General features: G+C 34.2%; 3 protein-coding genes, 1 long non-coding RNA gene and 1 other non-coding gene across 7 annotated transcripts; 3 read left to right on the top strand and 2 right to left on the bottom strand.

The window, feature by feature from the left end:
- The first annotated feature begins 3,144 nt into the window (after nt 1-3,144).
- LOC141666210 (uncharacterized) lies at nt 3,145-7,401 on the top strand. 2 transcript variants are annotated; one of them, XM_074472210.1, is made up of 3 exons: nt 3,145-3,317; nt 3,827-5,017; nt 7,177-7,401. In XM_074472210.1, the coding sequence occupies exon 2, from the start codon at nt 3,877-3,879 to the stop codon at nt 4,996-4,998; it is 1,122 nt and encodes a 373-aa protein (XP_074328311.1). In that variant the 5' UTR covers nt 3,145-3,317; nt 3,827-3,876; the 3' UTR covers nt 4,999-5,017; nt 7,177-7,401. The 2 variants fall into 2 exon arrangements, with proteins under 2 accessions (XP_074328311.1, XP_074328307.1); XM_074472206.1 differs by lacking the exon at nt 7,177-7,401 and having other exon boundaries at nt 3,827-5,178.
- A 25,115-nt stretch (nt 7,402-32,516) lies between these two features.
- Nucleotides 32,517-33,751, bottom strand: LOC141725029 (uncharacterized). Its single transcript, XR_012576985.1, has 3 exons — nt 33,644-33,751; nt 32,704-32,781; nt 32,517-32,593 (listed from the first exon to the last, which is right to left on the bottom strand). It is a non-coding gene; the product is annotated as an uncharacterized LOC141725029 (long non-coding RNA).
- A 1,709-nt stretch (nt 33,752-35,460) lies between these two features.
- On the top strand, nt 35,461-41,142 carry LOC141666206 (uncharacterized protein At4g06598-like). Its single transcript, XM_074472201.1, has 5 exons — nt 35,461-35,705; nt 36,624-37,368; nt 38,321-38,400; nt 38,478-38,600; nt 40,403-41,142. Exons 2-5 carry the CDS (start codon nt 36,647-36,649, stop codon nt 40,612-40,614), a joined length of 1,137 nt encoding a protein of 378 aa, XP_074328302.1. The 5' UTR covers nt 35,461-35,705; nt 36,624-36,646; the 3' UTR covers nt 40,615-41,142.
- A 296-nt stretch (nt 41,143-41,438) lies between these two features.
- LOC141666197 (COBRA-like protein 6) lies at nt 41,439-45,563 on the bottom strand. 2 transcript variants are annotated; one of them, XM_074472198.1, is made up of 6 exons: nt 45,241-45,563; nt 45,037-45,116; nt 42,989-43,442; nt 42,707-42,860; nt 42,055-42,326; nt 41,439-41,941 (listed from the first exon to the last, which is right to left on the bottom strand). In XM_074472198.1, exons 1-6 carry the CDS (start codon nt 45,296-45,298, stop codon nt 41,655-41,657), a joined length of 1,305 nt encoding a protein of 434 aa, XP_074328299.1. In that variant the 5' UTR covers nt 45,299-45,563; the 3' UTR covers nt 41,439-41,654. The 2 variants fall into 2 exon arrangements, with proteins under 2 accessions (XP_074328299.1, XP_074328294.1); XM_074472193.1 differs by lacking the exon at nt 45,241-45,563 and having other exon boundaries at nt 45,037-45,224.
- Nucleotides 45,564-63,820: 18,257 nt separating this feature from the next.
- Nucleotides 63,821-63,927, top strand: LOC141683555 (small nucleolar RNA R71). Its single transcript, XR_012560352.1, has one exon. It is a non-coding gene; the product is annotated as a small nucleolar RNA R71 (small nucleolar RNA).
- The last annotated feature ends 8,162 nt before the right edge of the window (nt 63,928-72,089 follow it).

Genomic DNA, 72,089 nt, shown 5'->3' with positions numbered 1-72,089 from the left:
TTAGTCCAAGTCCTGATAATCTCTCTTTCCTTTTCTAACTCAGTTTTTAGAGATTCATTTAATTTTAGCACTTCATTCCTAACATAAAAAGCATCATCTCTATCCTTCTGAGTTTGATGGAACATGACTAACTCTTTTTCTAAGAAATCATTTCTTTTCTTAAATGCAAGATTTTCAGAAGTTAATCTTTCACATGTTAAAGTTTGGTCTCTATAGCTAACAAACATGGTTTTAAGATATCTTCTCAACTCATTAATATCATCAGTATGAAAAGCATAAGTAGTCTGAGGTACCTTTGTTTCAGCAGCTTCAGAACTGCTCTCAGCACTTTCTTTATCAGCATTTGCCATCAATGCATAGTTCTTCTCACTTTCAGAGTCTGAGGTGTCTGTCCAGCTTTTCTGCTTTGTGACAAGAGCCTTGCCTCTGTCACCCTTTACCTTCTTGCAGTCAGAAGATATGTGGCCTTTCTCACCACAGTTATAGCATTTAACATTGGTGTAATCTCCTCTGTCAGACTTTCCTCCTCTGCCTTCAGATCTTCTGAAATTCTTCTTATCAGAACTTATGCTTTTCCTGGAAAACTTCTTTCCCTTCCTGAACTTCCTGTATGTAATCTTTGTGATTCCTTTCACCATAAGAGCACACAGCTTCATCATCTCCTCATCAGCATCAATCTTAGGCAAGCTTTCAGAATCTGAGTCATCATCACTCTCAGAACTTGATGACTCAGTATCAGACTTTATGAAAAGAGCTTTACCCTTGTCTTTCTTTGAGGAAGCTGCTTTGGGGAATTCTTCTTCAGCCTTAAGAGCAACTGTCCTTGACTTTCCTCCTTTCCTCTTGCTTCTTTGTTCCATCTCCAGCTCATGAGTCTTGAGCATTCCATAGATTTCGTCAAGAGTTGTTTCATCAAGATTGTAGTTGTCTCTTATTGTCGTTGTCTTCAAATCCCAGCATTCAGGAAGAGCTAACAGGAACTTAAGGTTTGAATCTTCAAGATCATACTCTTTATCAACCAATGACAAATCATTCAAAAGTTTGACAAATCTATCATATAAATCATTCAATGACTCATTAGTCTTTGAGTCAAAGTGTTCATACTCTTGAGTGAGTATTGTCTTCCTGTTCTTCTTAATTGTGTCAGTTCCCTGACACCTTGTTTCCAGAGCATCCCATATCTCCTTAGCAGTTTTGCAGTTGATTACCCTGTTTGACATTACATTATCAATGGCACTATGCAGTAAGTGTCGTACCTTAGCGTCCTTAGCAATTGATGCTATGTCCTCAGCAGTATAATCACTCTTCTCCTTTGGTACGATTTTTGCTGCTTCACCTGCAACTACAACAGCGAGTTTGGTTGGTTTGTGAGGACCTTCCTTGATTCTATCAAGGTATTCTGGATCTGTTGCTTCCAGGAACATGGTCATCCTTACCTTCCATATGGGATATTCAGATGGTCTCAGTATGGGGACTCTGATGGTCTCATACCGACTCTGAATTTGTGTCTTTGGTGGTTCCTCAGTTGTGGTAGGCTTAGTTGGAGTTTCTGTGTCCGACATGATTGTGTTTGGATCTTTAACTGTATGTATGTTAACAGATAGGCTCTGATACCACTTGTTAGGTCACACACACACTGTAGAGGGGGTGAATACAGTGTATAGTACACTCAAATCGAACTTTAAGAACTTAAGTAACAGAAAACAAACTTTATTGAAATAATAAACTCTGTTACAGTATGGAACTGTTACCTCTCAGTGATGAACAAATGTCACGAGAGCTGCTAGGGTTACAATGAATAATCTTTTCTAATAATGATAACACATATAGTGTAAACCCTATGTCTGTGTTTATATACTACACAGTTACAAGATAATCGCTAATTGATATGGAATATAATTCTGCTTCCTAAAATATATCAATCAGATATCTTTTCTTCCAAGTATTCCATTCTTCACGGAATTTCTTCTTCATGCATATCTCTTCTTATGTTTATCTCGATCTTCTTTCCTTTAATCAGCTACTGTCCTTTTCTGATCGTCCTTCAGCACTTAAGTTCTGATATCTATCTTCTGATGATTATCTCCTGATAATATAAGTACTGATATCCTTAAGTCCTGACTTCCAGTATAAGTACTGATCAACAGTTAAGTACTGATTTATCATGTTCACGTAAGATCTGAAAGCTAAACATAAAACATATTAGCCATGACATTATCAAATATATCTAACAAGAACCGGTGACGGGATAGGGTCTGAGAGTTTGAGAGAGATTGACGAGGAAGAGAGAGTTTGAGAGAGAGAGAGAGCAGTTTTTAGTTTTTAGTTTAGATTTTTTTAATTAATTTGTCTGAAGAGAGGGAGAGTGAATTCGTTAAGGGGGGAAAGAAAGGGGGGCTTTGCCGCGTTAATTTTTTTTTCAAAATATAACATCGATTCTAAATAAAGCGATGTCTATTAACAATATAGACATCGCATTTTCGCGGGATGATGTCTATAACAGTTTAGACATCGGTGGTACATTCGACCGATGTCTAACATATGATGTCTATTTACCTTTTTCTTGTAGTGTAGCCTAATAAGAAAGAGAAAAGACGAAAACTAATTAGGAAAAAAATTGTGAATTCATATATGATGATGGGATGAAGACGACACATGATAATTTGAGTTTTGAAAATTGATTGTGAGAGATGATAAATTAGGAATGTATTATTATTTTCACGTGTAAATAGGATCAATCAGTTAAATTGATAATGGATTATCATGTTAGTAATGGCTCTGGTTTTAATTCAAAAAAATTTGAACGTAGTAATCAGTTGATATAATGAGGGAGTAGTTGAAGTGTATAGATGGATTAAGTGTATATTAGGTTAGTTTATAAGTGGATTATAATGGATTTAAATGTGAAAAATCCAAGGAGATGTGTTTAATATAAAGTTTTATGTTAAAAAAATAAAATGGATTATGGGTTATGGGTGATGGGTAAATTTATGGGTAATAGTAGCATTTAAGATTATATAGAATATAGATTTCTGATTTTATTCGTATTTTTTTATTTTATTTATTAAACAAAAATTCTTTTATGCTAAAAATATTGTGTACGTATATTTAAGAATTTAACACAATAAAGTATAAACTGATTGACCCACTTCACACAACAACACTTGCTTCCTAATCTTCTCCTATATCTGTTTAACATTCCAACAAACACCTTCTTTGCGTTCTCAATATATGCGCGCACACACACATCCATGTATTTCTTCTTTCCGATGTAATATATAAGCCCCATCATTTCCACGTTTCTTCCTTCAACTCAAGTAATTTCCATTCCTTTTCTATTTTATTCATTATTATTTTTGTTTAAACGATTCGAGATCTTTGTTTATGGGTGTTTCAATTTTTCAATATTAGGGTTTTGTATGTTTAATATATTGCTTCGATCATCACGCCCGTGTATATTGTTTGGTTTGTTTGTAGTTTAGTATGAAATGTAAATTAGTTGAGCTGTCAAGGTTGTTTTTTGTTTGTTTCTTTTATTTTGCGTGATTGATGTTGTGTTTATGTGTGTGGTTAGGGCTGGGCTTCTTTGGTAAGATATTTCGAGGGTCTTGTTAGATTTCAGGTGTTCTAGAAACCGTAATGGTTCTAATTAAGGTCTTGATGAGTGTGTTTATTGTAGCTTGTGATTATCATGGGTGTGTTTATTGTTTGGTTGCTTTATAGTTTAGTATGAAAAGTTGAGTTATCGAGTCATGGGTGTGTGTGTTGTTTTTTTTTGTTTTTGTTGATTATGTGTGACTAATATTGTGTTTCTGTATGTTGTTAGGGGCTGGGCTTCTTTGGTAAGGTATTACGAGAGTCTTTCTAGATTTAGTTATGAGGAGGTCAAGAAACCGTAATTCTTCTAATCAAGGTTTCGATGAGTGGACTATTACGAAGGCCCTCACTTTATCTGATGTTGATGTCACTCATCCATTTCTTACTCTGCCTCGACAACCCGTTGAAAATCATATACTTGTGCATTTGACGCAGCTAGAACAAGATATGTTGATGAATAAGGAGCAAGTAAACATTAATGCTAAAGATGAGGATACCGGTGAAGTTCATGTGATGAAGCTTAAATGGCGTGGGAGTTATTTTAATCTTATTGGAAAATGGGGTAGTATTGTTCGAGCTAAGAATCTTGAGGTTGGGAGAGAGATTAAAATATGTTGGGTTAATGGATGTTTACACTTCTCAGTTCCAGAACAGCAGGTTCAGGCGGTGACACCCATGCAAGTGGTTGCACCACCACTACTTCTTGAACATTGGCCTATTAAAAAGGTTTTGACATTGTCTGGCGTTGATACAAATCATCCATTTCTGGCTTTGGCACGAAGATCGGTTGAAGATCATATTCTAGTTTATTGGAATCATCAACAACGAGAACTTCTAAGAAATGAGGAACAGGTTAATGTGAATGCTCGGGACGTTGATACAGGGGATATGTATGTGATGACATTGAAGTGGCGTGGAAATTATTATAACCTGTTTGGGAAATGGGAAAAGATATTACAGCAAAAGGGTCTAGGTGTTGGAAAAGAGATAAAGATACGTTGGGGCAACGGATGCTTAAACTTTTCAGTTCCGAATGACCGTAATGTTGTGCTACTACAAGGACAGGAACAGTGGCCTATTAAGAAAGCACTAACTTTGTCTGATGTGGACACCAATCATCCATTTCTCACTTTGCCTGGAAAAGCTGTTGATGATCATATTCTCTTTTACTGGACAGTGCAAGCACGGGAACAGTTGAGAAACGCACATCAAGTTGATATTAGTGTCCGAGATGATGACACTGGTGCTCTTTATCAAATGAAGTTGAAATTTCGTGGGAGTTACTATAATCTTATTGGAAAATGGGGACAAATCATTAGGGGGAAGATGCTTAATGTTGGGAGGGAGATTAGAGTACGCTGGGACCATGAATGCTTATGCTTTTCAGTTCCGCAGCATTAGCTGTATTCAGAGCATATAGGTAGGAAATTTACATGCACTTGCTATTTGTGCAATCATTGTTATTGTCATTTTTTAAAACTATATCTACTGATAGGTTACTTGCATAACTGCAACCTTTTAGTACCTATGTGCATGAAGATTTAAAGACACCAATATTAATGTGAAAAATGTTTTGTTAGAGCCTTGTAGTCCTCTCCATACTAACAGTTAAATATCTTCAAATTTAAGAATTTAATAACAATTTTGTATGGGATATCTTGTATCTCCACTCTTACCATAGTTTTAAAATTGAAGCAATAGTCATATTTACTTCAAACTCATGCAATATTATGTACATATAAAAATAATATGAACAAAATTATGGAGTGAATTGTATACTAGATAAGCTTATGCTTTACCTATGTAGCCTAGTTTTTTTGGTGCATTAACTGCCATCCATATTCCATACACAGCAGTAGGTAAATTCTGTTATTTTGTAATAAATCTCACCAAATGTGTTGTTATTTCTAGTAACAAGATCATCAGAGATGCAGCATTCCAATTCAAAATCATGTGGAAAAAATTTGCATTACATATTTTTCTTGTATTTCCTTTCTATTAGAAACCTTCACACGGATTTAATTATCAACTAAATTTGCTTTTAAACAAAAGAAAATCTATGAATTATCTATGAGAGAAAGTAATCCAAGAATTAGGGTTCTAATATTGGCTGGCGTGAGTGTTTAATCTATATTGTAACATTATATTAATTGTTTCGTTTAATTTAGTCTGACATCTATGTTTCTTGCTTTGCTAAAAATAATCCTTGTTATGTTTCTAAAGTCCTATCCCAAGGTTTATTGTAATGTAAGCACACTGGCATGAGCCGCATGACCCCATCTCACATCGTACATTCTACGATCATTTCTTTAATGCTACTGCCACGACTAATTAAGGTACAACTATCGACTATTAAGCACCAAGGTTTTTTTGTATTATAATATGCCTATTAACCTGTCTATCATATCTTGTATTAGATTATACTCCCTCCGTCCCTTTCAATTGTTTACATTTTTTAGAGAGTGTCCGACACGCATTTTAAGGTGCATATAAAGTATAGTTCTGTAATTTTTTTTTACAATTTTGTTTTTCTGAATAAAAATTAAAATATTCAACTTTTATTCGGAAAAAGAAAATTGTAAAAATAAGTTACATAACTATACTTTTTATGCACCTTAAAATGCGTGCCGGACACTTCCTCAGAAATGTAAACAATTGGAAGGGACTGAGGGAGTATATGATATGGATTGTGCCAATCAATTATATGCTTAAATTTGCACCAAGAACAATAGTCCTATTTATTTCGATTGGTAATATTATTTGTTATCTTATTAAGTCATACAGAATTATAAATGATTAAATGTCAGAATTATTAATGATTAAAAGTCAGAACTCGAGTTAAGTTAAGAAATAGTTTTAGGACACGTACAAATTTTAATTGTATTCTATTATCACCTTTTTGGCCATGGCTATTTCATAGGATTAAATATGGAATAGGATTATAGTCGTTTAAATATTTTATCCCATATTTCCTTCCCAAAATTGGTCAAGGATTATTATAATCCTGGAATTACGAAGGATAAAAAAATGAACTATGAGAAGAAATTATGTAATGCTTGGTTTAGAGTTTAGACCAAGTATTATAAGAGGTTAATTTAATTTAGACAAACACCCTTTTAAATTTAAGTTGACATATACTCTTTTAATTGAAAGAGGGGTATAATTGTCCTTTCTTGAATTAGTCCTTTAAATAATCTTTCATGAAATCTTTAAATAATTCCTTGCAATATATATGAGATTTGATTATTTAAAGGATTATAGCGATTGGAATATTATTTAATGATCATAATATTTCCAAACAAACACAGCCTTTGATGCTTTGAGTATGAGATGAGTATGGAGTTTTTGGAGTCACATTCAGAGTTATTATAAATCCTGTCATAGTGTAGTACCTGGTCTTCCAGTCCAGTCATTATTTGCAATGATTTGGAAGTTGTTTGCTTATATTGACCGGGAGGAGTGATACCAGTCCAAGATCTCCTGATATAAGTCTTAGCTTGGAAATGAAAGTATTATCACTTACATTTATCCACTTGAATAGTTTGGACTCCTATAATATGACCCTTGGTTGTTGGGCAGAGGAAGGGAGACGAGGAGTTGCTTCTGTATCCAGTGTGTGTCGAGGCTTGATGCCCTATACAAACGAAACTCCATTGTAAACCTGTTATATCTCCTCCTCAGGATTTCTGATGGATCAGATCCTCCGCTAGCAAATTCATACATGATATGTATACGTTAATGGTATCAATTTCTTGATATGTTGTACACTATTTATCTAGAATTTTTTTATAATTGCAGAGAAATTTTAGTCTGCACTAAATCCCTTTCTGTACTTTGGTGTTTCTATCATTGTTGTTATTCTTGCATACGGAACTGTTTATTTCTTTTGAAGTATGTTAAGTTTTTATTATGTTCTCACTTCTCATAATTTTCACCCTAAGGAAGTGTATACAGTACTAATCTCAATTCTCAGCCTGTGCTTGGTATTTCTATCTTTGTTGTTATTCTTGCATTAGGAATTGTCTATATTTTTTAAAGTACATTAAGTTTTTTAATGTTCTCATAATTTTCACACAAAGAAAGTGTAAACCGTGCTAATCTCAATTTTCATCCTGTGCTTAAATGGAGATCTTCACCTCAACTTTCTAGGTTTAAATTACAAATGTTAGATAATACATAATTCTTATACCTAGTTCTTTTCTTTTGGGTAATGATCTTATGCAGGTTGATTGTTTTTTCTTGTTATTATTACTTATACAGCTCAAATCTAATTATCGTGACTTTCCTAGTTACTTTTCTTTATAACCTGATTTATATGTATCAAATATATATAGGGATATTTGTTTCAGGCATTCTGTGGAAATATATATATGTGATTCAAGTTTACTGTAGATAACTTAGTTAAGTATTATTGTAGTGTAGCTGGACACTAGGTCAATTAGGCGTTTAGTTTTGTACATTATTAACTAGTTTTCTAAAATATCATTTGTTTTTATTAATTATCGTTGCAATGAATCTTGCACCAGTGACATTCTGGAAGATGTACAGCTACAAATAAATTAATTCATATGACAATATAGAAAACAACAATCTAAAAAATTGAAAAAGCAAAAGTTGATGACATTTATTTAATCCAATCAAATTAACTACTCTCCCTGCTTAGATTAACGCAATTATGATAAAAAGTAATCACCAGATGTTTACATTATATATAAGTATGTAGCATATATGCCTATATATAGCGGAACTCCTAGGTGTCCTGTCGGTCTGCTAGTCTTGGTTTGCCTTCATGCTTTAACAAGTATGGTTATGAGTTCTCTGTGCCTCAATGTGGTTGATATACAGGATATGCCTTTACTAGTTACAGTGTATGTTCACAAATGTGTTTATTGTCGTGTTAAATTAGGAAATAGAGAGATAATAGGTCTGTGATATTTTGATGTCTTGAATAGAGTATAAAGTGCAACAATATACCGAAAATGCGAAGGTAGTTTTTTCTGACTGGACGATCTGGAGAGGAATGCTTATCCAATGTTGGATGTATTAGACCCCGTTTTCAGAAACAGATATTTCAATATGTAGATTTTGAAATAGATGGAATTTTGGTTTCATCCATCTATGGCTTTAGATAACACTAGAGCTAAGCAGTCAATCTTTGCTGACTTAGTTTAGTGAGGCGTGGGAGCTTAGTGACTAGCAATTTTCCGGTGACAATGAATCTTGAGATGTTGCTGGAGGCATATTTCATGCAGTTTGATGCACTTGTAACCAGAGACTATTACTGTTGCTGAGGATCTTGAGATGTTGCTGGAGGCATATACTTGTAACTTGTAAGTTTATCTTATCTGTCTCCGTGGGATCAATGGAAACATGGCTGACCTGTATCATGTATTCTCAATTATTTTTTGGTTGACAGAATTACAAGTACTTCTGTACAATATGTACAAAGTGAAGCATGTTTTGTCATTCAAGTATGCAGAAATATCAACCATAGTTACAATCCTAGGCATTGACAATTAACTCATTCACCATAGCTCCAAGTAGCCGGCGTTGATATGAACATCGATCGTCAGTTATACCACACAGATTGAGATTTTGGCCCGGTGGTCAGAGTCGTGACGTCTGCCTGTGTAATAAATTTACTACTTGTTCTTGGAAGTTGAATATTGCTAGATGGAAGAAGCTTACACTATGGAGTATACCCTTTTGACTTTAGCAGAAGTGCATATGAATATAATAGTTTGAGGCTTATTAGAAGTTTCCTGATTTGCTCCAGAAGTGCTTTAGTGAATCAAATTACCATTAACATCCATTAGAATGGTCTTTTTATAATTTATTATTGTTATCCTTAAGTGATTGGTCATCTTTCTGTGTACTTTCCCTTTATGTGGCTTGGAATTATTTGAACTGTAATTAGGTTTACTAGCAAGGATGTGATGAATCAACCATCAACTTGGACTTGGGACCTTCATTGAGGTAACTTTTTACTCTAGGAATAGACAATTGTTTTTCAGAATATTACAACAGGTCGGGTCAGCAACTGGTTTATGTCAATTAAGACTTGGGGCCCAAATTACAAGCAATATTTGTTGTATACTAGTTATTTCGAGACTCTTCATTGCTGGACACTTATTTTAGGGTAAAAATATGTATAATTTTTTTAAAAATATTGTCGATTCCAATATTTAAACACGTATTCATGTTAGATATTAATAGTCGACTTTGAGTAACAGAGGCTGTATACAAATATTTGTATATATGGGTATGTAATGTTGGCAAATTATGCAACTATTCTTCTGTTATCATTTGTTTAATGCATGATTTTATCAAGACAGGTTGGTGATATACAGACTATTTGTATTATGTTGCCAGTTTATTGTAGGCATTCTTGTCTCTCATTTTCCATTTTGAACAGGATTTTATATGTATGTACTACACACCCTCATGCAGGGAGAGCTGGAATTTGTTGGCTTGACCTTGTAAATTAAACATGGTTAAGCTAAAAAATTGTCAAAATTTTCCTAACACTTTATTAGTTCATTGGTTTGTTCTAAAATGATTGAATTTTGAACCGGAAGTCTATGAGTTTGGGTCTACATATTGATCAACTTTGCTTCTAATGATAAAAAGTAGAAGCTTCAGGTGAAAGACTAATAATCATTGCTTTTAATGAAAAAAAGTGAAGTATTCGAAATTATTTGTACTTGCGAAAGGTCAAATTTACCCTTTTATTTACCTCCGAAAACATAATAACTTGGTTCATTTTTATCTTTCATGTAGTACATAATATTACGAGAGTTGCATTCCTGTCAATAATTTAGAGAAGACACTTGATTTTTTTATCAAATATAAATAATCAAAATACAGAATGAGTTTTTATAATTATGAAATTTGTTAGTGTTAAATTGTTCAACTTTTGGAATAGTTCATTATTTAATCAATTTCTCAGCTATAAAAACTGTCACCATTATTAGCATATATAAACACTATGTTTCTTTTTGTGAATGTAAAAAGAATATAAAACAAATATCAAAGAAAATAAATATATTCGATACATCAAGACATTTCAATTTGTGCGATAAACAGCAATAATTCTTATTTATCCAAACCTCTCCAATATAACCAACTTTTTTTCCTCACAGTTCTCTTTTATAAATAAAATATCTATAATACAAATTGTCCATTAAAACATCGTATTTTTTTTAAATGCCTGATTAATCCTAAAGATTTACCAATTCAACTTTTAAAATTTGAGTAATGGCCATAAAAGAGTTGAATTATATATTTTATTATAAAAGTAATATATTAAGGATTTTTCTGGTGTGTGCTGGTGTGTGCTTATATACAGCTACTAAGAGTTAGTGGTTAATGAGATATTGACAAAATATTGGTGAAAAACTCGTCAATAATGATGAAACTTAGCATACACTACACAACCTGATAAAATAAATGATATAAAATAATAAGTAATATTTATTTTAAAATTTAATCTGTTTTTATCGATTAATCATGATCAATTTCTTAAGGGATTGGCTCCGATTCCTCATTTGTGTATTTACTATTTACAACCATGAAATAGAACTAGCAATATGCCCGTGCTTCGCACACGGTTATAGTTTATTTTCCGAATTTTAGTCATTTACATTAACATAATAATATTAAAATTATAGAATATAAGAATTAAAATAGTAATAATTATTCATAATGAAAATACCAACATTGCAAAAAAATTGAAGTAAATGAAACTAATATTAAAAATTAGAAGAAAGTTGCAGGCTTTATTATAGCTGAAGTAAAAACTTGAAATATGAAGCAGAAGTCTGGGTTACAAATCACTTAAAGTAGAACATGAAAACAATGATGAAAAATCATGAGAACATTACAATAAAACTAAAACGAAGGAAAACAGAGTCCGGCTATAATAAAACTAAAATGAAGGAAAATATCAACGGTGCCTGGTGTCTGCAAACATGACTGACTCTCTCTCACCGAACCAGCAACCAGCTACAAACATGGTTCACTCCTCCTACAATACACGGAGAAGTATAACAGATGCATTAGTACATACAACCATAAACTTGAGTACTGGTAAACATAAACAAAAAAATGTACTGCAATTAAAATGTAATAAATAATTTGAAATTCATTAACTGTCTTAATCTTTTTGGAGATTGATTTTGCAGTGTCGGGAGTTTCGCCAGAAGTAGATAAATCAATCACATTCTGAAGGAAAAAAAAATATTTGTTAGTGAAAATGGAATAGAGCGGTGTTTAATACTAAAAATATTATAAAATTATTTTAATGATGCTTACTTCTGAGAAGCTAGCAGCGGTAAGCCCAGCCATTGTACAATCAGAGTTTGATAGGCTTGAACCAAGATTGTCAAACATATCGGTGACTATGAATATCTTACTATTCAGCAAGACATTGTCATCGCTAATTTGGATCTTGAAAGTGAATTTCGTCCCACAAATTGCCTTAATCTTAGCAGGATAACCACTCATTCCTCCATTCTAATCAAACAATAATTGTACATAATATAAATTTTGTGTTAGTAAAACATATTGAGTTTGTTAAAATATTTTATAGATATTTATAGAAATTAAGTATTAAGTACCTTTAATGTCTCAGCAATAAGTTTGGTTGCAGTCTGGCCAATTGCTCGTTTAGCAGCACGATCCTTTAAAATGAAATTAAATGCCTCTGTAGCGTCTTCAGCGAGAACAACAATCTTGAACCTGATTCATAAGTCTAAATAAGAAATAGCAGGAGGCTTGACGCAATAGTAAATGGAGTACATCTTTTAGAAAGCTGAAAGCAACAACCTTTTCTCAGGAACAGGTATATTCCTTGGACAGTCTAGGCACTTGTACTTTCCATCGTACTTTAGCACCTCCGATTCGCAGTAGTTGCAACAGTTGTACCACCAGTGTTGGGTTTTGTGGAGTCTATTAATTAAACCCATGAAAATAGACTATTCAGATTCAGATTAGTTTATGGATTAGTCTACTTTTCAGATTTGGACTGTAATTTTGATTTAGGCCTAATTTCTTCTCTTATAAATACTCATGTAATTGTAAAATCATAACACAACAAATTGTGAGAGATCAATACAAAATTAGTGTGGCTTGTGGAGTAGGAATTTCCGAACCACGTAAATCTTTGTCTTGTGTGATTGTCGTTTATTTTCTTATTCTTGTTTATTCGCTTTGGGTTTTGCTTTCGTTGTTGTATACTCAACAACTGGTATCAGAGCCTAGGTTTTCAAGCGAGTGGGAGCGATGGCAGAAGACGGGAAGGTAAAGATCGACAAATTTGATGGCAAAGATTATGGGTTTTGGAAGATGCAAATTGAGGATTATTTGTATCAGAAAAAACTACATGAACCGCTGGAAGAGAAGAAACCAACTGCAATGAGGGATGAACTGACGAAGAAGGTCGTTAGAAGTAGAGATTTTACTTTTAATGAGAATGCAGTGTATAAGGATAAGCTTGTAGTCGATTCTGAGTTTACAAAGAAACAACCTGAGAAAGAGGAAGCAGTGCTTGAAGATATTATAGAAACAGATCTTGCAGGAAATAGTGGGAGTTCAGAATATGTTGATGACAGGGTTCCAGTAACTCCACGGACTGAGGTAAGAAAATCTAGCAGAAGTGTGAGGCCACCACAAAGATATTCTCCTTCAGCATATTATATGTTATTGACCGAGGACGGGGAGCCTCAGTGTTATTCAGAGGCAGTACAAGTGAATGATTCAGTTCGGTGGAAATCAGCCATGGATGAGGAGATGAGTTCTCTTGAGAAGAATGAGACTTGGTCTTTAACAGAGTTACCATCATGAAAGAAGGCTTTACATAATAAGTGGGTGTTCAGGATCAAAGAAGAACATGATGGCAGCAAGAGATACAAGGCAAGGTTAGTAGTCAAGGGTTATCAACAGAAAAAGGGTATTGACTATACCGATATATTTTCTCCCGTTGTTAAGATGACTACAGTTAGAATTGTGCTAAGTATTGTGGCTGCAGAGGAGTTACATCTAGAACAACTAGATGTTAAGACTGCGTTCTTACATGGTGATCTTGAGGAAGACATCTACATGGTTCAACCAGAGGGATTTCAGGTAGCTGGGAAAGAAAACCTTGTTTGCAAGCTTATAAAAAGCTTGTATGGTTTAAAGCAAGCGCCGAGACAATGGTACTTGAAGTTTGACAGCTTTATGATAAAGAATGGGTACACGAGGAGTGTTATGGATCATTGTTGTTACTTTAAACAGTTTGATTCATCTTATATCATATTGTTGTTGTATGTTGATGACATGTTGATAGCAGGATCAAATATGAGGGAAATCAACAAGTTAAAGAGACAGATGTCTGAGGAGTTTGAGATGAAGAATATGGGTGCAGCAAAACAAATACTTGGTATGAGCATCATAAGGGATAGAACTGAAGGTACTTTAAAATTATCTAAAGAGAAGTATGTTGAGAAATTGTTACAGAAATTCAGTGTTCAGGATGCAAAGACCAGAAGTACACCGTTGGCGAGTCACTTTAATCTCACAAAGAAGCAATCACCTAAAACGGATGAAGGCAAGAAAGATATGGCTAAAGTTCCTTATGCATCTGCAGTTGGAAGTTTAATGTATGCTATGGTGTGTACAAGGCCAGACATTGCTCATGCAGTGGGAGTTGTTAGCAGATTTATGTCTAATCCAGGAAGAAAGCATTGTGAAGCAGTCAAGTGGTTGTTACGCTACTTGAAAGGCACATCCAAGGTTGTACTATGTTTCAGTAAGAAAGATGTTATCTTGGAAGGGTTCTCTGATGCAGATTTGGGTGGATGTTTGGACACAAGAAAAAGTATAACGGGTTATATTTTCACTTTGGGTGGCACCGCAGTTAGTTGGATGTCTCGACTTCAAAAGAGTGTTGCTCTTTCAACCACAGAAGCAGAATATATGGCTATCTCTGAAGCTAGCAAGGAGATGATTTGGTTGAAAAATTTTCTTGAGGAGTTGGGAAAGAAACAGGCGGACATTGCTTTGTATAGCGACAGTCAGAGTGTTATTCATCTTGCGAAGAATCCCGTGTTTCATGCTAGGACGAAGCATATTCAGCTGAGATATCACTTTACAAGAGAGTTGATAAGCAATGGTACTTTGTCCTTGAAGAAAATCCTTGGTTCAAAGAATCCTGCAGATATGTTGACTAAGGTGGTTACAAATAAAAAGTTGAAGCTTTGCGTAGCTTCAACTGGCCTTCAGAATTGATTGATGAGAAGGCGCTGCACTAGTTAGAGTTATTGATTGAAGAATTGATTTTACTAGACTTACAAGAGTGAAGTGAAGATTGGCCAGATTCCAAGTGGGAGATTGTTGGATTTTGTGGAGTCTATTAATTAAGCCCATGAAAATAGACTATTCAGATTCAGATTAGTTTATGGATTAGTCTACTCTTCAGATTTGGACTGTAATTTTGATTTAGGCCTAATTTCTTCTCTTATAAATACTCATGTAATTGTAAAATCATAACACAACAAATTGTGAGAGATCAATACAAAATTAGTGCGGCTTGTGGAGTAGGAATTTCCGAACCACGTAAATCTTTGTCTTGTGTGATTGTCGTTTATTTTCTTGTTCTTGTTTATTCGCTTTGGGTTTTGCTTTCGTTGTTGTATACTTAACACACCAGCTCTCATTTTCTTCAACATTTGATATGTTAACAGTGCACATATAAAATTTCTACATATACGTTTGAGGTGATGAACAATTAGAAAAGTGAAATAAGCTAAACTTTAAAAATGGTTTGAAACAATGTTATTTAACCACCTTCAGCTCATCAGATCTTGTCTTCTCTCCAAACTCTTTCAAAGTAATGGTTTCAATAACAGGAGCAACATAGGCTGGTAATGGAGATTGTTCAACATTGTCAGGAATTTTATAGCCCTCCTCCTCCAATCTGCAATAATAATATTATTTGGACCTTTATTAGATTTAAAGGTATCAATACATGTTGAACTATTTTTAAAATTGAAGACTAAATTTACCTAGTCCTCATAGCATCAACACAATCGGTATCAAGATTTAAAAAAATCTTGGAGGACGGTAAAGTACTAATTTGTACCGAACCTGCAATAGATAGTTGTAGACTTAGCAGACATATTTAAAAAATATAATATACATCTGAAAAAAATTAAAACTTACTCCTAAATATCTTCATCTTGCAGCTTGTAACAATTGCAATTACTGGCAGTTTCTCAATCTTAGCATACAGTTCATTTGTTGTAATAGCAAGTTTACTCCAAACACTGACTTTATGAGAGTACCTAGTTGGGGATTATGAAAATAAGTATAACAATTAACTTAAATAATATTCCAAAAGTATGTTACATAAAATAAAAAAGAAAGTTGTAATATCTCATACCGTCCATCAATAATCCTAAATTTGACGATATTCATTTCTCCAAACATTGTCTGGATCAGCTTAACTTGTTCAAAATCCTCGACCACTCCAATGATACCTGCAACTCAGGTATTATACACGTGTCGTATGTGAGACTTAATATAATTGTAACGAATATAATACAAATAAAGGATAAATGCGGGGCGTAAGAGAACCTGTTGAAAATTCTGGAGCTTCCGGATTTTCGTATTTGCTTACGATACCAAATAATTCACTCAGATCTACCAGCTCGAACTTATGCCTGGGTATCATGAAGTCATCTTCTTCAACTTTCTGAACACGAGTTGTGTTTGAGAAAGCGATGATAATCTTAGAACTTGTTGGCCTAAGCGTTCCTGTAGCTTTTCTTGTGTAAAAGTTAGAAATGATATAAAGACCTCCTTCAAAAATCTCCCCGGAAAATGATTTCCAGATGTCGGGAAACACAAAAGCTTGGACGTGGGTATTCTGAAAAAACAAAAATGATACATTTGTGTTAAATCTAATGTCAGCATGTAATGTTATACATTTGTTTCCTGTAACGACAATACTACATTTCATGGGATATATTAAAAATTATTCTTACATCATCGTCGAGCAAGATTAGATTGACCCCTTTCGAACCATCCTTCCCTTCAGAGCCAGCAGATACAGATGCCCACATACGTGTGACACGAACCTTAATCCTCCATGAAGTGCGTGAAATATCAAGTGAAGACAATTGGTCATACATTGCAATGATGTAACTGTGGCAAAACATGAAACAACGTTATAAGTATGATACATTACTATAACTGGAGTACAGTAGTAGACAAAATACTCAACTAAAATGAACATAAACTCAGAAATGTAGAGAAAGAGCTGCTCTTACATTATAAATTTCTTACGAATTACTTCGGTTAGGTGATTGTGATTTTGATATATATAACACATCTATTTATAGGCCCATCATTAACCTAATAATACGATCATCCATATCGTTTAACCATGATTTGTGGAAGAGATTAGCAGGATATGTTGCTAATAGATATATATGACTGGTAATATCCTATCAATTTGTTATGATTATAGAACCAATTACTGTTGGCGAAATTAAATTCAAATGAAAATGTTGTTAACTTGTAAACAGATAACTCTTGTAGTGAGTTTATAACAGCTGATTAGTAGAACTATTGTGGTTTGCGGAGAAAATCTTGTTATCACTAATATGAATATTTTAACTGATAACAAAGGGCATTTTGGCGGGAATAATTTTTTACTTCAAATATCTTATACAAATTTATATTATATGATACTATAACGAAAAATATAACATTATATTCTACACTTTAAATATTAAAAATATTAGAGAACTATTTCTTGTGATGTGAAATATTTCTTAATAAATAATATAAAAAGATACAACCATGAAAATTGAAATATAATATTAAAATATAAATATTTTGGAGTTAGACTTTGTAATTCATGTGAAATAGCAATAAATTTTAAATTTATTGAAACATGCATCGGATTTTAATTCATCTACGGGGGACCAATAATTTCACGGTCCGATAATTAATAAAATATTGAATGTCTATATGTATAGTTCAATTGGGCATCCATAGATAAGGTACAATTTATAGAAAATAAATGTATGTGAAATATTGGAATTTTACCAAATCATGAGAGCGCATAGACATTTATTGAAACATTTATTGAAATATTTATCGGACCTTATTTCCGCTATATGCCGTTAGCAGTATGTTCACCGAATGGTAATTGATGCTCTTTTCTACGTGTATAATAAAACCTTTGGACTTCTATATTTTTAACCTCGCAACGTAACTGGGCATCTAGAGATAGGTACAATCTATTATAAAATGGAGGTACGCAGATACGCTATAATTTATAGAAAATAAATGTATGTGATCTATTATAATTTTGCTTAATTATGGGAGGGCATAGTTCTTTGCTGGCTGAAGCACTTCTATTGCAAACAAATATTAAAAGAAAAAAGAGTATTTGTTGTTTAGGTTTCAATAAGAAGATGATGGATAGTATGTTCTTCATTCAAATCCATACAAAATAATTTTGTCTCTACTTTTGGTATTATCTTCGGCTATATGTCGCAAGGGTATACACTACATCTTTTTCCTCTTGAATTTTAGAAATTTAAAGTATTATAGCTATAATTTTATTTCATCCATTTTCGGAGTAACTATATGCTATATTGTAATAAATATTTGATTCCGCACAACACATAATATCTTTTTCTAAAAAAAATTTAATTGGCAAATCCGACATTAAAGTGAAAGTGTTGTAAGAAAGTTAAAACAAACTACAAAGTTAAAAAAGGATTTAACAATCTGTAATATATTGGTAAAATTATTATTTTCATAAACTCCGTTCAACTCTGACGTTGTTGCAACAATTGTCACTACCCTTTTCTGCGATCACAAATTCTGCCAAGAAATAAAAAATATATTAGGAAAGGATATGTTAGCGTTGTAATAATATTAAATACATGTCTCGTATTTTTTTAAAGAGGTCGTTGTCTACTTTTGGCGTAGTTCATTGTTGTCTTCTTGATCCACATTAATGTAGATCATTGAAAAGGGTAAGGTACAGATAAAAATAGTATCTGAAATTACAAAAAAAATTAATTATAAATTAAGATTAATATATAATTGATTTAATCATTAATATAATACGTAGTAGCAAGTGTGAAATGAAATCTTAAAAATATTTCCCACCATCTTCAAAATTTGCAGAAATGCTTGCCAAAATAAAATGGGTGGAGTGCCGATATCTTCATCAAAAAGTGGATATAAAGTTGAAATATGTTCATCCCACACGATAGTGTTTACCCTGAAGTTGTTCAAATTGTTGGCAGACTTGACAAATTAGTAAAATATAAGATTATAAATCAGCAATATGTAAATATTTATTAATTTCTATATTGAAACTAATATATTCCTTTCATCAGAAAGTACAAACCGTATAAATTTTTTAGTACCAGATCCCGTCTTAATTCTGGTAATTGGTTGCAGATCCTCAACGAATCCTAGTACATCTGCCAAAACATAAATTATTTAATATATAATTGATTTAATCATTAATATAATACGTAGTAGCAAGTATGAAATGAAATCTTAAAAATATATCCCACCATCTTCAAAATTTGCAGAAATGCTTGCCACAATAATAATGGGTGGAGTGCCGATATCTTCATCAAAAAGTGGATATAAAGTTGAAATATGTTCATCCCACACGATAGTGTTTACCCTGAAGTTGTTCAAATTGTTGGCAGACTTGACAAATTAGTAAAATATAAGATTATAAATCAGCGATATGTAAATATTAATTAATTTCTATATTGAAACTAATACATACCTTCCATCAGAAAGTACAAACCGTATAAATTTTTTAGTACCAGATTCTGTCTTAATTTTGGTAATTGGTTGCAGATCCTCAACGAATCCTAGTAAATCAGCCAAAAAATAAATTTACTCAGAATTTAAGTTTATAAAAAGAATTAAATTTTTTGTTACATAGGAAATTCGTGACCACACATACCTATCGCTCTGTGTGAAATTCTATAAGAAGAAAAGTAACTGTAGCTGATTAAGATTAATTAGTCCACGTTCATGTCATAGGATAGCATCGTCATCTTCGCGTATAGGATTCACAACGGTGAAATTGTTAAAATAAATGTATATATCAGAAGAAACAGGTCACAATCGTTCGGTTGCATGCTTGGTGTAGAAATTTGAAATTTCATATAATTTTCCTTCAAGTATAATACTTGCACACTTGTTCCAATCTTCCGTAAGAGCAAAAGCATGAACATGATGGTTCTATTAAAAAGAAAAGATGTATTAGACATGTATAATTATATGTACATAAATCATAATATATCTTTGTCCTATGCCTCTAATAAATTTGTGTCATAATAAATAGTATGTGTTGAAATTTGTTAAAGACGGTCTCTTACTATTTTCTAATAAAGAGATGGTTGTATCTTTATATGTTAGATATGTGTCCTAATATTTTTTAAATTTATAATTATTATTTTTAATTATGAATATAATGAAAGAATTATGATGCGAAACATAATTTAAAATTTTAAAAAATTATATAAAAAGAACGATAATGAAAATTAAAAAAACTTTAAAAATATAAAAATTTTGGAGATGACTTTGCAATTCATGTGAAATATCAATAAATTTTAAATTTATTGGAACATTTATCGGACCTTATGTCCGCTACATGCCGTTAGCGGTATGTTCACCGAATGGTAACTGATGCTCCTTTCTATATGTATAATAAACCTTTGGATTTCTGTATTTTTAACTTCGCAACGTAACTGGGCATCTAGAGATAGGTACAATCTATTAGAAAATGGAGGTACGCAAATTAGCTATAATTTATAGAAAATAAATGTATGCGATCTATTATAATTTTACTTAATTATGGGAGGGCATAGTTCTTTGTTGGCTGAAGCACTTTTATTAAAAACAAATAATAAAGGAAAAAAGAGTATTTGTTGTTTATGTTTCAATAAGGAGAGGATGGATAGTGTGTTCTTCATTCAAATCCATACAAAATAATTTCATCTCTACTTTTTATATTATCTTCGGCTATATGCCGCAGGGTATACACGACATCTTTTTCCTCTTGAATTTTAGAAATTTAAAGTATTATAGCTATGATTTTAGTTCATCCATTTTCGGAGTAACTATATGCTATATTGTAATAAATATTTGATTCAGGACAACACATAATATCATTGTCTAAAAAAATTTTAATTGGCAAAACCGACAATAAAGTGAAAGTGTTGTAAGAAAGTTAAAACAAACTACAAAGTTAAAAAAGGATTTAACAATCTGTAAAATATTGGTAAAATTATTATTTTCATAAACTCCGTTCAACTCTGACGTTGCTGCAACAATTGTCACTACCCTTTTCTGTGATCATAAATTCTGCCAAGAAACAAAAAATATATTAGGAAAGGATATGTTAGTGTTGTAAGAATATTAAATACATGTCTCGTATTTTCTAAAGAAATGGTTATCTACTTTTGACGTAGTTCATTGCTGTCTTCTTGATCCAGATTAATGTAGATCATTGAAAAGGGTAAAGTGCAGATACAAATAGTATCTGAAATTACAAAAAATAATAATTATAAATTAAGATAAATATATAATTGATTTAATGATTAATATAATACGTAGTAGCAAGTATGAAATGAAATCTTAAAAATAATTCCCACCATCTTCAAAATTTGCAGAAATGCTTGCCAAAATAATAATGGGTGGAGTGCTGATATCTTCATTAAAAAGTGGATACAAAGTTGAAATATGTTTTTCCCACACAATAGTGTTTACCCTGAAGCTGTTCAAATTGTTGGCAGACTTGACAAATTAGTAAAATATAAGATTATAAATCAGTGATATGTAAATATTTATTAATTTCTATATTGAAACTAATATATACCTTCCATCAGAAAGTACAAACCGTACAAATTTTTTAGTACCAAATTCCGTCTTAATTCTGGTAATTGGTTGCAGATCCTGAACGAATCCTAGTACATCTGCCAAAAAATAAATTTACTAAGAATTTAAGTTTATAAAAAGAATTAAAATTTTTGTTTCATAGGAAAGTCGTGACCACATACCTATCGCTCTGTGTGGAATTCTATAAGAAGAAAAGTAATTGTATAGTTGATTAAGATTAAGAAATTCAAATTTGTGTCGTGGGATAGCATCGTCATCTTCGCGTATAGGATTCACAACGGTGAAATTGTTAAAATAAATGCATATATCAGAAGAAACATGTCTTAATCGTCCGGTTGCATGCTTGGTGTAGAAATTTGAAATTTCATATAATTTTCCTTCAAGTATAATACTTGCAAACTTGTTCCAATCTTCCGTAAGAGCAAAAGTATGAACATGATGGTTCTATTAAAAAAAGATTTATTAAACATGTATAGTTGTATGTACATAAATCATAATTAATTTTTGGTTTTAGAATTTAAATATAAATAAATTAAGATACATGCCAAAAAATCAATACCTCGTTGTCTGTTAATATGAAATTGAAACCATGAAGTTTATCTCCGTCGATTGATATAGAGGGCCACATCCTTGTGACACGAACCTTTACCACCCAATTTGACCTCGAGTCGTCTAAAGACTTTAATTTATCATAAAAATCTGTAATAGATATGAAAAGAATTATATCACACAACATTTTTCCATAAAATTTGGAACTATAATTTTTAAGTGGTTGACTTGTAATGTGTTCTCTACCGGGATCATGGAAAATTGATAAGTGTAAAGAGAATCTATTTTTTTATCGTAGTGAACCCGCAACTGCTACTCTTCGGGTGTGCACTTGGTAAATCACACGGCTTCATGCAATAGCTTATCTAATTGGTTTCAAACCATTCTTAAAACTCGTTATTTAACATTTGTTTTACTAAATACAACAGTGCGGATGGAAAGATTATGTAATATGAAAATTGATTTTATATATCATGCAATTTTAATTAAAATAACATACTTAATCTTGACCTTTAAATTCATATAATAGATGATATATAAAATATAAAATTAAAATAACAATATTCTCTTATGGGTAAAAATATTAAAACTTTGTACACCAACTTATTTTTGCATAATATTTTCATCCGTACGGTTAAATTTTCGAGTAAATTGTTAAAACTCATTACTTTAAAAATTTTCTTGCTAAATCCAACATTATGGGATTGAAATATTACGCAATATGCAAAATTGATTTTGTATATCATGCATTTTTTTATTAAAATAACATACTAAATCTTAACTGTAACATTCATATTATGGATGATATATAAAATACAAAATTATAATAACAGTGTTCTCTCATGTGTAAAAATATTAAAACTTTGTACACCAACTTATTTTTGAATTATATTTTCATCGATACGATTAAATTTTCAAGAAAATTGTCATAAAGTATGAATTTGAGAGGCTAAGGTTATAGAATTTTTTTATCACTATTGTAAAATAATTATTTCTAAATTAGTTTATTTACCAATTATATTGAGCGAAAAAAAAATATAACTTGCAAATACATACATAATGTATGAGAATGCGCATAGCTGAATTCAGAAAAAATTCCAAAGTAAATCAGCTCCACAACAAAACTATTATCAATAAAATTTAAAAGAATTCAAAGAAAATATTATGCAGCATAAATATGTTAAAAAATTTATCCCAAAAAAATTATGCGATTCAACTTCGCGCTTATTGGCATCGAAAATGAAATTAAATGAGAAGACTATTGGCATTCTTCAATCTAGACAATGAATATTGATTGAAATGGGAGAGTGTTTACGGACCATTTGGTGGAGCATTATATTCTTCGTCTAATAGCCTACAATAATGTATAAATAATAAAATTAGAGGGTGACCTTTTTTTTTGTAGTTTGCCAAACATGAAAATATATGGTTCTAATAGTTTACCTCTGTCTCAGTACTGCCACCTCCTCAATTTCAAGATTTATATAAATTCGTGTCGACGCAATACTGCTAATCTGAACGGAGTTTGTGTAAAAATAATGACAAACATTTTAAAGGAAACAATAATATATGCCTATTCAAGGTAGTTACATTCGAGTTTCACAGTCGGAGGAAAAAGTAGTACATTTTTTGGAATAAATATACTCACTTCTGTATGTACTTCTTTTTACGCTTGCCAGGATAACAATTGGTTGCTTATCAAAATTGTCTTCAAATAATTCATTTAAATGTGCAATATGATCATCCCATATTAAAACTCTGACATTTAGCCTAAGATGAACACAGAGATAAGAGTCAGCTTGTCTAACATGATTGCATAAAACATGATTTTTAAAAAAATACCTTCCATTAGACAGCCTAAAGCGGACCAAATTCCTAACACCAAAGATGGTGTACAAAGTTTGCACAGGCTGCAACTCTGATATAACTCCAATAATGTCTGCATACGGGTTTATGTACTAAAGTTATGCAGATTTAGAGCATTTTAAAAATTAAAAAAATATACTGAGTGTTAATAGTAATTGACCTGCAGATCTGGAAGGATAATGGTTTGGTATTGTTGATCCCTCAATATCAAAAAGATCTTCAAAACGAACAAAATCAAATTTATGCATTGGAATATAAGGGAAGTCATCCAGTATATGATTGACAATAGTTGACTGCTTAAAAACAATGGACAATGCCGAAGACACAAGTCTCAGGATCCCTGTTGCTTCTATCACTTGAAAATTTTGCACCGCATAGGTGTTTCCTTCATGTACAACACCATGAAAAAGATTCCAGTCTTCCGGTTTAACAAATGCATGAATATGGTAGTTCTGAAAAATGCATACTGTTAACTACAAACTTGTTTTGACATAGTACAAATATTAAATCTGTAGAACGAAAAGTTATACATCTACATTAAGAAGGAGAAGGTTGAATCCAATGAAATCTCCATTGTTTGCGATTGACGGCCATGTTCTGGTAACCCTAACTCTGACACGCCAATTAGTCCTTGTTGGAAGAATTGATGTTAGGCCGTTGAACATCTCTGAAACACAAAAGATTATTGTTAGTAAATAACCTGTAAACAATTAGAAATTGAGTATTCAATACATGTAAACTTTACAGACATCTTAAACTAACCTGGAAGAAGGATACATAATAGGTTAAATGGTTCTCTACTATTTCATTTATAGTGTAATCCTAGATAATAAAATGACCAATTTCAATCAATTACCGTGTTTTATGCAGCTCATAAGAAAACTTTTTGAGATAAACATTACCTTGAATATGATAAGGAATTTGTAAATGAAGATATGCTTTACAAAACTATATTACCGGGAAGATAATGTGCTTTATATGAGTACATGTATCTAAATTAATTTGGCATTTAAAAAATACATCTATGCAAAGTAATAGAATTTTAATCTGTTTTGTATATTATCAACGAAGGCTTATGAGAATTGGATTATTTTTTTATAATTTTTTTATATTTTTTTACTCTTTCTTAATATCAAATTTGAGTCAAATTTTTCTACGAGACTCGCCTAATTTGTATAGGTGAAACTAACACAAAAATAGATTATATTTTGAGCGAGGTTTAAAATTTGAACTACAGAAGAATACAGAAAATCCAATAGCATTCACACCAATTACAACACTGAACCTGGTGTTGTATACTACTCATTAGTAGAATATAACATGATACAATTTGTTTAATGTAGTAACTTAGTTCTATCATAATGATGTGTTCAGTTAGTATTTTATATAGTTGCCAGTGCTTACAAAGGCAATGTACTCCAAAATGTGTAATTCTATGTTCTGTTCAATGTAAACTCACAAAAAGACTCATGTTTGTTCCTACATTACTTGCTGACTGGAGATCAAACTCATAAACATAAAGGCAAAATAAAAAAGCTAGTCATTCTTGCTATTTTCTCTTAAAATATCAGTACATACTAATAAAAAAATATTAGAGAAACAAATAAATTGGTCTAGCTGAAGAAGCAAATGAGAAAAAGTAAAGATATTATGTAGAAAAACAATAGGTTTTCTCAGTAATCAAAACCACTAATCATTGAGTACTGGTAAATTATAAAAAACCTCATGAAATACTATATTAGCTGTGTAATTATTCGATCTTCCTGAGTCGCCTTCAATCAGAATCTGAAGTCCATCCGGCGTGGTTACTCTTGAGACAACAACATAGAATTGCCCATGTGAGAAAACGGGACGTGGAAGAAATAAACCAACGCGTTCCAGTGACTGTCCTTGACTTTTGTTAATTATCATGGCATAACAAATTTGCAAAGGAAATTGAATCCTTTTGAACACGAAAGGCCATTTGGTGTCGGTGGGCTGCATCTCAATTCTGGGAATTAAATGTTTTGTGCTTACATGAGATCCTGTCAAGATTTCACACTCAACACTATTTTTCAAGCATTTGGTCAGTATCATCCTCGTACCATTGCAAAGTCCATTAATTTGGTTCAGATTTCTCATAAGCATCACCACAGCCCCGACTTTAAGATTCAACTCATGTTTCGGGAAGCATGGCATATTTATTGAATTCAAGTATTCAATTGAAAAAGAAGACTCATAGTCATCCTCACCATCTCCGTATACATCATCTATTGAATCTTGACTGAGAAATGTATGTGAATTACCTGAAATCAGCTCTAGCAGGTGACAATTGATATCATCAACAATTGTGTTTGTAGGCGTAAGAATTGCTATTTCTCTAAGGTAAGTTTTCGAATTCATGTTCTTGGTAAAATCCGGATAAGTGACATCAATTATAGACTTTACAGAATTGATGTAATTCTCAATTAAATATTGACTTGGTATGCGAATCTCTGAATTAAAATATTCTTCATCAGGATGGATATTTTCAACTTTTCCATCTCTAACATCAAGGACCCATCTACTGAAATCAACAATTTTCTTATTCTGGGAATCAGAATTACCAGAACCCAACCGCATATTTGTTCGTAGAACAAAAACTTTACAAAAATCCCACAATCGAGACTGGTTCAATGATGCATTCACCACTTCACCCCTTGACGCTTTAGGAATAACCGACAATGTCTGACGGAAATCACCACCAAAAACTACTGTAATACCTCCAAAAGGAATTTTTTTTCTTCTTGGATCGACAGATGACATGATGTCCCTCAAAGATCGATCAACAAATTCAATCCCATGCCGATGTTGCATCGGAGCTTCATCCCAAATAATTAAGCTTGTCTGCTTCATCAATTCAGCGATATCACTTCCATGTTTGATGCCAGCTACAGAACTTTGGTCCAATTTAATGGGCATCTGGAACCTTGAGTGGGCGGTCCTGCCTCCGGGTAGTAAAACTACAGCAATCCCAGAAGATGCAACAGGTAAAAATATTTTACCTTCACTGCGCAGCCCAAAATATAGAGTTTTCCACAAGTATGTTTTGCCACATCCACCGCTTCCGTAAACAAAAAATATTCCTCCATTTTTACTATTGACTGAAGAAAGTATAGAATTATATACTTTGAGCTGGTCAGAATTGAGTTTTGAATAAAGAATATCATGTTGTATCTTCATGTCAGCCTTATCATATCCAGTCTCTTCTTCGATGAGACGGTTGCATAAAATTTGCAAAAACCTCTCTTCAGGATATGGCATAGTGGGATAATCATGTAATGACTTCCCTACCTCATTGAGCAACTTCTCCACACCTGAAATTGCAAAAAGTTAATGTTATTTGAACATAATTGATTTGATTAAAAATGTACAAATAAATAATAAATATTCAAAAGTCTACTATTTGAATTACATGTCAAATTTTCACAAATCACTTATTATTGTCTTTTATTTAATTATAAATTTCTCTTAAAAATAATTTATAAGTAGAACATAGTTTTGATCTCAAAATTTAAGTAAAATATTATCTATATAAAAATTTAAAATTTAAAATTATATACAAACATACTTGTGCATTGCACGAATTCTAAATAAATATTCTTTAAAAAGTACATTAACAAAACTGACATTTGTAAAAATTAATTTTAAATTAGGCTCTTTAAAAAGTCAACAAACACAAAAAAAAAATATTATTTTTATTAGTTAGTATGTATAAATTATTTTTTACAATTATTCAACATACATATATAAAATTATATATACCAGACTTAAATATCTATGATTTTAAGTTATCAACCCCATTACATATATGCTCTTCATAATAGAGAATCATCTGCATGATATTTTAGTTAACCGGGGCTGAAGCTAATTTAAGAGAAGATGTTAATGGTGAATTTTTGAAAACTGTAAAGACTGCATGGGCTTAAGCTCACCCCAGCCCCAGTGACGGTCCGCCCCTGGTTATTTCACCACATGCATCATTATGATCAAATTAGCCTTAACTTCCATAGTTTACATGTAAGACTACTAAGTTATATTAACCGGTAAATAACTATATAAGTATAGCAGATAGAAAATAAATATAGTAAATAACCATGTAACAACAACAGTTAAAAAATATAAAGTATTTCTGAATACCGGCAAGTGCATAGTTTTCGATTTCATATGCAGAAAGAGATAGTTCCTGGTTTCCAGATTCTTTCCTTCTTGAATAAAGAATGTCGTTTGCCATACTTGCCCAATGAGTTTTCCACAATTTTCTTGGATCTGCCAGTGGACAGTTCATCAATATATGCACAAAAAGAGCTCTAAGTTGGATAGGGAAAGCAGTTTGAGAGTTTTCACGAAGCGCATCATCCAATTGGTTATCATCCTTGAGGAGCCCGAGTGAATCACATGCCTCCTTGAATGTTCCATAGACCCTACCATCAATTTTGCGTAGGTCAGAAAATGAAGTAGCACTTTTATTGCGCATCAAAAGCATACGCAAATAAAAAGCATCACCACTTGATGCATGAACTTCAGATAATCTCCCAACAACTAAACCTCGTTGTCTCTCTTTCCAACTGCATGAATGTGGCTGCCATGTAAAACCTTTAGGAAATTCCTGATAGGTGTACTCTCTAGCAGAGGGAAATGTTCTATTTGCAATGAACCAAGCTTCGAGTTTACTCTTTCGGGCACTTGCCTCTGTCGCAATTTGTTCCAGATTTTTTTTATTAACTTTAAAACATACAGTCTTCGCATCAGGCATATGAACTGGTAGTCTCTCAACAGATGGCATTCTATAGTGAATGTCGAAGCCTAGTAATCTCCAAGCAGCTTCAGAGGCACAAACATAACGTCCATCGAGATAGTGTTTAACCTCATCAACTGTCTTCACTTTATCCTTGTTTTTGTTAAAGGCACTGGTTCCTTTTTTCCTTTATAACAACATTGTGGCATTGTCGTGACCCTTCAAACAGTATTTGAATAAATATTTTAAGGATCGTGAACTATTGCAAACCTCCAAATTGATATAGCATTGGAATCTAATTAACAAATCCCTGTTATAAGGAACAACAAATTGATTGTCAAGTGCATTTTTTTGTTTAACAACACTCCTGTTCATCTTTCGCCTGCGATACACCGGAAATCTACTATCATCGAAGAACGTGTGGCCATTATAACTACAACATTAAACGAATTTATGTCAAATTTTGAGATTCCTAATGTTATATGATACAACACATAAGAGTTTATAAGTACCTCTTTAGAAAATGACGCATACATTTTCCATTTGACATGCATGGCGAATAGGAAAAATCTTTTCCGCATGGACCATGCATCATGTAATTTTTTACAGCATTGTATCCAATAGGATCATAATCTTTATCAGGAATTTCAACTGAAACTAACTTATCAATATCTTCAGTATTTTTTGGGCGATCATCTGGATGCAACCATACCAACATGTGTGTGTGCGGCAGACCACGCTTTTGAAATTCAATTACGTACATGACTGAAATAAAACATAAATGTGACATGTTAATAAATAGAATAAACCATTTCTCAAATTATGCCCGTACTATTCTAAAATAGCTGTGAACAATGCTTAAGTTTGAATAGGAACATACGTCAAATACATTTTCCAAAGTAGTTTTTGTTTTTTATCAAATCCACCAGCTGGTCAAGTTTCATCTTAACGACCCTTGCAACAACATCCGGAGCATCAACTACATCAACCCCTGGCAAATAATCAAGCATGCGTTGTATTTCGGGCCATTTTGTATTGCAAGTCATTGTAAGGAAGAAGGTCGGATGACCAATTGACCGACATATTGCAAGAGAGTCCTTAAAATATTTAACATATAACGTTTTGACCCAGTGAATGTAGCTGGTAGAATGATATTTTTTCCAATATATGACGGATCAGTATCACCCTTACGTAATGAATCACATATGGAACTATATAAGTCCGCACGTATGGTTGTTTGATGGGTTTTAACCCAATCAAGCCTGTATTGCTCAACAACAGTAAAAGCATCAACAATATATTGTTGCCATAGCCTTCCACAAAGATGGGGAGTCAGTGCTGCATAAATTTCAACCAATATGAAAACACGTGTTAAATTAAAAATAAACAAAATATGATATATGGTTTTTTATACATGGTTTAGAGTTATGTGAATATGAATTATAAAAAAAAGCTAAATTTATTACCTTCAGAAGGCCTTATCATGAGTTTGTATGCATAATATTCACGCAATGAAACAAACTCTCTGTGCTTGGTAGGTTCAAATTCATCTGAAGGCTCTAATATCTTTTCTGGACGTCCACCTTGCTTTGCTTTTAATTTGATTTCCGGGTGAAATCCATCATCGCCAAAGGGAAACATTACTGGATATTGAAGCTGCATAAAATGTCTATTAGTCTCGTAGATCCTCTTCAGCTTTTTATTTTTTGTCTAGACAATTATATCTCTCCAATGAGCAGCACTGTCAAGGTCACCCACAATCAAGGCTCCTACCTTATTTGATGGTCCAACATGATTGGGCCTTCCAGATGTTGAAGAGCTGGATAAAAATTTTAATGTCATTTCCTCGGGTTCGTTGTTCTTGAAGCGGTCACGTGCCATGCGAAAACCATGAACTAATGTATTATGCTCATTCAGCATCATTAAAAGACCATTTACGATATCAGGATCTGTACTATCACTTCCAGGAATAGCATTTTTTCTGTTCTCTACTTCATGATCAGTATCATAGACATAAAGTTGACAGTATTTGGGTGTCTCACCTCGCACAGGACATATGCTTCCAATAAGATGGTAATTCTGACCATGAAGTTTAAATGTGTAAAGTGCTCCTCCACGGTTAATCCTGTTGTCAACTTTACCACCAAGAGAGGTGAAGGCAAACAAAGAATTGTAAATCCTGATAAGTTTCTTGTACCGATTAGTTTTAGGACCACCAGATAGCAAATTAGCTAGAAAGGGAGGCGGTTGCCTTTCCGGAGGAAGTTCCACCGGACCGTTTCTACAGCAAATTGAGAATGTGGGACTATGATATTTTATGGATTTATTATTCCTCTCCGCATTCCACATGATTGCTTTACATCGAGGACATACCTTATTTGGTGAACCAATATCCATGTATCCTTTCCACATATCTGAAAAAGTATGAAGTTGAAGATTGTTAGACTAATGTAGTTGGTCGAGAATGTGTACTATTTTGGTATTCTTAAATATATATACACCTTCATTTGGTGCATAAGGTCCATAATAATCATCGTCACTCAAGTATTCATAAGGTATTGCTGCAAGGTAATATAGAAAATTTAAAATCTTCAAAAATTTAATGTTAAAAATAAAATAGTACTCTCGAATTGGTAATGTGTAGGGTATAGCAACTTAGGAGCTTACAGTCCACGTCTTCATCGTCGGAAAAATCTGTATCTGTAACAATGGGTGCGTTAATTAAATTTTTGCAGTGTTTTAATGTTTACATACCAAATAAACCATATTCAATAATGATGCGGTTACAAAAAAATCTACCTGTTACTGTTATATTATTTTCATCTGCAGCGTCATTAAAGGACTGCAACAAATATTTACTGTGTGAAACAGAGGGTTCACACACATTATCAGGTAAGGTAGAATGTTGTATGTTGCTGGTTTCTGCAAATTAGAAAAAAACTCAGATATGTGCAATTCACAGTTAACAACATTCAGATATGCATATAGGCTTTTCGACTTACCAACCGCTCGAGGCGTGTTGTTACCACTGTATTTGTTCAGGACATTTTCCACATTATCAACACCGGCTGAGAGATTGGTAAAAAACAAATAACATAAAAATATATGTAAAAAATTATCATAGCATTTAATCATATTATAATTTTGAGGATTACATTATTTTGATATTTCTGATGCTGGCATCTGCCATATTAATTTACTCCCTGTTGTAACTAGCTTGTTATTTATCGTGGATGTGCTTCCCATACCCAGACCTGGTTTGCTTAAAGAAATGTCTTGCGAGTGTTTTTAAGAAAAAACGTTATTCAAAATTAGGGACATGAATATGCATATGTTAATTTAAACTACTCATACATAGTAGATGGGATACCTGATAAACTGACACTGGACAACCTCCTAGATGATGGAAAGGACATTTCTCTCATTATATTTCTTTTATCACTTCCAAATGTTCCTGTATAAAGGTGATTCGAACCTTATTTTTAAAAAACATATCTATATGAACTATTTAATCACAAAAAGTTAGAGTACCTGCAAAGAAGAATGATTGGAGGGTACTGAAGGATGAAAATATATTTGAATAATCATTTATATTGGTGGTCATTCGTAATCTGACATGTATTCCTTACAAAAATATACCTGATACGTCAATAGTGGACAGCCTCCGAGCAGAAGGAGATATCAATGGTACAGGGACATTTCTTTTTTCACCTTCACATGTACATGTCAATGATGAGACACATAAGTTAATATCAGGGAACAAAATTTTCCCTAACTTTTTTTTAAAAAAACAATATTTTTTCTTGTGACCTCCATATGTTTTAGAGGAAGAAGAGTTTGCGGGCCGAAGCAAGGAAGTTTGGGTCGTTTTTGACGTGAGTTTGACATTACCTAGCATATTTATTAAGATTTAAATATTATTGTTAGTCTAAAGTAAATTAATAGGAAACAGTAAATATGGAAAAAGTTGTACAGTAGCACATCATGAGTAGGAAAATTACCAGATCGATTGAGATAATTTATATTGGAGCCATGTACTGAATGATTATGGGTTGGTATAGACGGAAGTCTTCTCTGCCCTGTGAATCATAAGCTTATCAACTTTGCACAATCATATTTGATTAGTTATGATTGGGATTTAAAAGATTAAAATATAACCTGATATACTTTTACTTGCAAAGTGTGTAGTTAATAGAGAATCTGGTGTACTTGTACCATATTGCGGGTTTTCTAAGATAAGGTTTTCAGATTAAAAGACATTAGTGAGTATGATAGTAAGTATAACTTTTCAAGAAACAATAATTTAATTTCAGTGATAGAGCTTACATAAAGCAGATTTACAGGTTGAGTTACATAACTGCGGCGTTTTATCTTTTGAAGATGATGGCACTAAAAAACAGAAAAAAAAATTCAAGTAAATAAAGTTATTATAAAATATTGATAATTTAACATTTCCATAAATGAGTTGTTGTGTTTGTTGAAGAAGTTCCTTTGTACCGGAATCTAATTTAATAATCATAAAGAGAAATTAGAAGAATCAACATTATTAGAATTTTAACGACTAACAGTAATATAAAGAAATAACTGTGAACAGTTGGCTTTGTTTGGAAAATAGGAGGAATATTTTCTGAATTGGTATCCTCTCGACATGTCTTTGATGCAGAACTGCCAAACTTCTCAATGGGATTCATATGCCTTCTAAGAACTATATAATCATGTATAATTAATTCCTTTGACAAAGGTAATTTTATGTTAATTTAAAATATAGTGTAAGTCGACAGTAATAGAACATAAAAAAATACCAGGTTGTTTTGATGTAGGAAAAATTTGGTCAGGAAATGATGGACATTTGGACCCTATTACAGTACGAAATAACAAGGTGTGAAAATGAAATTATCAATGCAAAAGAATTTTAGAATTGTAAGATAGCACGACAATTACCCGAGTCTGAGTCGTCATGTGACAAAGATAAGTGTTTCATCGCCTCAATATGAATTGCATGTGCAAAAGCATTATGATCCGAAGAAGAAAGTGGTTGCAGCGTATATCCTATCACACACAGAAAGAAACCATGTAATTAATCAAGAAGAACAGGTTGTTCCGTCAAAAAAATTGCAAGTAAAACTTACTTGGTTGATTAACATTTCCAGAAATGAGATGAGGCTTTTGGTGAAGAAGTGATTGTCCACCAGATTCTAATATAATAATCATATACACAAATGTATCAATTGACAGTAGAATGACTCTCCTATTAAAAATGTAATGTGTGAATAATGTAGAGGACTAACTGTGAACAATATGATCTGTTTGGAATATATGAGGAATATTTTCTGAAGCGATGTCTTGATGATGCCGGTGAGGTGCAGCACTACCAAAGTTTTCAGGGGGATTCATACGCCTTCTCAGAACTGTATAACCATTATATGATTAATTATTTGAGAAATATGGAATTCGATGCTAATATAACATAAAAAAACATACCAGGGTGTTTTGACGTGGGTGAAGGTTGGTTAGGCAGCGATGGACGTTTTGACCCTATTATTATGTTGAATTAGCAAGGGAGCATACAATTAAAAATATAATTCAATACAAATTTAGACATTATTAAAAATAACAACAATTGAAGAGAGTACGACATGTACCTGCCACTGGTAAGTCATTGGACAAAAATAACTGTTTTCCAATCACTTGAGTTTGATTTGCTTGTGCAGTAGCATTTTGATCCAAAGAAGTAAATGGTTGCACCGCAAATCCTAGCATGGTAAAGAACAAACCATAGAAATTAGACAACATGAATAGGTTGTTCAAAAAACAATGTTGGCAGTATGACTTACTTAGTTTGTTAACATTTCCAGGATTGAGTGGAGGCGTTTGCTGCAGCTCTGATTTTACAATTAAGTCACATACCAAGTCAACATAAATACAATTAAAATAATAACATGTATGTGAAGAACTAACTTTGGATATCAGTTGATGTCCGTATAATTGGTTGTATGTTCTCTGAATCATTATCATGTTGATGCGGGCGTAATACACGACCACCAAACTTCTCAATGGGATTCATACGCCTTCTGAAAACTATGTCATGATATATAATTATTAACTTTCGGAATACTTTGAAAATCAGGTTTGTTGTGCCATGAATATATACACAAAGGAAAAAAAGACATAATCAACACATACCAGCTTTAGTCGATGTAGGAGAAGAATGATTGGGTAAAGATGGTCGTTTAGAACCTATTGTAATACGAAAGAGAACAATGTATATCAACATAAAAGTGTGTGGACTTGCAATGTCAACACAGAAAGAGAATAGGTGTCTAACTAACCGGATGGATGTGCAGGTGGTTCATAATCTTCTTTTTTGCTATCCATTTGAAAAAATCAGACAACTACTAATAAAGTTCACCTGAGAAGAAACAGCAAATAGCCCATTGATTGTGATATAGAAATGGATACACATGTCGACGACGTAGCAGCAAGATATATTTGATTCCAAGAGATTAGGAGCACGAATTACAGGGATTTAAATTTGAATACACGCGTTGGCATAAGATAGATGAAAAGTGCGATGATGAAGCCAGTAGCGGCTAAGTATCGGGTAGGGACTGGATATAAGTATCGGGTAGGGATTGGGTCGGATAAGCCCGGGAAAATACCAAAAATGCCCCGGATTTAGGGACAAAATAGTAAAAGCCTGGGTATCTAGCACTAGCAGGAATTTAGTTCTATGATGATTAATAATGAGGAAATTTGGAAAACATTGCAAAATAACAGGGAAGGAAAGGGCAAAAGAGAATAAAAACATCCCTCCCCCCATTGGGTTGTCAATCCAACAACCCCCAAGTCTTCCTACAAACAACAACAGCATACACAATTCTAGAGAGAGAGAGAGAGAGAAACCAATACACACATACAGAGTTTTTCTCTAAACCCTAGGAGCGACAAACTGGCCTCACATTGTATTCAAAGATCTCTCCTTTACTATCACTTTATACACAAGGTCAGTTCTATTCATTCAATTCAATCTTTATATATACATACTCATATCTATCTTTTTCTTTTTACTATCTAATTCTTCAAACTCTTGTTATTTGCATCATAATTACTGATTTTTTACTAATTGAGATGATTGTACCGCAAAAGATTCATTTTTTACTGTGGTGATTCTGTTTTTATGTGATCATCATTATGCTTGTTTTGATGATTGTTTTTTCTTGTTTTTTACTGTTGATTTTTTTTTTGGTTTTCAAAGTAATTAGGTTTGTTCGAATTGTTTGAGTTGCGGTGATTCCGACTTGATAGCTTTTTATGTACTTGTAAGAATCGTAACGACGGGTTAAGTAGTTTGAATTAGTATGCATTTGGAAATTAGTTTGTGTTTTTTTACATGTTAAGTACGCACCCAATATGATCTTTAGAGGTTGGTACATATATGTGGATTTAGTGATTGAGTCATATGTATCTGCTGTTTGGACTGATTTTTTTTCTTCTGGATTGGAAAGATTTTTCTTTCAATATGTATTTTACTAAACGATAATTATATTATATACTTTAAAGAAATATACAAAAGTGAGCTTTTTTATGATGATATACATGATATAATCCCCAGAGGTTAGTGAATATATGTCATTTACTAATACTTCACCGTTGGTGTTGGGTGGGAGCAGAAAACACATAATCAGTTACATACGTAATCTAGGATTTTCAAGGTCTTCATTTGTTGTTGTCAATAATAATGGAGTACTAAATATACTAATGGTATTTTAATAAATTTCTTTCATTGTATTAATCTTCTTCTCGTACCTCCTTTTTTCCCTAAAATTTAGATGTCCTGTACTCCAGTTATTTTATTTGTTATCAGTTTATACCTTTGCTTATATATATCAATGCTTCAATCATTTTCTGTATAATTTACTAGGAAACGTCTGTGTCCAGAAGAAAATGGCCAATTCAAAGGGGCCATCGAGTTTAAGAAGTATGATGCACAATGGAAAGCATTCTCTACTGCCTCCTAAAAGTCCGTTCCCTAGTATTACCCCTTCATATGTTGATTATGTTCCTAATCCTGGTATTGGAGCAAAAGGTATGCCAAAACCTAGGGATGGAAACACTTACCATCAACGCACTTCATCTGAGAGCGTTTTAATCGAGGACCAACCTTCTTGGCTGGATGAGCTTCTTAATGAGCCAGAAACACCAGTTGGAAGAGGTCATCGACGTTCATCCAGCGACTCTTTTGCGTATTCCGATGCAGCTAGTGCTGCTAACATGAATTATGCAGCTCAAGATGAGTATAGACTTAGAAACATGACGTCTATTCATTCATGGAAATCACAAGACCTTGATTATTACAAAGATGCACGGAATGCTTCGTTCTATCCAGCGGCAAACTCTTTTAACAAATGCAAGAATAGGTCTTGGAATTCACCTTCATATGTGATGGCACATCCAACTAGAAACCTTTGTTCCAAGGACAATTTCATTCCTCATAACTCAGTATCATCATCTGCTTCCCGCGAAGCTGATCAGTTTCCATCTAGTGCCCCTGAAAAACTAAATACAGCCGAATCTGGTGCACATGATGCTAAAGCCTCTTCAGAGAGAAAGGATCTGTCTTATGCTAAAACTACTGCAGCCGAAACCGACACAAAGCGTGCAAAACAGTATGCTTACTCACTTTCTTGTTCTTGATAACATCTCGCAATTGTCACTTTGTGTTGGTTCCCATTTTAGCAATAATTATGAAGTTTATCTTTTATTTGGTATATTATCTACATTTTAATGTGCTCATAAATTGTCACCTTGGTCATGGGAGAGGTTGGAAGAATTCTTTTCACTAGGCTATTAATGAATCCTCTTTCTGAGTGTTTCTTGGTATGCCCAAACATGCTTCCATAGTGTGTAGTAAACCTATATGTAATGGACTGATTATGTTAGTTAGCAATTTATTAGAGTTGTAGCTTTCATACTATTTAGGATGATGATATTATTTTATTATTGTGGGTTCAAATATATAGTCACATCACATGGAAGATCTGAAGCTTTATGTTTCAATTTTAATATCTCCACTCTAACTATTTAAATTACAATTAATATACATGATAAGGACATATAGCTTGTGGAATTCCCAAGGATGGCCATCTTTGTCTGATTATCCTAATTTCAGATCTGAATTAAACATATGGGGTTAGTCAAGGATGACCAGTTATTTAGGTTTCTTTTTTCTATGCTTCATGGTCCGTAATACTGATACATTACAAAGGCATAGACATTGACTATTAGTACATGAAGAAGATTACTCAATAAAAGTATATTTATGTTGCTGCAAGCAAGTAGGGCTTTTCCATGTCTCCCTAAATAGTTTTTAATGTTATTATTCAGTAACTTTAACTATAGTAAATTTACTTTAGTTTGTAAAGCAAGGGCCACTTTACTGGTGTAAAATAAAATCCCTTGTCCAATACATACATAAAATATGATAATTGTTGTGCTCAACATTAATCAGCTACACATAAGATGGTTGAATCTGGCATATCTAAGACCAAACTTTTGTAGTATGCATACATCTCAATTTATTGCTTGAGGAAAATATGATACGTTATCTAATGCTTGCAGGCAATTTGCTCAACGCTCCCGTGTACGAAAGCTACAATACATAGCAGAATTGGAAAGAAACGTACAGGCATTACAGGCAAGTGTAGGAAAGACGTTATATAAATTATTTATTTTGAATGAGAATTTGTAATGACCATAGTCTAATGAACACAGGCAGAAGGTTCTGAAGTTTCTGCTGAACTTGAATTTCTTAATCAGCAAAATCTCATTTTAAGTATTGAAAACAAAGCTCTGAAGCAACGATTGGAGAATCTAACCCAGGAGCAGCTTATTAAGTACTGTGAGTATCTATAGCTATTTTTGACAACTCCATATCTAGATCTATTGCTTCGTACTGTAACCAATTCTTTGTTATGAAAAAAGACTCATGTCACTACAGAAATGAATATATAATAGTTCTGTTTTCATATAATCTTCAGAAAGCATTAATAACATTTTATCGGCATTAATAACTTTTTATCGACTGTCACGCATAACTCGCGGATCTTTATAGAAATTAGATTTTTTTTTCCTTTTTTAATAGAAATAGGAGAAAAAATTGTCTACATGTATTGCGTAACAGGTTTACATTATCACATGTAATATAATGCAAATGCATCACTTGCATAAGTTCTTTTTCATTTTGTGTTATTGGGTCACGTTGCTGTGGTAATGTTGCAAATTGTCGTACACTGCAAAAATTGTCTCTGACATTGTTATGGACTTTAATTATAATTGACAAAGAATAAGAAGTTAAAAGTCAATAGATATGTTTATATCTACTGTTGACTCTTATTAAAACTGCACACTTCCTATGTTTATTTAATTTATCCATTCATAATCACCTAATTGCTATCAGATTATATATGTTTGAACTGGAAAAAAGAGGTTCTGATTTAGTCTCATAATTTTATTTACATTTATAATGTAAGTGTCAGTCTATAGTGTTTGGTTTTTATTGTCAATAATGTTTGTATATGAAATCATTTTTTCTTCTTGTGTAAATCTTGACAAAACCTCGTGCTACAATTATCTATTCTGGCACTTGTAAATCTAAACTAGTCTGAAGCATATTTGTATACGATGATTACTTTGAAATATAATCACATCTATCTTGTCTATTATCAATTCGTGCGCAAATTATATGTTCTGGTTCCATGTTGCTAGAAATGCCTCATATTGTATTCTTAAGGTTGCTATGTAGTTATTAAAAATTCAAGGCAACATAACACATACCCCAGACCCAGAGGTGTTTCATGAGCCTCCTTAAAAACTAGAAAGGAGATAAGAATTTGGCAGAACTTTTGAAATGACAGATAAATAAATATTTAGTAAATAAGATGGAAGAAAGAAGATCATGCCTGGGACTAGAAATGGGAAGAAGAGAAGTTAGAGATAGAGCATGTTGAGTAAGATCAGAAAGATAAATCTACCCGGTAATAGGTTCATTGAACTCTTTGAGATATAGAGGGGTTGGAGGTATTCTTCTTTGTTACTGTGTTTTCAACTTCATTCTTCTTTTCTTTTATCTATTGGAGATTGACTGTTCTCCGTACAATGTGTAAGCACAAGAAGCTGTTAAATTACCCCAGAATAAGAGAACTGATTGTACCTTACTTGGACTAAGGATTGCTTAAACTACCAAGGCACACACCTTAATAAGCTAGACTCTACTCAGTATCTGCACCTCCGCGTGCTTTACTTGTATATTATATTTCGGTTGGACAAGGTAAGTTGGTCAGCCTGATCACAACTTTCAAACAAAGTCATTCTCGTTACTCGTCAATATAGTTGGTCTTTAGCCTCAGTTTGACTGACATCTAGGGGACATTCATTTAATGAGTAGTTTAGTTTAGACTGACGAGGATATTTAGTAAAAGAGTTGGATAATTTAAATTCTTTAATTGCATTCGCTAGTGTGGCACTCCATTTGGGTCTATTGGTGTTTGGCACTTCCACATCAAGAGTTGTTTGTGAAATTATTTTGTTACATCTAGTGTTGTGGGTAAACATCTAAATTTCTCTGGGGGCTTAGGAATTGATCACATGATTCTGTTTTTTCTTAATTCATTTGAACACTGATATGTTCTATGCTGTTTTCAGTGGAACATGAAGTATTGGAGAGGGAGATTGAAAGGCTGCGGATCTTGTACCAACAGCAGCAGCAGCAGCAACAGCAACTACTCCAACAGCCTCCTCCCAGCCATCAGCGTGCCAAAAGTCGGGATCTTGATTCTCAGTTTGCAAGCCTTTCCTTGAAACACAAGGACTCAAGTTCTGGCTCTGATTCTGTTTCTGGTCCGCTGCGCATCTAAACATATACATTGCTGGTGGGCGATTTATCTGCCTTAGAACTTCTCTACGATGCTTTCATACCAATTAGTGAAGTTCAAGTCATTTCCATTGTGTTGGCTCGAGAAAAGTTCTTCCCTGCTGTATTAACTTGTCTTTACTCCTTTTTGATCGGCCCTTCTCATTCAATTATTTATATACGTGGCCATCTTTGTTGATTTAGTAGCTCATATGCACCTGGTGGTCCTGTTGGGAATTGTGATTCCAGCAGATAGGTCACCGGAGGTGAATACATGAAAGCTTCATGTCACTTGTAAGCTCAGTCAAAACTCAGAGAGTTTTTTCCTTGATCTTTGGAGTTCTCAAGGAACTTTTAGGTGCTCAAAGACTTGCATGCACTGTTTGTAATTCCTTCTTGCAAATTAGCAAGTGTCCTATTATTTTTTTTCCCGAACTTAAGTGGATTTGGCAAATTTGAACTATGATATTTTTGGAGAACCAAAGTTTCCCCAGATAATTAATTATGTTATGTATCCCAACTTGTTCCCAGTTTTCTTGTCTTTTAAAGCTTTTCTCTATATTCCTTAATTCGTATCACATTTGCACCTTTTCACTATTACTTTGTTAGATATTGAATAAAGCATGGCATCAGTTTCAGGTCAAATTTTGGTTCGAGTCAGGGCGGCTTGTTTAATAGCCAAGGTAGTTTGTTGTGCATATAACTATTTGAAATGGATACAAAAGGCCAGTAGTCGTCACTTATGTTCAGCATCTGAGTATATCTATATTCCCCTTGATAATGCATAATGATTTCTTTTTCTGAAATAGTATGCTGTCATACTTGATCTCTTGTTAAAAGCTTAACATTATAACATACAACTCATTGCAGCATACAAACTGCTTACATTAATTTTACAAAGTGTCCAAACTACCATCAAGTCAACTTCAATTACGACAAATATCAGTTTCTCAACTTGAGAACAATTAATATTTTTAACAAATTCACAACAGAGCTTCCGAAACAATGCTGGACATGTCGACCAAGGAATTTAATACTATTGTGTTAAAGTGCAATCACGTTAATAAACAAGGACAACAGAATCATACTGAAGAATGTAGTATGTGAACTAGTTTGAGCACTGTTGGGAAGACTAGGATAATCATCTGGCTGTGGCATAACACATTCATCGCCATTGAAGGAAACTTTTCTCGGAAAAGTCCACCCTTGTCGGAACGTGAACATGTCTGGATCTTTGTGTAATAACATTTCCGATTGTACATTTCCTTGTTCACCAGATTGGAGTAACATGTCGTTGTAGTACTTAATGCCATAAAATACCCCACTATCATCTGCAGAGCAATAGATAGATGTAAGAAACATACCGATACAGCTTATAAGGAGGCATAAATAGAATTAGCATTAGAAAAGTGCAAAATTTGCAGAATATTTTTGACAAACTTACTGATGTTTCCATATTGATTTAGGGGCAAATAGTTGAAGCTGAAAACCTGTGTGATACTCTTCAGGTTGGGGTGTAACACCACCAAACTCCACTGACTATAATTCTGAGCGAAATTTTGGTTTGTAATGGTCATCTTAACTCGCCAATACTCCTTATAACTTTCTTTTACATGCCAGTGGATTGTTACAGGACACATGTGTCTCGTACACTTGACCAATGGCCGGGGTTCTTCATCATTTGGGAGTTGTAAGACTGGTGGTAATTGGCCAGGCCTATCATTTCAAGAAACTCGTACGTTAATGCAAATTACGATATCAAGGGAAAGAAGATAATGTTAGAAAAGTTGGTAAAGCTTTAAGTTAACTAGAAAAACTGAGGTTCTAAACTTTATTTTTAATTTAGATGAAGTTTAATTGGATGCAAAGATGATAAAAAATTGATAAAGGAGAAAGATCCAACACACTATTGCTGTATTCTCGATTCCATGATTTCTAGGTGTGCTACATTTAAAGCTAATATATCCATGAATTTTACTCGCTAAACTGTATACTAAAGTAAGGTGAACTGATTGTGCCTGCAGGGTGGACAAAATACTTAAGAAGATTAACATATGAACTGAAAAAGATTAACAGAGTAACTAGTGAAGAATTACTTTACACAGTTTATTCCAGGTTGTCCGCTGCAGCCACAGCTGCATGTAGGGCATGGAACAATGGTACTGTTGTAGAATGCAGATAAGGAAACACAACATTTTGGGGTCGGTGATGCAAGGAACTGAGAATAAGAGCAACTCACATTCCATGTAGCTGCATAAGGCCATATAGCAAATATATGGTAAGAAGACAAACTTACAACATTCTATGATTTAATATCTAACGTCTAACAAAAATATTACTTCTGAGCAAAAGCAACCAGAACCAGAGCTAATTCTTACCAAGGGCTTGTGTCTTTCTACGTCCATTATCCTCGTAAAATTTGGTAGGTTCAACAGCTATGGGAGGTCCGCATGTATAACCAGGAAGGCCAAGCGTAAAATTGTCAGCTGGAATTCCTGTGGATGAATTATCAGAGAAAGAACCTCCAACACTCATCTCAAAAGAAGCGATATACTTGGTAGGGTCTTGAGTTATGGATGATAAAACTCCTCCCTTACAACAATTTGCAGATTGAATATTATAAGGAGCTCCTGGCAGAAGGTCTATGATTGTTGGTCTCTGTTCACAGCAGTGTGGTTTATCTCCAGTAAATGCAGAACAATTTCCTTGGTCAGTAGCTTCTGCTCCAAACATCTTCCATATCACCTCGTTGTTCGGCCATCTCCAGCTGAGTTTCCATCCTGGCTGATCTATGTGTCTAAACAACTGGTAATTGTATATGGATACTGACACCTGCAATTTGTCAAGTTCAATTTTGAGGAGATACTTTTATTTTTGTAGGACCATTTTGGCATAATCTCGAAAATTATATCTTTGGTGTTTTATTTACGGTGGCGTGCCTGCATATTTAACAATTCAGGTATTTACAGATCAGTAGATCACATGCCATTCTAATGATGAAATGTATTTAATTTTTTACGATTAAATTAACTCAAGTACCTACAAATTTCATATAGTATATAACTGAAATAAATTATAAAATTCTATTATTAGAGGGGCTAATTTGCGGAAATTTTTTTATAAAAAAAATCATTAAAATAATTATTAAATATATATTTGTTTTATTAATAACTATACCACTAATTTCACCAATTTTCAGTGATATCACAAATTTTTTATTTGAAAATTGACATAAACTAAATATTCATCATTATTTGCATTTTTTATGTTAATAAAAATAATAGAAATTTTTAGTTATGCATTTATTTATTAAAATTAATATTTATAATTAATTTTTAAAGATCAAAATAAGGTGTATCTAAAAATATACAAAAAAATATATAATTTTAGCAAAAATTTGGGTGGCAAAAAGAATCAAAGAAAACAAAATTTTCAACTTTGCTGATTTATGAGAGGACGACACATAAGGTTTGGGTGGGAGGATGACCCGCAGCCCCCACTATGGTTCGGCCTCTGATTAGAGTACATATAATATATTTTAATATGTATTTTTAGTATTTTTGAAATAACGAAAGACTTATTTACAATTTAGCATCAAAGTTAGCTAATTTGAGCATTAAAATTTTTACAGAGTGAGGGAGGAATAAAAAGAATCTAAGGAAAATAATTGAAATGAAGCAAAGACATAAGGTTCCAATTCCAAATAATAAAAAAAGAACTCTAGATTCAAAAAAGGTTCTAAAATATAATTATTTTTATGAACCGAGTATATTTAACAAAATTGATTTTAAATTTTTTATTAAATAACATTTTTCAGGAAGCATATTAATGCTCTAGCAATTCTATTAATTTCTTTATGTTACTAAAAATGATATCCCTCAAATTTCTTTTGTAATTTAACTACGAAATACGAATAGTTAGCTAAATAAGTAACTAGCTAGTACTGCTAATAATTTTCACATGTCTGTAGATGGTATATATTAAAAGATATAATCTGTTGCTAGTAAATAGAAAATGTAGCATCATTATATTAGTATATAATCTATAAGAAAATAAAACTAGGAAAGCGACAAAAATGACAATTCCATAATAAAAAAGAGTATTTCTAAGTTTAGTTTCACCCTTTTCAGAATGAGGAAATAGACAATGAGGTGTGTCCCTCGCCAGATACCATGCAAAAATACACAATTTCCCATTATTAAATATAAGTAGGAGTAATAATTTTATTTTATGGGCTTCCCATTAAAAGAGTTTGACAAATTTCACCCACTTATTTGTGTTACTGTGACTGTAAAATCAACCCCCACCCCCCTTTGATGACCATATATATGAGTTTCTCTCTTACATGCATCAGCCCAGATATGTATGTCATGTGTAAAGTGTGTTTTGTATGTAAGAAAAACAAGGTAGGGTGCAGAAAACTTACGTATTGTGTATCCCCGGTGTCTGTTCTTTTATCCCATTTAATCGTCACGTTCCCCTTGGGATCCAACACATCAAATCCACCTTCATCATCATGCCCCCGTCCCCAACATATTATTCCAAACCCCCAAATCATACAATTTTCAATATACATCATCACATGAAATTAATATAAACAACAAATAAATGAGTTCTAATACAGACTTACAGTTTGGCGAGATAAAACTCAAGAGGCTGATGAAAAGTAAATTCAAGATCAAACCCATTGATTAACAATAAACAATGGGTTTTAATCCAAATTTGTTATGTAATATTAAAATCAAGACTTCTCCTCACTAGCTCATCAACTCACACCTTAATTATTTACACACACTTGTGCTGATTTTATTTTTAAAGCAAAAAGAGAGAGGATGAGGTGGCGAATCTGTGGGTGCAATACATATATGGGGATTGTGTGCAGAGATATATTATATATTCAAGATATGGGAGGAGGAGGAAGAAAGTAAAATAAAATGTTTAAAAGAAAGGGGAAATTAATTAAGGATAGAAATGGTGTAATAATTATGGTTAGGTGCTTAGAATGTGTCTTTGGGAAGCAGCAAATAAAGGAAAACGTGATTGGAGTGTTGTCACGCGTTTGGCTCCGCCCCTCTTGGTCTTGTTGTTTGTGGGAATACCGTTCTTTTCATTTTTCAACATTCTTTTCTATGGCCTTTGCCTTTACCAACTAAAATATTACTCCCCATCTCATATTATATATTATATTTCCATTACAATATATGATCCACAATTAAAACAAATTTATATATTTTCTTAAAATATTAAAAAATATATTTTGAAAAATATTACATATATTCTTTTCTACGGGCTTTAACTAATAATAATCTCGTATTCGTGTGTCATGTATATAAAATAATTTTAACTCAATATAATTCTGCAAAAAAAGAACTACAAATCAATGTGTTTCAAAATACGTAGATTTGTGTATGTTAAAATAATATTTAAGAATCGTTTGAAATTTTTTAAAATAAGTAATTTATAATTTAAAATAAATAAATAATTTATTAGTGATAAACAGATGAATACTTATAAGTAACTAGTATACTAAGTCGCGATTTGTAACAACATTTTAAAATAATGTTCAGCTTTATCTTTTTGCATATTTATTTTAATATTGATTATTCTGAAATTTTGAATCAAATATTATAAATAAAGAAGTTTAAATCGCTTTCTCGTTAAAAGATATTTACTCCATTGAGTAATTTTAATTAAATAATAAAAAAGTTAAAAAAATCATTTTCTTATTAAAACATGTGTTTAGTTTAGTAGGTAATTTGAGTAAGACGAACGTTTAAGAGTAAAGTTTAATAATATGGATGGTAAAATTTTAGAAGAATAAAAAAATGATAATTTAATAAGAATTTTTTTATTAATATGGTAGAAAATTATTTGGAGAATAATAAGATGACAATTTGAGTTAAATGGAAAGTCAGGAAAAAAATAGAATTGTAATTTGTTAATAGGAAATTTAATTAACACTACAAGAAATATTGAATCAGACAATGGTTTTCCACCGTTGTCTAAAAGATGAATTTTCTTTGTCTATCCGGGGGCGGTGTTTGACACTCATACAATGGTAACGCACCATTGTATCAAATACATCACACAACTGAATATAAAGCCTTTGTCTCTTTTTATTCACACAACGCATATGACCCTTTATAATATTCTACAAACAACAGTTTTTTAGCCGTTGTAACAATTTACAGGCACAATAGTTAAAAATAGTATTATGAGAATTGACTCCTACAACAGTTTATGTATTTATTTCATCTAGTTACACAATAGTTTTTATTAAGAAACAAATGTATCAGATACTTTAGGCAACAGTTTTTTATTTTTTGGGTATTGTGTTTTAGCTATGCTCACAACACCTTTTGTAATAACCTAGATATTGTTAGAAGCTAATCTAGTAATGGTATGTAGTGATCCCAATGTGTTGTTAGGATTTGTACATACAATGGTGTTAATCATTTGATCTATTGTGCAAATTATTAAGGCACAATGTTTAAGTTCTATTAATCAGTTGTATAAGTTTGTTTCATACAAGTGTATGCCTTTTTAAAACATCATTGTCGAATATATTTAGCACAATGGTTTACTTTTGTGCCAAATAAGGTGGTAATTTGAGTCGCGCTTCGCAGCGGGATTCTAAAATAATATTTCGTTTCTTTGTATTTCTTATATGTCTTGGCCATTAAGAAATTATGAATAATTAATAAATATATAAAATTAAAAATTCTAAAACATACATGTTTACTTAATTAGTCGCTTTCTCATTAATTACAAATCTAATATCAAAAATTATATTATTTTTTAGCTAATAATCAATGTAATATTTTTTTCTATTTAATAATATAAAATTTTGAGAAAATTAAAAAAATAAATTGAACGATATGAGAGGCGTTACCTCACGACACTCATCATCTCCTTCGCATCAATATAATATAACATAATGATATAATAATTTTTAAAATACAAAGAAAACATATTTGTAGATACTTGTCTTTGCAGTATTTTATTAGCTAAAAATAAAAGAAATTTTTTAAAAAATTAATAGTAAGTTGATTTTATTTTTAGGAGAAAGAGAAGAAATGATATTAAAAAGACAATTTATGAGAATATTAAGATGGTAAGTGTTATTCCCAAACAATCTAACAATAGAACTATATATAGGGGTTGAATGTAATTCTGATTTTTTTTTCAAATAACGAATCTTATATATCAAATATATCAGTGTTTGAATATGCAAGAGTGCGGAATGAAAATATAGATGTATTCAAACACAAAGATTAATAACTTTCTGGTGGATTGAACTTACACACCAGAGATACATATTGATGAGAACTCTGTGATGTAAGAATGCACACATCTGCTTATAAGTATGATACACTTAGAACAGAGAAATTTTTAACAAATACAACTTAATCTATTTCTTAGTTCTTGCTTAATTTTCAACTTGCTACTCTTGGTTTATATATCACCAAGTTACATGATAAAAAGACAAACTAATAAGACAAAAGTGTCTTAGTCTAATTACATGTTGCTCCATTTCTCCATCCATCATCTTTGTATTTCTTCAAGTAAACATGGAAGTGGAAATACTTCTTTGTTCTCTAAAACCTGTCAATATGATTCCACATTCCATTTGCATACAATTAACCCATGTGACTGTCAAGTCACTATCAACTGATTTTTGAATTTGATCATTCGTTGAAACTCTATTGGATCATCCGTTGAAACCTTGTGGAACATCCGTTGAGAGCATCTACATAGCAGTTAACTCTATTTTACTTATGCAAGAGTACAAGGCATCTAATATTTACAATTAGCAAACCTATTTTACATATCAATCTAGTAGTCAACATGACTTTGAAAATTCTACAACTTTTAGTTCTCTATGGCATTACAATATGCAGGAATGTGCTACCAAAACTTATTTAAACGTAAGCTACTCTTTCAACGGATGACAGAGTACATTAATCGTTGAAATCTACAATTACACTTAATCAAATCTACTAAGGTATTTTTGTAGCATATCATCAAGTCTACAAAATATTTCTAACAATCTCCACCAATTTATGTCTACTGGAATTGTAGGCATAAATTTAAGGAGTATTTGATGATAACAAAATACCTTTTTACATAAAGATTATTCAACAGTAGATAAAACTGATAAGTGCTGTAATTTTAGTGAAAATTGTACAAAAGAAAGTTCATAGAAATCTCACAAACCATTTTTTAAGGTGCTCCTCTAGACTGGGCAGATTGATCTTTTCTCCTTGAATGTCTAGACTTCTTTCCCAATGTTTTATTGATCTTTTCAATCTGGTGTTGGAGTTGTCTATATAATTCAGATTCATCTTCATTAGATTGATCCAACATCTCCTGCATTCTCATGAGAGTTTCATTGCTTGAAATCTTTAGCTGATCTTCTAGTCTGAAAAAACTTCTAGTATTCTTTTCATCCTTGAACTCCATTAACCAATATGGCCTCAAATGCACACTATTCCCAGTGTAAGGAATAGTTAAGACTCCTGGAAGTGCATTTGGATCTCTCCAGCTTTGTCTTATTCTCTCAATCTTGCTGAGTATCTCCTTCTTGGCAGCAATGTTGAAGCCAAAGTTTTTATTGATTGAGGAGAAAATCTTCACTAAGACAGAGTAGCCTTCATTGAGAATCCTATGAAGAGGCCATGTTAACTTCTTTCCACCTTTGTACTTGAATACTAGCCTTTCTGTAAATCTTTTGTAGGCATCAATTGCTCTCACATCATCTAGTTCATCTAAGTAGAGATTAATATCTGAAAACTCCTGAATGTCACAGATTTAGAGTTGATTTCCTTTTTTAAATGATGGCTTGGACTTAGCTAGGGTTTTGGTTTGGAATGTGATAGACTTGATTGGCTTTCTTGGAACATTCTTTCTTTTTTTAGAGGAGGTTGGTATTGGAATGTTTAGCTCAAGAATACGTAGGCTTTCCCAGTCTTTTGGCTCATCCTTGGGAATTATTGGTTTTCCATGAAAGTGCACAACAGGATGGACCTTAATTTAAACTTGCTCCATTGTGGGCATAGTTGGTTGATTTATAGCAATAGATTGTGTTGGATTAGATTCTTCATTTTCTTCTTCAAAGATCAGATTCCTTTTGGTTCTGCTAGCTCTTTGCTTTCTTCTTTTCATAGATTCCTGCTTTGGTTCTTCTTTCTTTTCAATCACAGATTCATTTATGACAGCAGGCTTTTCAGTTTCTGTGGCAGCATGCTTCTCAGCTTTTTTCTTAGCTTCTAAGGCAGCCTGCCTTTTCAGATGCCTAAGCCTTAATTTTTCTTCTTTCTTGGCTTCTTCAAACTGTGGATGTCCAGCTATCACACATATCAGTTTGCCATGCATGCAGATTTTTTCTATTCTTTTATTCAAAACTGAATCTCTTGGATCTTGTGATATGCAATGGATCTACCAAGCAGCTTCTCTTCATCAGGTTTAGGGGTTGTATAGACTAGGTCTAATGGATTTTTGCTTGAATTCTTTGATGAGTATTTCTTGTGCTTCAAAATGACATTGGTCTTTAGATGTCTTCTAGCTGAAGTTTGACCTTTTTCCAAATTCCCTAAGCTCATTCTCAATTGTGTGAAGTGCTTCACAAATTTGTCTTGTTCTGCAATTGGACCAAATATCTTTTCAATCTTCTCATCAGTTTGATTCCATTGTCTTTCAGCTTGATCTCATCTGATGCTATATTAATTAAGTCAATATTGTCAATCAATGGTGCCTTTGAGAAAGTAAAGGCCGGAACAATTACTTTGCTAACTTGAATATGCACATCTTTCTCCCCCTCACTCACTTGAACAAGTGCATTCTTCCTCCCATTTTTGTTATCAGCAAGTAGAGCAGGGTTGGAAGTTTGTGCAACCACAATTATTGAAGTAGACTTGTTTGAGTTTCCCGATTTTCAAGTATTCTGGAAATTGAGTTTTCCGCTTTTACAAGTATGGAATCCATTGTCTCAATTTTTCTATTCAACTCAGCTTCTTTTCGCAATTTCTGGACAATCTCTTGCATCATGGAGTCAGGAATCTTAGCATCCATTCTGTTGATAAGATCTTATTTAACTTCTCCAATATAAAGCTTGAGCTCATCCACATCTTGACTTTGTTTGTGAGCTTGGATCTTGTGCAATTCTAGAGACTCCAGATGGGCTTTTAGAAGACTCTTGGTGCTGACATTATTGGTGGCTTGCATGGAAGAATGGGTGTCATGGATTAGCTTGAATAAAGTGGGTTGGAGATGATGGAAGTTGCATTCTTTTGAGAATATCTATGAGGGAATTTCTAATGATGAACTAGTGTCTGTAACCCCCTATGGTCCTGCTTACCCCCTCAGCACCCTCTCCAAGAAAATCATCCCCAAAAGAATTACCAGAAGATCCAGAAGGATAATCAGACTCATCACCTGTTGTAGAAGGCATTGAGTTGATTGTATCCTTAGCCCTTAGCATAGAAGCTGTTGTATGCACCAAACTGAGAGTCCTTTTTACAGCCTCATTGCCCTGTTCAGCTAGAATTTGATATGCTGGAACATGATGAGTAAATGCCTCAGCATCAAAAGAGACGATATCTAAAACAACTTGATATTCTTGCTGAATTAGTGCCTCCTTTTCTGCATCATTGACACCCCTTAACTCACTAGCAATGGGCTCTTCCCATTCTTCTGTACCTGCTTTTCTCTCGATATCTCTATTTTCTTGCATCAAGGGATCCTCTTGGCTTCCCACCCTCACACCCTCACCTTCACCATCCAAGGTGGGACTCCTCTCACTCACTTTTTCCATGCTAGAAGAAATAGCATGCAATTGGTCGCTCTTTTCCTCTCCTTTTGCCTGAGAGCAACTCAGCCTCTCACTCAAATCACCCCATTCCCTCAATCCTATAAGTGATTGAACAACCACTAAGTCATCTACACTTGTAACATTTGTTGAGATTTTAAGTGGTGTAGAGACTTTCAACGGATGAGAAATATCCGTTGAAATAGTAGTTGTGAATGTCAACGGATGATTGTTGTTAGGCACATCCATCGACGAACAATCATTGGTCAACGGATGAGAAATATCCATCGAAGAGATAAAAATAATAGATTTTGGAGTTGAAACTACTGTAGAATCTGTGGTGATTGATTTGAGATTATTCACAGATTTCTCAGTAGTTTCAGAAAGAAATGGCAAGTGAGTCAACAAATCATCTAACATATAATGCTCACTTGCTTTATATTTTGGCTCCTCTATGAGTTTCAATGATGGAGAATCAGGAAATAATGTGTGTATCATGTCCACATCCAGTGAGTTTGTGGGAGAATTTAGTGTGTGAGGTGTTTCAATTGTGATTGATTTTGGCTGTGACTCCACATTTATAGGAGCCACATCAATCTGAATTTGAGATGGTACATTAACTGAGTCTTTGACTGCAGTTGGCACTGTGTGTGTATCCTGTGAATCCCCAATGATTTTAGATTTCTTTTTTCTAATGTAAGTTTGAGGTTGGTCTGTGTCCATTCTGTAGCGACTGGGAATTTCGCGACGTGATTAAGTGAATAAAGTATAATTTTATGTTGTAATTGTGAATTTATGTGAATAAATGAAAGGTTAAATGATTTTATGGTTAATTTTCGTTATTGTATAATAGCAACTAGGAACGTAAAGAAACTCGTTCCAGTTTGATGAGTCAACTAAGTGATTGAACTGTGTCGTCGGGCCGTCAAGTTGAATGGAACCCGTATTAAAAAGAGATGAAAATATTTAAAAGTGTGAATGTGAAATATATATGGTGATCCTATGTGTTTACATACTGTTTGATGTGTGCATGTTCGAATTCGAGATCGGTTTTATTTTTAAAAGGAATTTTAAGGATTTTATTGATCTTAAAACATTTTTATAAAATTATAGAAATGTGATTAAGGTGCGAAATTTGCTTTATTTCTTTTAAATTAGTCCAATGGGACTTTTTAACAATATAAGTGGGAATTATGTGTTAATCTAGAAATTTTAAAATGATTTTATAGAGTTTAAATTCTATTATTTGGATTTATTTGTAAAATTCATATCAAATTTTCTATTCGCTCAAAAATGTATTTAAAAATACTAGTGAAAAACTAATTTTATATTCTTTATTTTCTAAACAAGAATGGTTTCATTTTCGAATTTTGTGAGAGAATTATATGTTATTCTAATTGGTTAATGCATTAGAGAATTAGAAAAGGGAAAAGAAAATTCAGATTTTTATTTACAAATTACTCAATTGCCCTTCTTGGCAATTATATATACCCCCACCCCCTTCTCGTTTCTTTCTTTTCCCCACCGGTTCTCTCTTCTCTCTCTTTTTCTCTCTCTCACTCTCGGCTTTTCTCTCTCCCCCTCTCGGTACACACTCTCTCTTCAATCTCTCTTCCATTTCTCATCCATTCTTGATTCTAAAATCGTATATATGTAAGATTTTGCTTCTTATATGCATATATGTGGATGCATGTGATTATTTTTGAGTTTTGGAGAAGCCCCGAGTTGGGTTGTTTAGTTCTTTGGTTCGGTTTTAGAGAAATCCATAAGGGATTTGATTTTTATCATGGTTTTTATGATGATTCTAAGATTGCATTCTTGTTTTAGTATCAAAAATTGATTCAAGGTGGAACAGCGGTTAGAAACCCCGAAACGGGGCACCACCGAGGTGAACCTTTGGTGAGCCGACGGGGACGACGATGTACATGAGTCTGATGATATATCTAAACTTTTGCTTTAAACTTGGTTCCTTACATGCATGTACAGTTTTAGTATGATCAACTTATATTTAGTTTCGATTTTGAAAAAAAATGGTTTAAATGTTTAGAATATTGGCTAAATCGAAATAAATTTATAATTTGTAGCCTTGCATGTCGAGTTGATTGGTTGCGTATTGATTCTTAAGGTTTCATCCGGTTTTGGCATTAGCTAGGTTCGAATTTTTATAAAATCATAAGGGGAAATGATTTTTTTCAAAGATAGTTGATGCATGTTAGTTCTAAATGGTTGCATGTGATTTTGTTTGATTTTGTCTTGATGTTGGGGTTCAAATTTTTATTATAAAAAGGGGGATGGTTGTTTGTCAAGGGTAATTGGTGTTTAAGTGGTTTAAGGGTCTTTTGATATGATTATGTGGTTTTGGTTTGAATTTGTGGATTAAAAAGGAAAGAATTAGTTGCTTTGTTGACGAGTTATACGAATTGCGATTATTTGCTAAAATATAGATCTTTAAGTATAAAAGTATACTGTACTATGTGAGTATATTGTGATTATACTCGGGTATACGAGTTAAGTGTTATTGAATTGGGGAAATAGTTAGTCGCTCTGAGAAACATCCAGTGTTGAGTAAGTTGCTAATTAGGGATTCTGTTTTGGATTGTAGATTCTATTAGCGGAGGCATTCAGACTAGGAAAGGGAAGGATATCTTAGATGGCAGTAGCTCAGTACCCGTCAAGCAGGAAAGCAATTTAAGGCAAGTAACTCTGCCTTCTCATATGATTAGAGGAAATTATTGATGTCATGATAAAGTAGTGACTTTTTATAGCACTTGTGATAAACCTGATATTGTTTTTGAGAAAACCCTGATATTGTTTCATGTGATAACTTGATATCAATCCTTGTTCGACCCTTTACAGTAACCCTGTTGATTCATAAACTGATTTACTTACTTATGTCCTTTATCATCTTATGATCTCGTAAACCCTAAGAGAACCTTCATGAATCTCCTTACATAATATTTTGGTTGACCCAGATTCTTCGATAACCCGTATGCCTTGTTTTGTATTGATCTTTGGAACTATTCAGATCCCAAACTAGTATACCATATTTATCATTTGATCAAGTTCTTTAGTATTGATCCCCGTTTACTTTTGATTCGTTCACTTTTATTGAATTCTTGAATTGAACTTAAGAATAATTTTTGACTTGATTGAGTCCGAATGATTTCATATTCTTGGTAATGATAAAATAAACTTAGTCAACTTTTCCTACTTCCAAAACAAAGATTTTCCAAAAGAATTCCTGATGGATTGGATAGAGACGTAAGAGACTAGTGGGAGTAGTCCAGTCACATAAGAGGCTAGCGGGGCTAGTCCAATATAAGGCTGAAATAATGCCATAGGTACCATAACGACCAGATGGAGGTCGGTACGGGCTGATCACCCATATTATATTTAATAGATGGATATTCCAATCAAGGGTTCCTTTATGTTTTATAAAAAGAGAAAATGAATATGATCTTTAAAGCAGTTTGCTTCTTTTAAATGAAATGAAATGAATTGTATCTTCGTTAAAGTTATGAAACCTGCGAACGCTGTCAACATAATTAGTTGTTGAATCTCGAAGCTCGATTAACAACTTCTTTCATTTGAGAAACTCTTTTATAATCATGCTAATGATTTGTGATGAATGTCGGCTTTCACCCTGTTAGGGCGAAATCACGCACTAATATTCACGCAAGTATACGTGTTCGCAAGTAATATAGAATACTTTCTAGTTCGTTCCCACAGAGACTCAGACTAAATTATTGTCTAATTAAACTCACTCACCAATGTATGATTACTTCTCAATGTTAAGACACTAACACTTAAGATTGTTAATTAAATATTAACTACAATTAACTGCTTAATTAATCACTTACTTAACACTTCAAATTATCAATAATAAAATACTCAAGAGATCACAACTTCATTACTACTTCCTTCAATAGTCATTGTTATTACCTTTAGCATGTGACATTGATGATATTAATCGAATAACACGAAACTGATAAAAGCCAACTTTCATTGTACTAATACCATTCTACCAAACATCCACAATTAAGATAGAAGTTGAATAGTCATCAATTATGTTAAGTTCCTATATGTCTACAGAAATTGACAACACAACGATTTAAGCACAAGTTATTCCTTTTGATTACATAGGGCAAATAAAACTGTTAGAGTTACCCACTAATCATGCACAACGTACATGAACCTATGCTAGCATGGCAAGTTCTAAATCTCAAGATCCACCGTCGCTTCACAAGAGATTAACACCCTATCTTATATGTTCGTGACGCACATAAGACGAATACGCACAACCAATACTAGATATCATATAATCATCACACACTAAAGTATTAAACAATTAACTAAAGAATTCCATAATAAATCCGTTGCAACCCCATGATCACGATTAGCCCATAATAGCACTTATCATCATCATGGGTTCATATGAAATCATGATAAACAAACACAAGAAAATAATAACTAAACTAATTATATTAAAACAGAGTACGTCACAAGAGTAAATAAGTTCAAAGTAAGAAAACTAGCATCCAACGTTACAACGAAACAAGATTCACAAGAAAATATGCTTCCTCTTCGTTGCGGTGTGCTAAATCGGTCTTCCTCCTTATCTCCTTCGCTCCTTGCGTAAAAACACGATCTTCTTCAATCCACACTTGTGAAAATGTCTCAAATCTACTTATATAATAGTCCCATAAAACTCAGATTACATAGAAGTGGAAACCAAACAGAAGTAGAAGTCCTGAAATAATATATCTTTTTTCCCGACCCTGCGCGGCCGCTCAGCATAGCTCAGACCTCTACTAGAAAATGGTCTGTTTTTACTCCGTTTCTTCGCCGTAATCTGCCCATTTCTTTCCTCACGCAATGGTGAACACATGCCAAGGATTATTCTTGATGATTCCTCCCCCGAAATGCAACTAATACCTGAAATGCATAAACACTAGAAAAACGCATCAAATACACAAAATACTTGATTTCAAGACACCAATTTAAGACATTTTAAGACGCTCTAAGTGGTATAAAATGCCACTTATCACACCCCCAAACTTAAATCGATGCTTGTCCTCAAGCGTCACAGACTCAAAAACAAATATAAAACATTCATGAATGTAATCTATATGAAAATGCGCGATCCCCCTTACTACAATTAACCAACCAAATTGCAACATCTCAACAAATGCAGTTAGACAACTAAAGATCAATAAACTCATGTAAACGGACATACAACCAGAAACGTGGTGTGTGCAAATGCTTAACAGATATGCTTCAGAACTAGACCAATTATTATAACTCGACTATCCTCAAGGCAATCCCATGATTATACAAAGAATAAAAATTCTAGGCACAAAGTGATATACAACACTACAAGAAGTCTGGAGCTAATTACGGAATCGTGCTTTTTATTCACAACACAAATGCTTATTTGACCGTGCAATGAGTGAGGTCCACAAAAGACTTATACAATGGTATCCATGTAACGAGCGTTAGGTTAGCGGATCCCAGACTCTAAAAGCCTTAGGTCACTAGGCATAAAGTCCCCTAAGAACTTAATAACTCGAATACCACAGAGCCCACTCTTGATCAATTATGCATAAACTAATTTTTTTTTTATAACTTCTGAGCAAGTGCGTTTCGCTCCATCTTACTCAACCCTAGACTACTCGCACCATATGCGAGCCGGCTACTAGCCATTTGACGCCTAGCCACAACTAGCAACAAATTCCATTTTTTTTTCCAAATTTTTCTTTTTCATGCCTTTATCACTAAGAACCTATTATCGAATTCTAAGCATAATAAATAGATTGACCTCGGAAACAACCAAATCATAACAACAATCTAGCCCTTACGCATTCTCTAAGACTTAGTGGAATTACAAGTGTTTCTAGCATGCATATCAACCTACATGACTTAATATCACTTTAATGCTATCACTACACTCGCATCAATATCACAATTCAGTCGATCAATCATTGCAAAAGGGATCATGGCAAATGCATGAGCTACGTGACATGAAAAACAATAAAAGCTATATATATAAAAAAAACTATATGGCCTAAATTATGCAACTATATGAACTAAGCTATCATGAATATGCAGCTATATGACACACACACAATATTCCTTAACTACCACCCCCAAACTTAAAATCTTCACTATCCTCAGTGAAGGTAGTAGAAAGGAACACAGGGTATACCTACTCGGAGTCATCATCATCATCACCCTCAGTGGGTGGAGTATCAGGCGGCGGGTATGCAGAGTCCTCACCAAAAACTGGCCACTGGATATCAGCTCCAAGGCCCCAAAAAGCAGTCCCTAACGCAAGGGTGAGCTCCTGAGCAAACCTGCTCTGCGTCTCATATATGGCATCCATCCGCCGTGAAAGCTGAGCATCAGCCAACCCAGCACCCTCCTGAGCTCTCGAAGAACCAGCCTCATCACGCCTTGGCCTAGCCATAGTAGCACCTCGTGCTGGACGCCCTCCTGGAAGACGATAAGCCAGCCCATGCTCCTCAGGCTCACCACCGGTCAACTCTTGCATCCCATTCAGCGTCCCAGAATCAATCGGAGCTGCCGGCAACTGCAACTGCTCATGAGCCGGCCAGTTCACTCCCACTGCTCGGCATAGCTTTGTAACCGTGGATGCATAAGGGATGTTCATATGCTTCGCTCCCCTCAAAAACTTCAGAATTCCTTGGTAGATAAACTCACCAAGGTCCACATAGTACTCCTCATTCAGAATTCCCCACAACAACTGTGCTCTCTCAATCGTGACCTCGTGTGCATGCGAAGAAGGCAAGTTATTAGCACAAATAAATGCATTCCATGCACGGGCATACCTGTTCATGGCGATCGCCGGAAAGTGACGATACTCATTAGTGCCGGTCCTGAAGGTCCAAACTGTGCCCGGTCGACAGAGAGTCGCACAAATCAAATCCAAGTCAAAATCCTCAGCAGTCTTCTCATTCCAGTTTTCCTCCTCGGGTTTCCTCTCTCGCTGTCCAATCACACGGCGAATCGCTGCAGGGTGATAATCAACTGTCAGCCCTCGGACCACAGAAAACCCATTCTTTTCGGCCTTCGCGTTCGCATAGAACTCGCGAACAACGCTCATCGGTACCGCTTCGGGTGACTCACAAAAAGCTATCTACCCCTTCTCTGCAATCATAGGCAGCAACTCACCATCCCTCCCCGATGGTAAAAACCCTCTCTCCTTCAGAATCGGCTTCCCCAACAGCCTAGTGTACTCCTCCTCCGCGGCTCTGTCAGTTAACCGAGGCCTTGCAGCAGTACCCCTCGATGAATCAGCAGTAGGAACTGTGCTGTTGCTGTCAATAGTGCGTGCTCTCTTGGGTGCCATTGATTCGTGAATAAAAGTGTGTAAGAACTGAGTTTTGGTGCTTGGGAGAGAGTTTAAGGGCAGGAAGTTCGTGGGAGATATGTAGGATAGGTGTATGTATATATAGGGTGTGGAGTAGGTTAAATTAGATTAGGAGTGGGGTTGAGGGATAAAATCATGGGGTAATGGGAAAAGAATTCGTGGGTTTATGGGCTGTGATTGGTTTTTGTGTTTTTGTTTTTGTTTTTTTTTTCTGAACTGTAAAAAAAATTCTGGTACTCGACCCCTGAGCGGTCGCTCAGCAAAGCTGAGCGGGCGCTCAGCTTGCTGCGCGGTCACTCAGCAATGCTGAGCGGGCGCTCAGGGGGTCACATGAATTATTTTTTTCAGCCCCTGTTTTCTGATTTTTTTTGTGTTTTTGGATAGGTTATTAACTTCTAAGGGTTCCTGTAACAACAATTCATGGGTTGCCTCCCACACAGCGCTTTCTTTTTCGTCATTAGCTTGACGTTTCGTACCCTTCTCAAGTAGTCAACAAAATGGCACTAACCACTTCTCGGTTTGCCATGTCCCCATAGTAGTGCTTCAAACGCTGACCATTAACCTTAAATGCTTGGTCCGGATCATTCTAAAAAATTTCCACCGCTCCATGTGGAAACACAGTTTTGACAATAAAAGGCCCAGACCACCTCGATTTCAACTTCCCTGGAAAAAGTCGGAGCCGAGAGTTGAACAAGAGAACTTGTTGCCCCGGCATAAATAACTTAGGATGTAGCTTCCTATCGTGCCACCTCTTCACCTTTTCCTTATACATTTTGTTATTCTCGTACGCTTGAAGTCGAAATTCATCAAGTTCATTAAGCTGAAGCATTCTTTTCTTACCAGCTGCATCTAAATCCAGGTTCAACTTTTTTAATGCCCAGTAGGCCTTATGCTCAAGCTCCGCAGGTAGATGACATCCCTTACCGTACACTAACTGAAACAGGGACATACCAAGTGGAGTTTTGTATGCTGTTCTGTAAGCCCAAACAGCTTCATCGAGCTTTAAAGACCAATCCTTCCTTGACGGACAAACAACCTTCTCTAGAATGAGCTTTTATCTCTCTGTAAAGCTTTAACTTCGACCCATTTTGAGACATAATCGACTGCCAGCAAGATGTACTGATTATTGCAAGACGAGATAAAAGGCCCCATGAAATCGATTCCCCAAACATCAAAGACCTCGACTTCAAGCATCACATTTAATGGCATCTCATCCTTTCTCGTCAAATTTCCCACTCTTTGGCAATGATCACACCTTAAAACAAACTGATGAGCATCCTTGAACAAAGTAGGCCAAAAAAACCTGCTTGCAGAATACGAGCTGCCGTCTTCTCACCACCATAGTGTCCACCATAAACCGTGGAATGGCAGTCTCGTAATATCCCCTCCGTCTCACAGAACGGGATACATCTCCTGATGATCTGGTCAGCTCCCTGTCTAAACAATTATGGTTCATCCCATATATACCACTTCACCTCATGCAGAAACTTCTTCTTTTGAGCGGATGTCAAATTAGGAGGCATTATATTGTTGACGAGATAGTTTACAATATCTACAAACCATGGTTCTTCCTCCTGAACTGCGAACAACTGCTCATCCGGAAAAGATTCATTGATTAACGTCCTATCTTGTGAAGTAGAATCGGGATTCTCCAACCTAGAGAGATGGTCAGCTACTTGATTCTCAGTACCTTTTCTATCCTTGATCTCTAACTCAAATTCCTGAAGTAAAAGCACCCAACAAATGAGTCTCGGCTTCGAATCCTTCTTGGAAACCAGATAGCGAATAGCCGCATGATTAGTGAATATTGTTACTTTCGTACCAAGTAGATAAGATCGAAATTTCTCGAAACCAAAGACTATATCCAAAAGCTCCTTCTCAGTAGTGGTGTAGTTCAATTTGGGACCCCATTTAAAGTCTTACTCGCATAGTAGACCACATGGAAGAGATTTTTCTTGCGCTGTCCCAGAACTGCACCTACCACATAATCACTCGCATCACACATCATCTCAAACGGTTCTGTCCAATCTGGTGCTGTAATAACTGGTGCAGTGATCAAACTCTTCTTGAGAGTCTCGAATGCTGCCAAACATTCATCATCAAATTTGAAAAGCACATCTTTCTCAAGCAAATTGCACAATGGCTTAGATATCTTTGAAAAGTCCTTGATGAATCACCATAAAAACCCGCATGATCAAGAAAACTACGGATTCCTTTCACAGAATTAGGTGGGGGAAGATTTTCAATGACTCCCACCTTGGCCTTGTCCACCTCCAGACCCTTGTTAGAGACCTTATGCCCAAGAATAATGCCTTCACGCACCATAAAATGACATTTCTCCCAATTGAGCACCAAATTAGTTTCCACGCATCTTTTGAGTACGGCGCGCAGATTATTCAAACATTCATCATATGAATGTCCAAAGACGGAGAAGTCGTCCATGAACACTTCGACATTATTTCCAATCATGTCAGAGAATATAGCCAGCATACATCTCTAAAAAGTGGTCAGGGCGCCACATAACCCAAACGAAACTCTGCGAAAAGCAAACGTGCCAAATGGACAAGTGAAGGTAGTCTTTTCCTGATCCTCTGGTGCAATACAAATCTGATTATACCCTGAATAACCATCCAGAAGACAAAAATACTCATGACCCACCAACCTGTCAAGCATCTGATCAATAAATGGAAGAGGGAAGTGATCCTTCCTTGTGGCTTTGTTCAATTTTCTATAATCCATGCATACTCTCCATCCTGTAACTGTTCGAGTGGGGATGAGCTCATTCTTTTCATTTGCGACCACAGTGATACCTCCTTTCTTAGGTACACATTGTACGAGGCTCACCCACGAGCTGTCAGAAATAGGATAAATGATGCCTGTATCCAGCCATTTCAGAATTTCTTTCTTCACCACCTCCTTCATTATGGGATTCAGTCTTCGCTGCTGTTCCACAGTTGGCTTACTACCTTCCTCTAGCAGAATTTTATGCATACAATATGAAGGACTTATCCCCTTGATGTCTGCTATGGTCAATCCAATAGCCGATTTGAATTCTCTCAAAATCCTTAAGAGCTTGTCTTCCTCACTACCTGAAAGGTCAGATGAAATAATAACAGGTAACGTAGATGAATCACCTAAAAAAGCATACCTCAAGTGTTCAGGTAATGGCTTGAGCTCCAAGGTAGGTGCTTCCTCTATTGATGGTTTGAGCTTTCCTTCAGCATTCTTAAGGTCAGAAGTACCAAGAGATTCAAACGGCATGTCCAGCTTTCGCTTTCAGGGAGAAGCGTTCAGATATTGTAATTGCTCGTTGCCATCTTCATCATCACTGTCAAAATCTCCCACTAAGGCCTTTTCCAATGCATCAGACATTAGCATGCGATCGAGTTTCGAAGTAACCGCAGAATCAATCATATCCACTTTTAAGCATTCCTCATCTTCTGTAGGGAATTTCATTGCCTTGAATACGTTGAAGGTCACATCCTGATCTTGTACCCGCATAGTAAGTTCACCTTTTTGCACATCTATCAAGGTACGGCCAGTAGCCAAGAAAGGCCTTCCCAAGATTATGGGAATCTTCTTATCTTCCTCAAAATCCAGAATAACAAAATCTGCAGGAAAGAAGAGCTTATCCACCTTGACGAGCACATCCTCCACTATGCCCCTTGGGTAAGTAATGGAACGATCAGCCAATTGTAGAGACATGTATGTGGGTTTTGGATCAGGCAGATCCAGCTTTTTAAAGATCGACAACGGCATCAGATTAATGCTTGCTCCCAAATCACAAAGGCACTTGTCAAAGGTCAGATTGCCAATGGTGCAAGGAATGGTGAAGCTTCCTGGATCTTTCAGTTTTGGTGGTAACTTTTGCTGCAGAACAGCGCTGCATTCTTCCGTGAGAGCAACGGTGTCAAGGTCATCCAGTTTCACCTTCCTTGAAAGAATACTCTTCATAAACTTCGCATAACTAGGCATTTGCTCCAGAGCCTCAGCGAAAGGTATATTGATGTGAAGTTTCTTGAACACCTCCAGAAACTTCCCGAACTGTCTATCCAGCTTTTGTTGCTGCAATCTCTTAGGAAAAGATGGTGGAGGATAGAGCTGTTTCTCCCCTGTATTAGCCTCAGGCAGAGTGTGTTCAACAGTAGTCTTCCTTGGTTCCGCCGCTTTCTCCTTTTGCTTAGATTCTTCATCACTAATTTCAGCTTCTCCTTCTTTTGCCTTTTCAGCATCACCAACTTTTCCAGACCTTAAGGTAATAGCCTTGACTTGCTCTTTAGCTTCCTTCCTGCCTGGTACTTCCGTGTCACTGGGAAGAGTGCCAGGTTGACGATTGAGCACTGATTGGCTAATTGACCGATTTGATTTTCCAAGGTCTTGATAGAAACCGCCTGACTCTTGCATAACAGCTTAAGTTCCTCAAAATCAGCACTAGTAGGTGCAGCTATACTTCCCTGTTGAGGATATGATTGCCTTGTAGCATACTGCTGTGGTTGCTGGAATCCAGGTGGGTTAAACTATTTACTCACTCCTTGCTGATATGGTGGCTGAATAGCATTCTGATTATTCCCCCAGCTGAAATTTGGATGATTTCTGTTGTTAGGATGATAGGTCGCTGGCACAGGCTGCTGTTGTCGCTGATAATTATTCACACACTGAACAGATTCATTGACAAGAGAACACTGATCCGTAGCATGAGAACCTGCACAAAGCTCACAAACCATAGCTATTTGATTAACTCCATATGTAGCCAGAGAATCAACCTTCATTGATAGCGCTTGGAGCTGGGCTGCAATAGCGGTGGCTGCATCAACTTCCAGAATACCTGCTACCTTGCCTGACGTCATCCTCTGAGTTGGGTTTTGATGCCCATTTGCAGCCATCGTCTCTATAAGATTATACGCCTCAATATAGCTTTTATCCCATAAGGCGCCTCCAGCTGCTGCATCGAGCATGGGCCGAGATTGGGCCCCCAAACCATTATAGAAATCAGTGATCACCATCCAATCCGGCATTCCATGATGTGGACATTTTCTCAACATTTCCTTGTAGCGTTCCCAAGCCTCGCACATAGATTCAGTAGGTTGCTGCGCAAACTGAGTAAGAGCACTCCTCATAGCAGCAGTCTTTGCCATCGGATAAAATTTCACCAGAAACTTTTGCGCAAGATCTTGCCACGTAGTGATGGACCCAGCTGGTTCAGAATGTAACCAGTCTTTAGCCTTATCCCTCAGTGAGAATGGGAAAAGCCTCAACTTGATAGCCTCATCAGTCACGCCATTATACTTAAAAGTGCTGCAGATCTCGACAAAATTCCTTATGTGCATGTTGAGGTCTTCAGTTGCCGCTCCTCCAAAAGAAACAGAATTCTGCACCATCTGAATAGTGCCCGGCTTGATTTCAAAGGTGTTAGCTTGAATAGCCGGATGAAGGATGCTTGACTGAATGTCATCAATTTTAGGCCGAGAAAAATCCATAAGAGCTGGATCAGCTTGAACAATACGATCTCCCATGTTTACTGGTTCTTTCCGCTCAGTTCCTGAATCCGAATCCTCAAAATCTAACTTCTCCGGAATATCAAGAAGTTCGTCTGTCTCCTCAACTGTATCTAAAGTCCTCTTGCGAGCACGAGAACGAGTTTGCATAAACGCTTGCTAAAGTACCTGAAACACAACCGGAAACAATAATTAACTACTACGTCCTAATCACTGAGTCCTAATGACCAATGATGGTAAGTACATAAACTAAACAAATACGCCGAGTCCCCGGCAGCGGCGCCAAAAACTTGTTAGGGCGAAATCACGCACTAATATTCACGCAAGTATACGCGTTCGCAAGTAATATAGACTACTTTCTAGTTCGTTCCCACAGAGACTCAGACTAAATTATTGTCTAATTAAACTCACTCACCAATGTATGATTACTTCTCAATGTTAAGACACTAACACTTAAGATTGTTGATTAAATATTAACTACAATTAACTGCTTAATTAATCACTTACTTAACACTTCAAATTATCAATAATAAAACACTCATGAGATCACAACTTCATTACTACTTCCTTCAATAGTCATTGTTATTACCTTTAGCATGTGACAGTGATGATATTAATCGAATAACACGAAACCGATAAAAGCCAACTTTCATTGTACTAATACCATTCTACCAAACATCCACAATTAAGATAGAAGTTGAATAGTCATCAATTATGTTAAGTTCCTATATGTCTACAGAAATTGACAACACAACGATTTAAGCACAAGTTATTCCTTTTGATTACATAGGGCAAATAAAACTGTTAGAGTTACCCACTAATCATGCACAACGTACATGAACCTATGCTAGCATGGCAAGTTCTAAATCTCAAGATCCACCGTCGCTTCACAAGAGATTAACACCCTATCTTATATGTTCGCGACGCACATAAGATGAATACGCACAACCAATACTAGATATCATATAATCATCACACACTAAAGTATTAAACAATTAACTAAAGAATTCCATAATAAATCCGTTGCAACCCCATGATCACGATTAGCCCATAATAGCACTTATCATCATCATGGGTTCATATGAAATCATGATAAACAAATACAAGAAAATAATAACTAAACTAATTATATTAAAACAGAGTACGTCACAAGAGTAAATAAGTTAAAAGTAAGAAAACTAGCATCCAACGTTACAACGAAACAAGATTCACAAGAAAATATGCTTCCTCTTCGTTGCGGTATGCTAAATCGGTCTTCCTCCTTATCTCATTCGCTCCTTGCATAAAAACACGATCTTCTTCAATCCACACTTGTGAAAACGTCTCAAATCTACTTATATAATAGTCCCATAAAACTCAGATTACATAGAAGTGGAAACCAAACAGAAGTAGAAGTCCTGAAATAATATATCTTTTTTCCCGACCCTACGCGGCCGTTCAGCATAGCTGAGCGGGCGCTCAGCTTCCTGCGCGGCCGCTCAGCATTGCTGAGCGGGCGCTCAGACCTCTACTGGAAAATGGTATGTTTTTACTCCGTTTCTTCGCCGTAATCTGCCCATTTCTTTCCTCACGTAATGGTGAACACATGCCAAGGCTTATTCTTGATGATTCCTCCCCCGAAATGCAACTAATACCCTGAAATGCATAAACACTAGAAAAATGCATCAAATACACAAAATACTTGATTTCAAGACACCAATTTAAGCCATTTTAAGATGCTCTAAGTGGTATAAAATGCCACTTATCACACCCCATCCCGACCTTGATTCTTGAAAGCCCAAACCTTCTTCATAACTTTTACCTAGCCAACTTTATATAGCTTCCACCTAGAGATGAAAGTAGAATGCCTCATATATTAATAATTATTACTGCATTATAGAACTTTTATATAGTTGCTTGCTGAGGTTTTGTGCTCATTTATTTGCTTTGATCTAACCATGGCAGTTAAGCAAAAAGATGGCCAAACTTAGGCGCACCACTCACAAGAGCGTTTCTAGCGGTCCCTACCGTGTCGTAGGTTTCCAGATGCCAGAGCAGGTAGTTAGTGTGTGTGTGTGTGAGCAAGCGTGTTGTTGGAGGCTATGTATAAGGTGAAGGGTTTCGAGCACATAAACGCAACGGAAACAGTAATTAAAAACGTAAAAAAAAAAGAATTTTCGAAACCCGCCGCAGGATCCATGCGAAAAACATATATTTAATTTGTAGATCAGATTGTTTACCTTAAGAAGCTTTACCAATTGGTTAACTAATGGAGATCCAAAGCTTGTTCAATCACCACGCATCCCGCTTTCGCGATCTACGCTCTATCGGTATCCACACGAATGCTTGAACTCAAGGATTGGATGTGTACTAACACAAACTCGTTTCTTCTTGCTCTGTCCCTCTTCTCTTTTGGTGGCTAGGGTTTTAGTAAAAGTCCTTTTTCACATAAAAATCAGCCACACAAGAGATATTATATAGAGAGTAGAAAAATAAATTATAACTCTTAACTAATTAGGAGTTATTATTAATTCAAAAATCCTATTTGTATTATAATTAAGTCTCACTTAATTATTTAACAAATAAATTTCATAATTAATATTAGTAAATTTGAATATCAATATTTATCTAATTAATTAAGTCATACTTAATTAATATTATAAATAATTCGAATTACTTTAATATAATTTAAATCCAATTTAAATTAAATAATCCTTCAAGCATTCTTAGTGTGTGACCCTATAGGTTATTATTATGTTGGTAACAAATTTTAAATCTAATTTAAAATCGTAAACAATGAGCGGTATCTAGTAATACATTATTGCTACCCAAGTAATAATAATTGAATCGGTGATCGATTAAACCTTTTGTGAATAATGTACAATGTAATATAATCACTTTAACCAAATATCATAGATTAAACAATCTGATCTCACATTGGGTCTGTCCAGCACCATGTACATATACATCTGCCTGTGTTTTTTACTTTAGTATCACTATAACTATGATCAATGAGATGTGATCATCAGTCAACAAACACACCAGTCTTAATGCATTATTATTGTCCCTTAATAATAATACTCGACTAGGGACCTTTAGGAATATTGATAATATTCTCATAATCTCATTTTTAAGTCACGTACTTAGAGATATAGAATTGCATATCATATTCCAAGGACATTTATTAATCTAACATTTATATCGCAGTAAATTAAGAATTAATAAATTATAAATAGAATAATCGATAGAATATAAACATTAATAATCCTAATGTCTTAAACTAAAACATCATAGTGTTGTCTCTAGGGCACAAACACTAACAATCTCCCACTTGCACTAGAGCCAATCACCCATGTATCTAATACTCATGAAACTAGTATGACCATTGTACTTCTGCTACGACAAAGCCTTAGTCAGTGGGTCTGCAACACTATCATTACTATGCATTTTACATTTATATCTCCTTAATCATTAATCTCATTAAAAAGGCGATATTTCCTAAGGACATGCCTAAACAGTCTTCATGGCTATTTCAAAAAAATATCAATATATTCGGCTTCCATAGAATAATCAATGTTCTTGCTGTGAACTATTCAAGCTAACATCAATTATATTTAAATAAAACACAAAACAAACATAAATTCGTAATCATCCTTGTCTATCCAAAAATTGGGTTCAGAAACTAGTATCAGTGTAACCCTTTACAACCAGTTCCCTATCTTCTCCATACACCAAAAATAAATCTTTAGTCCTCTTTAAGTACTTAAGAATATTCTTGAAAACTATCAAGTGACCCTCACCTGGATTAGACTGGTATATGATCGTCATACTCAAAGCATACGAAACATCAGGATAAATACATATCATTGTACACATTATAGATTCAATTGCTGGCGTATCTGGAACTTTCTCAAACGACCCTTATCATCTAATGATATAGGGGGGAATTATCTTTTGAGATCACTATCCCATGAGACATCGAAACATTTCCTTTCTTTGTCTCTTTCATCATAAAATGATTTAATACTTTATCAATGTATGTACTCCGACTAGGTCGATTAATCTTTTCAATCTATCTCTATAGATCTTGATCCCTAATATATAGGTAGCATCGCCTAAGTCTTTCACCGAGAAACTATTTCTCAACCAAGTCTTAACAGCCTATAGAGAAGGTATGTCATTTCATATCTGTTATATGTCATCTACATATAATATTAGGAATGGCACATGGCTCCCACTAACTTTCTTGTAAACACATGGTTCATCTTTATTTTGAATAAAACCAAACTCTTTGACCGTTTCATCAAAATGAATATTCATTCTCCTTGAGGCTTGCTTCAATCTATAAATAGATAGAAGCAACTTACAAACTACATTAGCAAACTTTGTGTAAGGTCCCGTATGAGGGCTATTTTAAGCTAGAAGGGGGGGTTGAATAGCTTAATTACCAATTTAAAAATTGTTGTGGCATTTTAAAAATATTTTATCCCTTTTTAAAACTTTACCGAGTGGTTATGCAGTTTATATGTGCGGAAGATAAAGTGCAAGGAAAGAAAATACCACACGGTGATTTTATCCTGGTTCGCGATGGCGCAACCTCTAATAGATTCGCTCACACCTACTCCAGTCCCCGAGTTCCTCTCCCGGACTCGGGATTTTCCCTTATAATAAACTCGCTCCTTTAATAGGCGGAGAAGCCTTTACACCCTTTACAAGTACTTATCTTGGTGCGTAACACAAGGGTCACCACCTCAAAATAAATATATTACCTACACAACTTATCTTAGACAATAACTCCCCGCTATTTCTTCAAAGTTGTTGTAGAGCCTTTGTGTGGACTTGGCTTCCTTAGCTTTTTCCGGTCTTGGATCTTAGTGATCCGGTCTTGGGTCTTTCCTCTTCTTCACGGTGCGAAGACTACTAACTCCCCGTTAGTACGTCTAGGACTTGGGTCTTAGAACGAGAATCACCTCACGTCACTTCACCTCACTACAAAACTAACAAGACAATCCACGAAACAAAACAAGTAGGAAAAGATTTGTTTTGAACTAGTATGTTACTGTACTAGCCCACAAGTAGTATAATATCAAAATAAGAATATTAAAACTAATAAGTTATACTTGACTTAAAATACAACAAGATGGTCAAGTATATTTATAATTACTCCGTTATAGATTTAATAAAGTTGTGGAGTAATATGAGAAGTCCCTTTTTATATTAAGCACTTATGGCTTATGACTTCTTTAGTATTCTTCTTCTTTCGATTAAGTATTTATGGATCGAAGAATACTTTAATTACAACCTCGGAGTTGTAATTTTACCTTTAAGTATATTAACTTAAGGTTTTACGGTATACTTGTATATTGATGATTATACGGTCACAGTATACTCTTTTAAATTCAAGCACGTTTATAAGATTTATGAGTCTTAGCCAAGATCCAATTAAATAAGTACAAGTAATTGGCTTAAGATTGTGCTTTCGATGTTTGGATGAGTAATTACGAGTATTTTATAGATATCGAAGTATAACCCCACGGAACACTAAAGATGTTAGAAGGGACTTATACGATCTGACTCGTAATTATTTATATACACGATATGTGTTAGCCAAGATCCAATTAAATAGCATAAATTAATTGGCTAACTCGTGGATTTGATTCGTCCTTAATTTTAACGGATGATTACGAAGTAGTTTATATGGAACAAGCTATAATCCCCCGGAACACTAAAGGTGATAGAAGGGATTACACTTTTACTTCATAATATTTTATATGTACGTTATTAGTTAGAAAAGATCCAGTTAAAGGGCGTTAAGTAATTGTCTAACTTGTACGATCCGTTTTAAGATTTGACAAATTACGAAGTGTTTATATTAGACAAGTAATAATCCCCCGGAACACTAGAGATGATAGAAGGGATTGCACTTTTACTTCGTAATTATTTTATGAGCACGAATGAATGTTAGCCAAGATCCAATTAAAGTGCAAGAAATAATTGGATAACTCGTACTTGTGTCGAATATAATCTCCCCTTGGAGATAAAGTACTTTTCTTTTTAGATCTTCTCGTTGGAATGATTTTTTACGAAGATCAAGTACTTATTCGAATTCCGAGTTCGAATCTAAGTTCTCCCTGAGAACTTCCTTTATAATAGAGCTTGTATTAGAGCTTAAGATGAAGTAGAGAAGTTAAGTACAAAGCTTAAATACAAAGAACTCAAATAAGAAGCTAAAACTTACCACTTTTGACAAACAGTCGGAAAAGTTTGCCGGAAAAATTCGCCGGAGGTTCGGCCGGATTTTGGATATTGGCCGAACTTGGGCAGCCCTTCGGGTGGCCGGGAAGTGGTAGTGGATGAGCTCACTTGGTGGGATAAAGCTTGGTTGGGTGAAGCTAAGCTTGGGTTTTAAAAACCTTGTATATATGTAAGTATATAGAAGAGAGAGAAGGTTTTTTGAGAAGAAGTGTGTGTATAGAATTTGAAAGAGATGAAGAGAGGCACTTCTTGAAAAAATACCAGAAAGTATTTGGATCTTTAGCTTTAATAAAAAGGGTTGGGGTGGGGGTGTATTTATAGGAGAAGTTGGGTGGAATGGATGGTGAAGATTTGAAAAAAAATGGATGGTGGATGGAGTGTATCACATGGATTGATGACATGGCAAGTAGGTTGTGTTTCTTTGAAAGTGGGAAGGAAGCACAAGTTAGTACTCATACAAATCTCAGCTGATATATATATATATATATATTAAATATATATTTTCCTTTTCTTTTAATCATTCCTTAATTACTTTAATTAAGGATTAAGCACCATTAATTATGAACACCCCAAAAACTCTTAAATAAATACCATAAAAAATATGATAACTACTTAAATAATATAAAATGATGTCCTGAAAGTTTTGGTCAACTTTAGTCAATGGTAGCTAGGTCAAACTTGGTCAACTGTGGGACCAACTGCCTCGATTTTTGTGCCCTGACAAAAAATATCTGAAAGCTACGAAATTTTTACCATACTTAGAAAATACCATTTAAATGATCCATACCAAATTTCAAGTCATTCTAGAATGTGGAAGTATTTTATCTAAAATTGGAACTGTTCTGTCAGCCTTTCTTCCGAGTAAAAATACCATTGGTCTTGAATTAAAGGAGATGGATCTTTTGACCAAAGTTTTGACTTGTATAAATACTTAAAATATATTTCCTAATATATGTGATATATTTTGGTGATAGGAAATGGGTTTGAGTATTTTTTGAATAATTTTCTCCGAGAAATGCTGATTTTACGAAACGGGAGAAAAATACTGTAAGTATACATAATTGAGTTGCAGAACTGGATATTAATATTCCAATCATGAATATTAATAATCTTTGAATAAAAACTCTTTTGATTTTATGTAGAGATATATTTTGGAGCGAAGAGTTTAAATATTTTTGATATAGCACGAGACTTCTAAAGAATATTTCTGATATATTCTTTATTCGAGCTTATTGCCCATATTCCTGTTGCAACACAGATCTAAGAAATATCATATCTTGATGTTTCTTCTTTGATCATATTGCCTTAGAGATATATTCCATAAAGATATAGTTTTGATAATTTGCAAGAATGGAATATCTCTTTTATCTGTTTAAAAGACATGATTTTGCTAGTTTGACATTTTGACTTTGATTTGGATCAATTAAATTCATGTCCTAATGGAGAGGATCTATGTGTTCTTAATTTTATGTTTAATCGTACAAATACCAAAATAAATAATATATCGAAGATATCCTTTCAATCTTCCCTTTTTTGGTATTTTCCAAATAAAT

This window comes from Apium graveolens, chromosome 1 (assembly GCF_009905375.1).
Source record: "Apium graveolens cultivar Ventura chromosome 1, ASM990537v1, whole genome shotgun sequence".
Classification (NCBI taxonomy): Eukaryota; Viridiplantae; Streptophyta; class Magnoliopsida; order Apiales; family Apiaceae; genus Apium; species Apium graveolens.
Note: the sequence above shows the minus strand (reverse complement) of the source record. Positions and strands in the feature narration are given on the sequence as shown.

What these genes read in the sequence shown, in the direction of transcription:
- LOC141666210 (XM_074472210.1), top strand. Translation starts at nt 3,877, where the DNA reads ATGAGGAGGTCAAGAAACCGTAATTCTTCTAATCAAGGTTTCGATGAG.
- LOC141666206 (XM_074472201.1), top strand. Translation starts at nt 36,647, where the DNA reads ATGGCCAATTCAAAGGGGCCATCGAGTTTAAGAAGTATGATGCACAAT. An exon ending in CGTACAGGCATTACAGGCAA is followed by an intron (nt 38,401 to 38,477) that starts GTGTAGGAAAGA and finishes GAACACAGGCAG; the next exon opens with AAGGTTCTGAAGTTTCTGCT. An exon ending in GGAGCAGCTTATTAAGTACT is followed by an intron (nt 38,601 to 40,402) that starts GTGAGTATCTAT and finishes TGCTGTTTTCAG; the next exon opens with TGGAACATGAAGTATTGGAG.
- LOC141666197 (XM_074472193.1), bottom strand. Translation starts at nt 45,189, where the DNA reads ATGATGTATATTGAAAATTGTATGATTTGGGGGTTTGGAATAATATGT. An exon ending in CCTGGAATAAACTGTGTAAA is followed by an intron (nt 42,327 to 42,706) that starts GTAATTCTTCAC and finishes TTGAAATGATAG; the next exon opens with GCCTGGCCAATTACCACCAG. An exon ending in AAATCAATATGGAAACATCA is followed by an intron (nt 41,942 to 42,054) that starts GTAAGTTTGTCA and finishes ATTGCTCTGCAG; the next exon opens with ATGATAGTGGGGTATTTTAT.